The 72,089-nt window shown below is 38.5% G+C and overlaps 1 protein-coding gene across 1 annotated transcript; it reads left to right on the top strand.

Annotated features, from left to right (window-relative positions):
* Nucleotides 1-24,790: 24,790 nt before the first annotated feature.
* On the top strand, nucleotides 24,791-65,168 carry SLC38A4 (solute carrier family 38 member 4). Its single transcript, XM_030322412.2, has 16 exons — nucleotides 24,791-24,855; nucleotides 34,843-35,072; nucleotides 38,973-39,063; nucleotides 39,565-39,680; nucleotides 42,467-42,540; nucleotides 43,165-43,257; nucleotides 48,220-48,301; nucleotides 48,392-48,474; nucleotides 48,575-48,633; nucleotides 49,485-49,760; nucleotides 49,873-49,952; nucleotides 51,302-51,402; nucleotides 53,148-53,272; nucleotides 58,983-59,127; nucleotides 60,489-60,586; nucleotides 62,258-65,168. Exons 2-16 carry the CDS (start codon nucleotides 34,954-34,956, stop codon nucleotides 62,357-62,359), a joined length of 1,644 nt encoding a protein of 547 aa, XP_030178272.1. The 5' UTR covers nucleotides 24,791-24,855; nucleotides 34,843-34,953; the 3' UTR covers nucleotides 62,360-65,168.
* The last annotated feature ends 6,921 nt before the right edge of the window (nucleotides 65,169-72,089 follow it).

Genomic DNA, 72,089 nt, shown 5'->3' with positions numbered 1-72,089 from the left:
CAAATACTCATGCATGTCTGCTGAAGAAAGGAAGGAAGGAAAACAGGGGAGGGGCAGGAAGAGAGGGAGACACAGAATTGGAAGCAGGCTCCAGGCTCTGAACTGTCAGCGCAGAGCCCGAAGCGGGGTTCGAACTCAGCAACCGTGAGATCATGACCTAAGCCAAAGTCGGCCACTTTAACTGACTGAGCCACCCAAGCACCTCAAAACAATTTATTCTTCAAGCAAGCATGTTTTCACTGAAATATTAAAGGCTTTTGCAAAGTGAATTTGTGCCTTACTGACCGTCAATGTAAATCTTTTTAAATAAATTACTTATTCAGTGTGCATTATTGCACACCATTAAGCATGCAGGCAGGGAATCAGGGCGTGTGGAAAGGAATCCCTGCTCCATCATACAGCTGGGCTTCCTGGATTCAGATCTTGGTTCTATCATCTGGATGTGCTGGCTTCCAGTTTGGCTCTCCCGCTTCCTACCTGAGTGGCCCAGATAGAGCTAGTTACTTAACCTCACGGCTTCATTCTCTTCCTCTATAAAATGAGGGAAACGTTTCCTATTTCATAACGATTTCATGAGGATAAAACAATTATACGTGGCACATGGTGAAATTTAGGAGTGTTTGTTAAGCAGCTAAAGAGACTAGTTTTCGAATTCGATGTAATACTAATACCAGCCTTATAGAATTCAGGTGATGATACTGCACGGCACATTATAAATGGTAATGTTACCATTACTATTGCTATTATGGCAAATCCTTATTTCTATGTTTCTGCCATGAGGAGTTGGGGCCCTGACGTGGCTTTTCCATTTTTTGGTCCATTGAAAATCATATTGATTCTGCCTTCTGTTTCAGGGTAACTTTTCCTCCCCACCCACCCTGTGTTTGTCCTGTCATTTTGCCTTGCGTCATTCATGCGCTTTTCACACTGCATACTCCTCAGGACAAGGACTTTGCTCTTTGTTTTGGCATAATTTTATACCACTGGGTACACTCATGGCACTATAAAAATGTTAAAAAAAAAAAAAAAAGATGTAATCCCCCCAAGAGGCAACTTTGGCCATCAGCTGGTCGGGCCACCGCTGTGTCTGCAGTGTTGCTACTCGGAGTGTGGAGTGTGCTGTCCAGAGCATCTCTGGCAGTGGCCGGTGGCTTATGGGCAACGTGTGTCCTGCTCAGCCACCGCCCGTTTGCGCGCTGGGAGCATGAGCCGGGTCACGGCGCCAGGGAGGACCGCAGGAGGCCACCACGTCAGGGACAGGCGCTGCTCACGACTTTGCCTGCTTTTGCTGAGACTTCACTAGAGAAACCAGGCGAGTGAGGGAGATGGACTTGGAAAGAGAAGCAGAAAAAAAAACTGAAAAAGGAGGGGAGAGGGAGGGCAGCCCTTTCTGGTTTTTAAGAAAGGTTTCCTGCATGCGACATGGGGCTACCCATGCTACAGTCTTATTTTCTGGAATTTCTCCAAATGGGAGGAATGTGGTACATAGATGCCGAATGTTCTTATGAACTGTATGATCAAACTGATCTTGATTGTTAAAGTGGTCTAACTAAAAACATTCGTGTTTCCAACCTTGCTTCATGAATGCCTGAAAAGCAATCCTATGCTTCACAGCACGACATAAATGGAGCGATTTTATTATAGTCCAGAGAACACATTTCATCACTGTGTTACTCCTTTGTGGTTTTTGAAGCAATTCTTTAGAAACAGCACATTTAAAAAAAATCTGACACTTTTTGGCATGTGTCACGACGCTGTATGTCATTATACTTGCTGTACAGAGGAGTCCATGCTGTTGGTGGACTTCCATACATTTAAGCTTCTTATTTTGAAGTCATTATAGAGTCACAGGAAACTGTAAAGGTAGCACAGGGAGGCCCCATACACCTTTGACCCAGTTTCCTCCAATGGTTACATCTGACAACTTCCGGGCAATATCAAAACCAGGAAATCGATGTTGGTACAATATGTGTGTACAATATGTATAGTTTCCGTGTCATTTTATCATGTGGACAAATTTGTGCAGCCACCGCCAGAAACACCTAGAACTTCCATTACCCGGATGACCTCCCTTGTGCGACTCCTTTATAGCCATACTCACCTCCTTCTCCCTTTCCCTGACAATGAGATGTTTCCCATCTCCCTATTTTAATTGTTTTGAGAACGTTACATAAGCAGGATCCTAGGATATGTGATCTTTTTGCAGTTGATTTTCTTTTTTTCATTCAGCATACCATTCCTGAGATCTATTCAAGTTGTTGTGTCAATAGTTGGGTCCTTTTCGTTGTGAAGTAGTATTCCGGCTGCTTCACCATATTTGGTGGTGAGTTGTCTTCTCAAATGATAGACTTGTCTAGAACGCCAGTTGGATTAAAGGGATACTGAGGGTACTTGGGGAAAGTGTGAGGACAAATTTGGATAAGTTTTTAACTTCAAAATGACATGTGTGTGTTATAGGGCAAAAGGATGTATAAACTACATTTTTATGTAAAACAGGGATGACTGGCCAACTGGAAAGGAGAAAAGGAATATGGCAGAAAAAAAAAAACTATGAATTTAGACAATAAGATATAAAACATGGCACTTTTTAAGATTTCTACACCGATAGGATTATGTGTTCTGTGCCTTTAGCATTAGTTAGGATAACTCTGGTTTCTTGAAGCTAATTTTAAAAATGTGTCTGCAGTAGGGATTTCCCTGCCAGTCTGTGCTCAGTCACATAGCTGATAACTCAGAGGGCATGGCTGGAAATGACTGAGTGGCTCTCCAGTTTGACAGGGGTCGCTGAGAGTCAAAATAGCATCTTTAGCCCCAGGGCATCTATCAAGGGTCCTGAGACTGTCAGCATTATACTCTTCTGGGCATTCACCCCATCTACCAGTGGGGGGAGCATCTCCCAGAGTTCACTTAAGTCAGGTGTTTTTGGTTTTTTGTTTTTGTTTTTTAATGTTTCTTTTATTTTTGACAGAGAGAGAGAGAGAGAGGGAGAGAGAAAGAGAGAGAGAATGAGAGAGCACAAGTGGGAGAGGGTCAGAGAGAGAGAGGGAGATACAATCCAAAGCAGGCTCCAGGCTCTGAACTGTCAGCACAGAGCCCGACGCTGGGCTTGAACCCACAAACTGCGAGATCATGACAAGAGCAGAAGTAGGACGTTCAACCACTGAGCCACCCAGGTTGCCCTCTAAGTCAGGTTTTGAAACAAGGATGTTCTTCTGCACCTGAACACCAGAAGCATCGGGAACCTGGACTCCAACAGCTGTAACTAGCTCAGGGAAGTGCAGCACTTCTGAATAGTACTTAGAAGAGTTAGGCTTACACCACCCCCCCCCCCTTTAGTTGGCACCTAAAGTTCTCTCCCCCCACCCTGTCCTCCCCAAACAGTGGAGGGAACAAATTATCTACCAGCATCTGAAAGTATAAATACCCATTTGTGTTTTTAGAATTTCACACTTTTCACAGACATATTGTCATTTCACAAAATAACAGTCTAGAGCCCTGACTAGATCCAAGTCTAACTGAAGGCATCATGCTAAGTCACCAATTTAATGATTTCTGTTACCAGAAACATATTCCTTATTCCAAACTCTGCCAGAGGATAGAGGGTAGGTACAGGATGCTGGTTCCAAAGCATAAACATATATGGACTGTCATAGCTAAAATAATTTAGAACTCCTTTTATAGGCACATCTGCTCTCCTGAATCTTTCAAAATGGGACAGAATCTTTGTACCATCTATGTAATTTATTTTATTTTGTGTGAATGTTAGATACCTCACATCGCTTTGCAGGCTGTTCTGCTGGGTTACATCTCCTTTATGGGGACCCTAAGGTCCCACAGCCTGTGGTAGGACAGAATGCAGCCTAGCAATCTTGAGGGAGTGAATACTCTGCTGGAAGTCAGGAGACTGAACAAAAGGCTTGCTGAATTTTGTTCACCTCTCTTGCTATTATGCTATTACTTATTTTTTTTTTAATTTTTTTAACGTTTATTTGCTTTTGAGACAGAGAGAAACAGAGCATGAACGGGGGGGAGGGTCAGAGAGAGAGAGCGAGACACAGAATCTGAAACAGGCTCCAGGCTCTGAGCTGTCAGCACAGAGCCCGACGCGGGGCTCGAACTCATGAGCCATGAGATCATGACCTGAGCCAAAGTCGGACGCTTATCCGACTGAGCCACCCAGGCGCCCTGGTATTACTTATTTAACTAATGATGCCAGTCATTCCAAGGGTGTGATGTGAAATGCAGACATTGGCTACGGTTCCCTACATTGCGGACTTTGGTTTTTTTAAGGGATAACTGAGGGGGTTTGTTTGTTTCTTAAACTCTTTCTTTAAAGCAAAAAAAAAAAAACCCAGAGCTTTTCTGAAAGAAAATAGAAATGCCTCATGTACTATATCAGTGTAGACAAAACCCAAACAGCTGTACAATTACTTTTGAACAATTTTGTAATGCTACAGCAGTATCCACACTTTACAGAATGACACGAAATATAATGGTTTACATTATTCTTTATACCAGAATTTGGTAAACTTCAAACTCCTTAATGTTGCCGTCAAGGTCAACCTCAGCCAGACTCTACACAAACACTCCATGTGAGCTGCAGTAGACTCCAATTGTCTTGGTATTACTGGGGCCAAACTTCTGATCCCATTTCTCCTGCCTGGAACCACCCTCCTCTCTCTGGAGTCATACCATTATTCCTCCATGAAACCTGTTCCATTTGTCCCAGTTCCCACGCTGAGCCCTCCAGTTCAGTTCCAGGTCTTGAAGACAGGTATCCTGTTATGAATAGTGTCCAACAAAAAAGTAGGTACCCAGTAGTGATGGAATGTTGTCAGGAGCTGGGCTCTGCAGTCAGATGTGGGGGGTGGGGGTGAGTCCCAGCTCAGTCACCTGTTCACCAGCTTTGGTCTCTGGGTAAATTACTCAGTCTTCTTGAGCATCGGTTGCCTTACATGTAAAATGGGGATAATAATACTACCTACCTCAAAGGTTAGGGTATTACTGATTTGATACATGTAACATGCTTAGCATAGGGCTGGCTGTCATCGATATGATTACTAATGAGAACTTTAAAAATGAGATTTCAGACTTTACAAAATTAACAGGCTTATGGTCTGAGTGGAGGATGCAGACTAGAAAACTTGGTAGTTCAGGCTTCTCTGTGTCTCTCAACCCTACCTGCTGTCATAGGAAGGGACAGGGTCCCTTTATGCCTATCAAGGAAGGCAATCTCTAATCCCCACCCACTAAGATGGGACTCAAACAGAGTGAAGCAGAGAGATTCTTTCCTTCTTAGATCTAACATAAATATGTGCGGCTTGGCACCGATTTTATTTTTAGTAAGAAGTGATCAAATGATGAGTAAATTTCTATGAAGGGAACAAATAGTAGATGTTGACTTCAAAGAGTAATGAAAGTAGTCATCCATCCTCGAAGCTATTACCAATACAATCTGTAGCCTTAGAAAAATGAAAAGTTCGATGAATTAACCGGTTGTTGAATCTGCATAATGCCAAATTAGTAGGTTTTCTGATATTCCCTTACAAACTGGTTGATTTCACTGAAGCGTAGGTTCAGTCCAATCAAGGGCATAATCATTAGTGCACTCTGTGTTCACGGGTTTCTAAACAAACCCTTTTTGTGTCTTGAATTACAGATCTAAAAATGATGGGTTCAGACCACAGCATGCAATTACAAACAGAATGGGGATACTTTAAATAAATAGCAAAGTAGATTAGTTTGGGATGGGGGGGGGAGTCACATACAGATTCTGATTTTATCTTGTTCTTGGGGCCATACCTTAAATACTACTTTTCGCCAAGTGATAGACACTCTATGTGTACAAGTATTGCAAATAACAACCCCCCAACCCCGAAGATGTCCACAAAAATTTGGTGAGGTGCACATGTACACATGGATATTTATAAATTTCACAGGCGTAGAAGAGAAAAATTCTGTTCAAAAGTCTCATTTGTTGGGGTGCCTGTGTAGCTCAACCGGTTGAGCATCCAACTCTTGATTGATTTCAGCTAAGTCATGATCTCATGGTCTGTGAGATCAAGCCCCACCTAGCGATTCTGTCTCTCCCTCTCTCCCCACTTGCTCTCTCTCTCTCAAAAGAAATAAATATAAAAACAAGTTTCATTTGTTTAGCTAAGGAGATAGAAAAACTCTTACATAATTAGCGCAGTGTTCTGGTTCAGATGAAGTTATACCTATCATGGATTGTCAATTTTCAAAAAATCAGAATACAGCAAGACCCATTTTAAAATTAGAATTTTACTCAACATGATTTAATCTTTTGTTGACGTCATCAATAATGGCAAAACTCAAAAATGCTAGGTAATAGGAATTTCTGGTTAGTTGAAGGAATTTAGAGTATCTTCCTTCTGCTTTCAACCTTTTGGTAGGAATACCAAGAAAAACATTTGGAAAAGTTCTAAACTAGGAAACGTAAACCTTTTTAATATGGTTTCTAATATATTCCGAAGTAGAATATAGACAATGATACTGCATCTTTGCAAAACTTCAATAGTTATTAATACTTGTCTGTTATATTTCATCCATACCCATATCTTTCCTCCCTGCTACCCTTACCACAACCATTACTACATTATTTCCAAGAGAATCCAAGTCGCCAAATAATTTGATCCATACATGATTCAATATGTATCTCACAAAGATAAGTCTTGAAGAATAACCAAATCATCACACCTTAAATAAGCCATTTTTTTATTATTACCAAATTTCCAAGCAGTGTTCATATATGTCTGATTGTCTCTTTATTTTACCCCTAGTTTGTTTGAATCAGAATCGAAATGGGGTTCACACACTCTTTGGTTGATATGGATTAAAAGAGGTTTAAGAGACAGACATAAGTTCAGCCAATCTTCATCTCTTTTCTCACTTGCAATTTATTGGATGGTGAAACCAAGTCATTTGTCCTATGAAATTTCCCATACTCTGAATTTTGTTGATTTCCTAAACTTTTAAAATGTCATCCTCAAGTTTTAATAGTCTGCCTTCTTTAAATCTAACCCTCATAAAATTGCTTCTCTCTCTTTTAAAATGTTTGTTTATTTTGAGAGAGAGAGTGAGCGGGGTGGGGGGGGGCAGAGAGAGGGAGAGAGAGAATCCCAAGCAGCCTCCACAGCACCGTCAGCACAGAGCCCAACATAGGGCTCAAAATCATGAAGAGTGAGATCATGACCTGAGCTGAAATCAAGAGTCGGATGCTCAACCAACTGAGCCACCCAGGCACCCCTAAATTGCTTCTCTTTTAAAGAAAAATTATACCTTGTCATTCTTTGCCTGTTTCTTTGAGGATCCTCCAGCCTACATTTTGCCTAATTTTGTCCAAATATCCTTCATTTTAATGCCTATGATTTACCTAACACTTCTTCCTGATAGAACCTGTCCAACCTGGAATGCCCTTAGGTCAGATTTCAAAATGTGTACTGGCCTCCTCACCCAGGTGCTTACTCAGCTTTCTCTGTATTGTCTCAAGACATCACCAGTAAACACTAGGTTGCTTTGAATTTAAAAATCATGCCACATGACTGCTTTTTAAAAAGTCCTTTTTGATTACGACATATACAAGTATATTTACTAGGAAATTATGTATTTGGGATTTGCTTTAAAATCATAGGGGAGTAAGAGTGGTGGTTTGGATGTAGGAAGACTGCCACGGTTGATAACTGTTCAAGCTAGATAGTGCATCTGTGACGTTTCACTACATTATCCTATCGACATTTGTATAAATTTGAGGTTTTCCATAATAAATGACATATACTATATTACCCAAGCTAAATAATGAAACATTTTAGGGGCCTATGTTGTGACACCTTTGCTAAAAATCATCAAAAAAATCATGCCTAAGGGAGCGCCTGGGTGGTTCAGTCAGTAAAGCGTTCAACTCTTGATATCCGCTCAGGTCATGATCTCACAGTCGTGAGTTCAAGTCCTACATCAGGCTCATGCTGCACATGGAGGCTGCTTGGGATTCTCTCCCCCTTTGCCCTTCACCTCCTTTCTCTCTCTCTCTCTTTCTCTCTCTCAAAATAAATAACATTAAAAAAAATTGTGCCTAAGGAACATGCACTTGCTTATCCTATTCCGGAAGTCTGGTTTGCCTAAAAACAAATCAGTTTTAAAGTAAAATGAAATCATCATATAAGTAATATTTAAATAAAATGGGGACATGGTTTGGAATGATTTGAAACAGGACTCATGCAGAGGTGCTTCATAGGTTTTGTGGTCTGTCTTAAGACTCTGGTGTGGTAGAACTCACTGACGTGCCCCTGGAGCCTACTAATAGCTAACGAAAGACTCCCAGAAGAGGAGTGAACCAACCTATTTGATTATGCCATAAAAAAAGATTCTAGGATACATTATGAAGGTCACACTTACTACCTCTCCCTGCTACTACGCTAGAGGAACGTGCAGGTCCTATTTTCCAAGGTGAAAAGTCAAACACAAACCTTTTCAAAAACCTATCAGCTTTTAACTTTAGTCGGATTTCTCTTTATTTTGTTCAATTGTTGAAAAGAGAATTTAGCACCTTATGCTTACATTAGTCATATATACTAGGAAATGCCTTTTAAAGGGCATATAGCCTTTATCAATAATTTTCTGTTAATTAAATGTAAGTGAAATGTACGTGAAATGTACGTGAAATGTACGTGAAATGTAAGTGAAATGTACGTGAAATGTAAGTGAAATAATTTATGATGGCATTTATTATTTTTTTAAACTTACATCCAAGGCTAATTTTTAACTGTAATCAGCCATGCAACTACAAAACTCTCGTATATAGGGACCTGCTTCATTACATCTTTTCTGAAGTTGCATGAATTTAATCCCATACGGTATATACGAATTCCCAGTCAGTCCAGTTGAGAATAATTAAGGGAAAGAGTAAGAACTGAGGCTGAAAGTGGAAAGGAAAGGAAAACGGATGCACAGTAAGAAGAAATGCTTTTGTGTGAAGGCTTGGAACACATAAGTGGAACATAGGTCCTAGGGTAAGGCTTGCTGGGTTCTCACTTTGAGGCGAGGGAGCTACAAGCAGAGTGAAGGGGGGCTGGCAGTGTGTGTTCATGTCTCAGGTTAGAAATACCTGCTTCGAGAGACAGAGGAATAGGCTTCAGAAATATCTATTCCTCTAGGCCTAGTATGTTACTGAAAGGCTTCCAGAAGTTTCTCCATCTCAAGCGTCTGTGTTAATCCTGTTTCTGGGCCCACACTGAGAGATAGCAAGCAGGAGACAATGCCTCTAATCCGTAAGATCAGAAAGACATTAGACATTTTATTAGAATGAGGTCATACACTGAAAATGTACCCTGGTATATGTAGATTTATATACAACAAAGCAGTGGGAGTTTGCAATTGTTGGAACTCTGGGAGAGGCCCTACAGACATTTTCATGAACAAAAGGTGACAAATCTAAATTTAATTATCCTCGATTACCAATTTAAAATATGCAAAATATCATTGGTAACACTTTTACTTTTATGAGTATAAAAATATTATACAGAGTCACACAGGCTTGGCTTGACCCTAATCCCAAACTATATCTTCTCTGTAAGCTATTAAGTTACCAGACCTGGAATTCTCCTGTCACAGACTAAGAATTTGATCCTCTCAGCGGGTGAGAGGTTATTCTGCACTCAGATCCCCGAGTGCCTCTGAGCTGTTGCTTCTTACATAGTCACTTTTTGAAACATTTTTAATCAGAATTGAAATAAAAATCCAATCATAATTCATCCAGCAAAATTATTATTTATGTATCCATTTCTGAATTTGCAGATTTGTAAACATTTTAAGTTTGGCAAAAGATTTAGGAAAACAATTCAGTAGCCCATGTGAGTACATTTTTATTACTCCTTTATTCTCCACCAAAATTAGTTGAGAAAAATAAATTAGGGAGCACACTTTTGAGTAGGGAAAGGACAGAAATAGTCAAGTGGGATGGGCTTCAAATTCCATGGGACTTTGGTCACCAAATACACTAATTGAGGCCAAAAGAAGGCCCAGTCATTTGCCCATCAGCCATAAAACAAATAATTTTCTCACAATAAATAAAGAAATGTTTTACATTTGCTCCTTAGAAATTGTTTGGGGTTCTTTTTGGATTCTGTGGGTTTCACTTTTAACAAACTCAAACTTGTATAGAAACTATCAGACAAAATAAAAATAAGGCATATTTATATGTCATGCGTTTAATAAAATGATAGTCATTAGCCCAAACTCTTACACTGCTGTGGTTGTGTCTTCTTTGCCAGAGTCCCTATTATGCAGCCCAATATACTAAACCTTTAAGATTCTTTTTGAGGAAAAAAAAGTAATGAAAAGTACTTAGGAATATTCTAAGTATTTCTCAGTATTATCATGGTCTCCTATGAAAACATCACTGCATACATTTCCATTTTGCCAAATATCTAAACTATCTGTACATCTAACATACTTTTTTGAATGTTCCTTTAATAAAAAAAAAAAAAAAGCTCTCCTTATCGTAGAAACACATATACGCTTTGTGTTGCAGTGGTTGCTATGACAAGTCTGTATATTTTATTAAATACCAGACCAGAGCAAACAGACGTTGCAACAGAGGTGGTGCTAGGGGCATCAAGACCTTGTCAGCATGTCTGTTATAAATATGTATTTTTTCAGGGTTTCCTACATGTGAAATGTTAACTCTGTAACAAGTTAACACAAGACAACAAATGTTATTGCCCAAATGGCTGAATGTTTTAAGGGGCCCTAAAATAGGAAAGAAAATGAAGCCATTTCTTCTGGAGATCTGTGAATATTATAAATAACAAAAGTTCGGAGACCATTCCTGAAATGGCCAGTAGGCCTAGAAATTCATCTTGCCAACTGGTTTTCAGCCAAGAATACCGACTAAAATTTTTCAATTGCGGTTTGTACATGACCATTATTCTTCTGAATCAAAAATAATCTCCTGCTTAACAGTAGGTTCTCATAAAAATTTTAAGGAGCTAGGCTATTTTATGTGGTTCACTGATTTAAAAATATACAACCACCACCAACAATAAATAATATTTATTTAGTCCTTACTGTATCTCAGGTCCTATTCTCAGCTCCTTACGTGTTATTATCTTACTTGGGGAAACATAAAGCATACGTATGCCTTCTTTAATCAGTTACTGTTCTGTGCAAAAATAAGGAGGAACTAAAAAATAAAAAGAGGTCTTAATTTACCCATCTACCTAAGACATAAAGTGAGGGCATCTCCATAAGATTCACAGAGTCAGAGGGGGAGACAGATGCCCTCTGAACACCAAGAACCCTTGAAAAACTGTTTTTTTCTCCCATCTAGTCAATGCAGGCATCCTCTCTTATGTATCAGTTGTGCCAATTATCCTCAAATGATTTCAGTGACCACAACATGGAATAATTGATGGTGGTTAGATGAGATAATGCAGTACTTTAAAAGAAAATCCTTTCCCAAACATTATAGGTGAAAATGCATGTGCCACAAAGCCATACGACCTCATCTTTTTCTGCATACTAAAAGTGAATCTGCTTATACACCTAAATATTCCTCTTGGGGATATCAAAACATCTGTGACCACGTATATAATAAAAACTGAGTGCTTTTATTTGCTGAAATCCCAGGAAAAAGAATAAACAGAGCCCTCAGTTTTTCACTCCAGCTGGAATGATTCAGCTTATTGAGGTCATCATGAGGAGATTTCTCTAAGACATCTGAAAATGTGTTTCATCTTTTTGCCACATATTTCTCAATACTTATATTAGTGTAATAAAAATAAGTTGTGTCGGATATTTAAGAAATATTTAAATAATGTTTCTTGTGATCCAAAACCTGACCAGAACACACTGAGTACAATCCTAGGGAGTCTTTCAACAATTCACTCTGGCCTCCTCATTTTCTCTTCTCTTTCATTACTTAGCTCTTGCTCCTATTGTTTCTCTTCTTAAAGGGGAATTGGCAGTGACAATGGGGCATGGGAGTGATACAAACATTGTGTACTTAACAATTGCCCCAGGAAAACCAGTGTATACATTGGGCTGTAACTAATTCAGCAGATTCGTTTTGTTATCCTACCACCACATAGTGGGGCTGACTCTTTTTTTTAACTAAGTTTACCTTTTACCTTAAAACTGCCTTTTATTGTTTTTTTTTAATGTTTATTTATTTTTGAAAGCAAGAGAGGCTGAGCATGAGCCCAGGAGAGGCAGAGAGCGAGGGAGGCAACAGAATCTGAGGCAGGCTCCAGGCTCTGAGCTGTCAGCACAGAGCCCAACACGGGTCTTGAACTCATGAACCGTGAGATCATGATCTGAGCCGAAGTCGGACGCTTAACCAACTGAGCCCCCCAGGTGCCTCCCTTATGACATTTAAACTGGGTTGTTGAGACCATGAATCTTAGTAGTCTGGGTAGGTACTACCATAATGACACCTAACGATGCCTAAAGACATCTATAGTCATGTAATAAATATACTTCAATATTACTGTTTTGGAGGACAACAGGGACTTTTTCATGTCAGTATATTCACACTGGTGTGAAAACAGCTCAATATGTCAGCAACCGGAAGAGCAACTGTCTGGTTTTTTTTTTTAATGTTTACTTATTTTTGAGAAGGAAAGGGGGGAGGGGCAGAGAGAGAGGGAGATAGAGGATCTGAAGTGGGCTCTGCGCTGACAGCCCAATGCGGGGCTCGAACTCACAAAGCATGAAATCATGCCCTGAGCTGAAGTCGGACGTTTAACTGACTAAGCCACCCAGGCACCCAAAGAGCAACTATCTGAAAGGGGAAGAGGTAGAAAGGAAGTAAAATACCAGCGTACACATCACCAACTTCCATCAGCAGCACACGGTTATTCACATTCATGCCCATACCACCTAATGGGTAAAAAAAAAACAAACAAACAAACAAACAAAAAAAAAAAACAAAAAAAACCACCTGGTATGTTTCCCAAATAGTGTTAAGAATATTTTATAAGAACACTAAAGATTGTAATCAAATGTTATTTTTAATGTCTATAAAGCATTCTGTATGAAAACACCTGCAGGTATGCTTTCCCATTTCTAACAAAGACCGAATTAAACTGGAACTCATACAGGATTTGACAGCACAGTCTCAAAGACTTCAGTTCAAATTCTAAGCAGTTGTATCCAGGTTAGCCTCACATTAACGAGAAGGAGCCTATGTGCCTGCTTGTAAGACTTGTTCGTGTTGAAGAGATGTAAAGATGGAAGTGATGGGGTCCTGTTTGATCAAGAAGCTGCCTCAGAGAGCCCTTCACGTTGCCTGCTTGCTTAGCCATGCACTGATTGATAATGATGAAAAGGATCTTGCGGCTGAATCAAGTGACAATGATTGGATCAGAATTATAGCTGAGGAGAGTAGAAATTATAGTTGAGAATCCGTAGAAATTAGTATTAAAACTAATACTAGTATTAGTATTAAATTGGTATTAAAATTAGTATTAGTATTAGAATTAGTAAAAATGCCCAGCAAGAGCTCAGATCCCAGAGTATAAGCAAAATGTAGGTCACTTCCTTTGGCATTTGGAAAATGTGTTCTCGGTATATCTGTGGGTCTTCATGTTTTGTTGGTGTCACCAAAGAAATAAAAAATAAATAAATAACCCAAAGCCGAGCCAAGCCAACCCTCTCCCTCACCCAAACCTACCAGTACATTTACATGTTTAAACACTGGCTCTGAGGACAGGTTCAGGGGTAAATATGTACCATGGGGCTGTTCAGCTTCACAGGTTGGTTAATGTTAAACAAACACATATTGCAAATCATGTCTTATTACGAGGTTGTTTTCTGAGATTCCACGGGTCAGGGTCAAAACCTGCCATTTTCTAGCTTTTCGACAGGGCTAATCAATAGTGTAACAAGTGGAATAACGGTCTAATTAAACAGTGACAATACACTTCCAAAGCAAAGGTGTCGAAACTATTTTATGATCAATCAATTTTGCTAATGTCCTATTGCCCTTATAAACAGCAAAAAAGAAAAAAACACATCTACCTTTTACATTTATAATGATTAAATATCCATTATCTCATTTACCTCTCACAGTAACCTGGGATAATGGTTTCTGTTAGACCAGTCTGAAAGAGAAAATTGAATTCCAGAATATTTACGTGACTTTATCTGCTTATTCAACAAAGATGTATTAAGTGGGTGATACTGGGTTTTGAAGTCAGAGACAATTCTTTAAAGACACAAATACATAATGTTTACCATGTGCCACTCTTGTAAATTCTCTACAAATATGAACTTAGTTATTCCTCATAACAGTGGTGTAAGGCAGGCACTATCATAACCTCCTCTTTACAGATGAAGGGCCTGAGGCAGGGAAGTGGCCAACTTGCCCCAAGTCCGACAGCTAATGAGTGACAGAAACTGGATTTAAATCCAGGCATTCAAGCCCCAGAATCTATACTAGTTGACCCTGTGCTATGCTGAATAAGGCACAGCATCTGCTCCCAAGGACTTTCAAAGTCTAAAAGGGCAGACATGTAGACAAACGTGTCAGTACAGTTCGTAGGAAGCAGAGGGCACGGAGGAGGGATGGTTAACTCTAACTTGTCCAGAAGCTCTCAGCTGGCAGGCGGCAGAATGGGAATCAGATCCAAATCCATGAATTTGGACTCCAGAGTCCGTGTGCTCTCCATTTCATAGAGCAGGCCCATATTTGATAAAAGGGTTTAGAATGACAATAAGAAAGCAATGCGCTCATAGGAACATAGCATGTGAACCAAAGGATAAAGACCATGCTTCTCTAAATAGGAAAAAGAAAGCACTGTGGTTCCTAACAGATATAAGATACAGGTATACAGATCTCCCTCTCATCATCTGTGTAATACATACATGTATAATACATATAACACATAATTTAATATATATGTAGATACCAGCAGAACTCTCAAGTATATCAAATCAACTGCAAAATTCCTCAGTTATTCTAAGGCTTGCAGTCAGTCAGAAAAAAAAACAACAACAGATATTCTACTCGAAAGTAGGAGAAAGGCCTAAAGACATGGAGACAGTGATGAACATCATTCTGGGCATATAATAGATATTCAGTGATTACTGGCTGACTGATTGATTTACTGAAAACAAGCAAGAAAAAGAAAAAAGACTAGAGATGATGCATTCTGTTGCTCACCTTTTAACCTTGCTGAAAATTTTGATGAGAATTAGGTAAATTGAAACATTTAGAATCAGGATTTCATGTCAACATACCAATTTTATGATGAACAGGTCTCTATTGGACAACCATTTTGATATTTCTTTGACCACTGTATAAGCGTGGCTACCAACTATTTACATTTCTACGTTTTGTAGTCCAAGCAGTGGCACAAAGAACTCCACAGGAAATAAATATTTGGCCAGTTTGTAGGTGTACTTGTAAGTGTATTTTTGGCACATAGTAGTTGTATTTGTAAGTGTATTTTTGGCACATAGTAGGTCCCCAATAAATGATAATGTGAAGTTCATTTGCTCTTCCCAATGGTCCTGTTATTATCCCAAGAATTATATACTTTTTATAAATGAGAAAATGAAGACCCAGAGAGTTTACCAATTTGTTGATAGTTCCCATAGCTAGTGAATGATGGAATTAGAACTTGAACCCAGATTTCCTGAATTGCAAATGTCAAGTGCTAGCATGACAAAGGAAGAAGAACTTGTTCAGCCATTCAGATCCTTTTGGGCGACAAAAACTTTCTCCAGGTAGACTGCAAGGGATGAATAGGGATCCTTTCAAGACAAAAATGTGAAGCTCTTTTCAGGCCTCCTATGAAAAAACTAATGTTAAAAGTCTTATGCAAGATTCAAAGGAAGTGCCATCAGCTTTAAAACTTAAGAGCACAAGCACAATTATTTGAATCTATGTGATTATCTTATGCACATGTAAATATCAGATCACCCATAATTAAGAAGTATCAGTCTTTAAGCTGTTATTTATCGTACTACTCTAGATGCTATAAAAAGGAATTTGAATATAGATGCTTACAAATTAAGATACCAATATTACTGGATAAATTACTCATAATTATGCATCAATCTTTACTTCGATGTATTTTAAAATAATTAAGTTTAGATATGTTGAACCTTAGATTCTAAATTTAAAAATAACCTTCAAATAGCTAGGAAAGAATAGAAAGAGTCAAGATTTCTATAGTTAAAACTTCAATTTCTGTAAGACTTGTAATTAGCTCCTTTCTCGTGTATTTTACATGATATGAAGCAAAATACCTATAAACCTAAACTTTTCTGTTCTTAGCCAAATTATATGATAACAACCCTGATGGTCTAAACACAAAGCAGAGGCCCCAGCCCACCTGAACACTTTCTCCAAGAATGTAATGCAGGCAAGAATTGCCCCAGGCTACCCTAGTGGGGTGTGTGTGTGTGTGTGTGTGTGTGTGTGTGTGTGTGTGTTTCCTGTTTGCAATCTTTATTATCACAATATCTAACACATTTTCTTCACATATCTGAAGTGTTTGCACTGTTCGGCTGCTCTTTTTTATAAGCTCATTTGAACAAAACAACAACAACAGAAAGACAAGGCACGCAAAGCCTGGTGAGACCCCACTTCCCACCTGCTACCTCTCCCATCGCTTGTCTCCAAGCTTGCTGCTTCTTGCCTCCTTTGCCTTTGCTCATGCTGTCCCTGCGCTGGTGGTCTGCTCCCCATCCCTCAGATCCTGGCCAGCTCCTGTTTATTCTTTTAGTCTGAGTCCAGCTGTCATCTCCAGGAAGTCCTGTCCATCTTTCTCAAACTGAGTTGGGTGCCACACTTATCCTTCCCCTCAGTTCTTACAGGCATCTCACCTACTACCTTACAGTGGCCTGACCTACATAAGCAGTGGATTCCCTTGAGAGTCCAGGGCTTCAGAGACTGGATCTTCATTTTTTATTGTCTCTATTGCCTTAGCCCCTCCCACAAAGTCTGGTTCATAGGTGTTCAATAGTGAGTGAGTAGATGAAGATAACTCCTTCCACTGTAATAGAAATTGACTATCTCACAGCATTATGCTAGAAATAGTGATGTCCATTTTTCTCCACAATATTTTGAGATCTATTAGCGTACCTCCTGCTGGTGGGGAAAAAGCAATCCTTCCTTTCAAACAAACTGGACATGTATAACTTTGTCTTGACTCTAAATAACTCATAAGTGCCCATTCAGAATCGAAGATTTTTCAAGAGGGTTGATTATTGCTGGTCAAGCACCCAAAATACCCTCACCAGAAATAGACATTTATCCGGGATAAAGAATTGTTACAAAACCTAGGAGAGGAACTCTTTATATTGTTTTTGTCTTTAATACACGTTTATTGTTTTTCTTATGGTGAAAGTAATCCATAATTTTTAAATATTATTTGCAAATATTGATGAGAAAGAGATTATCCATGTTTCCCCAATTGGGAGATAACCACTATTCGTATTTTGATAGGTGTTCTTTCAGGCATTTTTCCTTTGAATCTGTTTGTGTACATACATGTAAGTTTAAAAACACAGGGATCATATTACTGTTAGATTTTGTGATTTGCTTTTAAAACCTATAGTTACAATTTTTGCATACCTTTATTATTCCTCGAATATTCTTTGAACACATGACTGGTAATTATTGCTTTATATTCTGGGAAGGCAGTTCTCTATAAAAGGACTAATGCATATAATATGAGCACTCGCTTTACCCCACCTTACCATTGGCTCTGAGAAGAACAACTCAGGAACTATTGCATTTTAACATATCACAGGATCCATCAATTGAAATAATTATTACAATGTTTCCTGTTGCAACCTCATATATAAGTTCCAAAGAAAGGTTTTGGATGCACAGATTGAAATCATTGTCCTTAACAGAGACTTTCATTAATTCAACATTTATACAGTGCCTATTATAACCCAAGCATAGGCTAAAATTAATCAAGGTTAAGCAAGCAAAAGAAATTGTTTACAACTAAATTGGCTGTCTAGACATACTTGAATCCATCCCCAAACCTCCTAAACCATCTGACTGAATGTCCCCCCTCTGCTGCTGTCCTGCTAAGTAAGGTCAAGACATTTACTTTACCTGAGTCAATTTTCCTATATTTAAAGAAAGATTGATGCTACCAACTTTACACCCAGCTTTCCAGGAATTATAATTCCTCATTCAAGCCACCCACAAAGTACAGAAAAACCCAGGTAGTCTTACTGCCGCTGGGCACTGGTAACCCTTGTAGCAGAGAGGATGAGTGTATCAGTCTGTAAGCCCCTGCAAAGAGCTCTGAGCCTGTGGCCCTGCCCTGGAGTTGCTGACAGCCCAGCAGGAGAGATGAACATTCCTGGCAGAAACCTGCACCTCATTTACTGCACAGACCTGATGCAGGAAATCCTCCGTGAGAGACTCAGTTCCGTGAGAACTGTCATTGTCAACTGTGACAGATCTCACTCTGCTCAGATTCCTTTGAAAAACAGTTTGTGGTAGACATGCACACTTTATTTCAACATTGAGGCCAGCCTGACCATATCGCTTGTTAACAGGGACACTGATTCCTTTACAGCACAAGTTCATGTCCTCACCTTTTGGGAGCCCCCTTCCCATTAAAGGTCCCATTGAGTGTTCTTCTGCCTCCTTACAGCCTATTGGGTCACAGCTCAAGATACTGTTGGGAGTCCAAGTTCAGGCAAGATGGCACCAGGTTTACAATCTCCAATCAATGATAAAATTACAAAATCAAAATGTCTAGAAAATGTTATGGTAGAGAATTTGCTTTTAAAGGAAAGGGATGGATGGGAATATAAAGGAGAGCAATGGAACTTACCGTGCTGTGGCCCCAAAGAATAATTTTTAAACCCTCAATTGTTCTTCATTAGAAAGGCAGTCAACTCAAGCTCCCATTGTGTTAATGGGATAAACTGAGATGAACAAGGTGATTTAGCTGGAAGTGTTGTTATCATTATAGTTCTACATCACCTTCCTTCCCAGGGCTGACTCCTCAAGCAGGCATTGTAAAGGGTAGGAATCATTCTTCAAAGCAAACTTTTAAAAGCTCTAATTTAGCATTTAGAATTTCGGTATATTATTTTAAATCGTAACCAGCCATAAGCCTCACAGACCTTGTTATCTTTTACCCCGACAGATCTGCTTAGGCAGAAGTTGGAATGAACTTTTGATACTGTTTTCTTTGCATCATTTCAATGTGGGATCAAAAAATAAAGATTGACAAGAATTTGAGTTGCTGAAAAGAAATGGCAGAGAGCAAAAATAACAACATGAGCTGTCTTCTAACTAGATTTTTTGTTTTTTGTTTTTGTTTTTTGGGTTTTTTTTTGTTTTTTTATTTTGTTTTTTGTTTGTTTCATTTTGTTTTTTGGTTTTTGTTTTTGTTTTTTGGTCAGCTGAGGCTAAAAGGAATCTTCTATTTAGGTCTGTGGCAAAGTCTCTTAAATTTGTCAACCTGCTCCAAACTTGTTTGCTAATTTTGCAACATAGTAGTTGACTATGCAAACATTTCCAAAACATTCCATTGTATAACTGTAAAGGTGCTGTAGGCTGGGGTGAAAAGAGGGGCAGGCCATCAACTAAGTAACTTTCTCAGAATGTATGGGTCATTGCATTTTTCTTGGTCAGGGAGTTTTTAGAGCAGAAAAGCAAGGTCTCTTCCAGGGGCCTGGGCTGGGAAGTCCTTTGAGGTCTCTTATTTGAGAGTGTTTCGAGTTTCTGAAGGTATCCCCAAATGAGGCTATTGAAAGTCATTTGCATTGTATGTGTGTTTAGGTGTTAATTTGCGAAATAGACACGTTGATAATGTACTACATTTAACAAGCCTGTTTTGGGCTTTAAGTAAATTTTTAAATATATTTGGAGCCTTAAAAAATGGAAGTGGCCTAAGATTCAATGGATATCTGACAGGCTGTGCTGAAGGAGGATTAGACAAACATTAATCTTTAGTTCTTTTTTTTTTAAGTTTATTTATTTTTCAGAGAGAGAGTGAGAGAGTGAGGAAGAGAGGGCCAGAGAGAGGGGGAGAGAGAGAACCCCAAGCAGGCTCCAAGCTGTCAGTGCAGAGCCCGATGTGGGGCTTGATCTCACAAACCATGAGATCATGACCTGAACCTAAATTAGGAGTCGGATGCTTAACCGACTGAGCCACCCAGGCGCCCCTTAATCTTTAGCTCTGTGTCTACAATTAATTTGGCATGTGGCTCTTTGGGGGTATTCCGTTTTATCTGCCTTTATTCTGTATTTTTTATTCTGTGAATTGAGGTTAATAACTATAAAACCATAGAAAAAGACACCTACAGCAATACCTAAGCTTTCATCATTCTGCAAGTGATACAAAGACTATTGTAGCTCAAGTATATACACAGTCAACTCACCTTCGGGATCATAGAATTCTGTTATTTGAATTATTTAGGAAGATTTCTGTAACATTTCTGCACAGAATTTTTTTTCTTTCATTTTTTCTTGTGTCCATATTGAGAGATAAAATGAAGAATTTGGAGTGCCAAAGCATGACATCAAAAAAAAAAAAAAAATCACAAATTCTCTTCAACACTGTAAGCCTGAAAATGAAAATCCAGAGGGTAAAAACTACATCAAAAAGAAATAATCAAGATCTTGTTTCTGACTGCAGTTGTCCTAGTGTCTATTTTTAAGAATGACTTGGTAAATCAGGTAGACATTTACCCACAATACGATAGGAAATAGTTGGATTAATGTAAGTGCCCATATTTGGAAGCACTAATATTGACTGTAGGATGATGGACATATGGTCTCGGGACTTGATCTACTTTATTAGATTTTGAGTTTATGAAGCTAAAGGCTGAAAATGATAAAAAAAAAAAAAGTAACTTCTTGGAAAATAAGGCATCACAAAAAGAACGCAGTTCTTTTCTGCTCTAAAAGAGTGTCACTTTTTTAGCAAGGTTAAAAAGAAAGACGAGAAAAAGGTAGGTGACCTAAAGAGAAGTTAAAACAGGAGCAAAGAAAAGGAAGGGAATGCAGGTACAGACATGATACAAAATTATTAAAAATTAGGTAATTTGGTTTCTTCTTAGTCAATACTGTTTCTACCTTCTTCTGCCAGTTTGGCTATAATCAGATCATATTTCCAAGTATTATTTTGTCCCATGACTAAAATTAGAAATTTGGGTGCAGTTCTGATGAGAACAAGAGGTTATCTTTCTCAGTGTCATTGCAAAATGCCATGATGGTCTGGCTAAGGCATTTTTTTTAATTGTTGACTCATTTTGACTTGATCCAGCTGGAACTTTCTGAGGACAGCACTGAAAGTGGAAATTTTAAACAAGATAATCAGTGATTTTAAACATAAGCACGAAAAGTTTTAATTCAATGTATAGGTAGGATCTGAACTTATTTTGAGCCAACAATTTTGTACTTTCAATAGATAACATATTGGGATATACGCTCTAAGACCTTCTCTGTACTATCTGAAAATGATAGCCACAGATGGATGGATGAGGTGCCAAAATGGATGCGTTATCACCATGTATTCTCTTCGTGTATATAAAGAAAAATGAAGATTGTATTGCAAGTTTCTTGTTTTTCATAGGATAGTCACATAAAATTCATGGCATGTATGGTGAGCTAGTAAAAGTGATAAATCGGAACAGTAGTATAAGAAAGAGTCAAACCACCAGTGACCTTGGTTTAAATCCTTTCCATCTGCCTTTTCTTCTGCCAGTATCCTCAGATAGGTAAATATCACCAAAGCCAAACTATCATTCAACCTCCTCACTGACCTCCATGTCCCTGCCTCCATCTCCTCCTTCTTCCTACCTGCCTCCCCTTCCTGCTGATTTTATAATTTTTTTTTCAGAAGCCTTCAAGAGATCCTTATCATTAAAATTCTGAGCTTCTTTTACAGTCTGGACTATTCCATTCTATGTTTTTTTGGGGTTGTTTTGCCAGAACACGCTTTAGTCTGTTTACAGTTTTCACCCAGGATGCCTTTCCTTTTTCTTTCTACCTATTGGGATCTCATGTGGACTTTGAAGGTCCTCCTCAAAGTCCATGGGCTCCATAACTCCTTCTTGGATGGTTTCAGCCCCAGGGGACTCTTCATCTTCCGGAGTCCTGTGCAATTATGCTGACATTAACTGTGTTATAGTCTGGGAAGTCAGGTATCCCTTTATGTGGTCATATCTTATCCCTTGGGTCCCCTTTCTCCTTAACCCATGTACCAAGTCTCCTATATCTGCTCCTGGTAACACTTACATGAATTCCTTTTATGAAGGATCAGTTAAAGTGTTTGTCATCTTCTTGCCCAGACTTGCTTCATTTTTCACTACCCACAGATTTTTCATTGTATTCACTTTTTAAAGTCGGTATATATTCTGGTTCATTACCTCTTCCTAGAGTGGTACTGGAGCCAAATCAGAGACTAAATGAATATGTTGCATTTGCTATGCTTTAAAAATCAAAAGAGCAAAGACCTATTACCAAATGTATACAAAATTACATCACGTATGATTTTAAGAAATATGTAGAACATGAAACTATAGCGTTAAGTCTGTTTTCCTGATGAAAGGCAAGTTACAATGAGTTTCATCAAAAGCAGACTATATGTTTTTTCATTAATTGAAATACCTAAACATGTCAAAAATTGAGGGAAGAAAATAGTCAAACAAGCTCCTAGGCTGTTTTAATTCAGCTAACTTTTATCAAATTAATTTTCATATGTATATATTTGAGTTTTAAGTCAGTGTTAGCAAAGTTCGTGATAAGAATTTTGCAATTAGAATAGATTCAGAAGAAATATAGACCTCTCTTAAGTGTGTTTTTTATTTTAATCTGATATGCTAGTTTACTATAATTTAGTGCATTTGAAGAAGATCTGAATTATAAATGAAATCTAAACTAAAATTTTAAGAGAGGAAAACTTTAGTGATTTATACATTTATCTCTATCCTTTTTAATATGAAGATACCATGGAATGAAATTCACATATTAGATTTTTTTTCAGCTGACCCACTATGAAATGGAATGTTACTAGAATACAGATATTTAATCTTCTAACAATTAGTGCAGGTTTTTGCTTGTTTAATCTTATACTCATCTGGTAACTTTGCAAAAAGAAAAATCTTAAGTTGGAAAGATCACAGTTTAAACAATGGAAGTGCTTTGAAAAGGAATAGTCTTTAAATTTTTCTGAAGTTAAAGTTAATATATTTGTTATAATTTTTCCCTAGACCATAATAATTTTCACAAAAAAACAAATCTACAGAGTGATTTTGAAAAATAAAGAACAAGCTAACTAAGACACAAATACAAGCCAAGATACCATATTAAAGTTAATAGACCAAATGGGCACATTTGAAAAGGAAATTAGAAAGGGGTGAATGGACATTTTACTTAAGCTGCTGCAGGGCACTAACTATTAAGAATTTCTCGGGGCGCCTGGGTGGCGCAGTCGGTTAAGCGTCCGACTTCAGCCAGGTCACGATCTCGCGTTCCGTGAGTTCGAGCCCCGCGTCAGGCTCTGGGCTGATGGCTCAGAGCCTGGAGCCTGTTTCCGATTCTGTGTCTCCCTCTCTCTCTGCCCCTCGCCCGTTCATGCTCTGTCTCTCTCTGTCCCAAAAATAAATAAAAAAACGTTGAAAAAAAAAAATTTAAAAAAAAAAAAAAAAAAGAATTTCTTACTCAAAGAACAATGCTTAGTTGTGTTTTTATAGAAATAGAGAGCTGACCCATGTGTTGTAATCTAACATTTCTTCTGATTGGTCATCAGATTGTTCACTCATGTCATAAATATTTAAAAGGCTAAGAACCCTGAATTCTGGATTGATTTTTAATCTTTTTTTCACCTCACTCCGATATGTGTAATTGATACATTTTCATAACAGAACAAATTATATGCCAACACACTTTGACTTTCTCTAATTTGTGGAAAGCCAAATAGATTTCTTTGAAAAGGAGGAAATGTTCATTTAGAAGTTCTTTACAAACTCCAAACAGGGGTGCCTGGAGAACTTATTTGGTTGAGCGTCCAACTCTTGATTTCTGCTCAGATCAGGATCTCAGGGTCGGAGGAGCCTGCTTAAGATTCTCTTTCTCTCTCTCCTTCTGCCCCTCTCTCCCACTCGTGTTCTCTCTAAACATTTTTTTTTAATAAAAAACTCCAAATAGCATTGTGCTTATTCAGCACAGTGCCTTTGGAATGGTAACAGTGGTAGACAGAGCTTACAATTTTCAATCTTGCGGTGCCTTAAGTAAGTTGGTGTCATTTGGAAGTGTCTGTCATTCTATAAAATTTCCTCCGAATAAGCCAGAAATTCAGATATATTTGAATATATATCCCCTATACCTAATATTTTCTATGCATTCTGATTATAATGCTTCAGTCAACAATCAGACTCCATAACTATTATTATTGTATTATTATGCTTTGGCTTCAGTTCATACACCTAGAAACATCAATTTTCCAAAAGCTTTATCAACCAACTTATATCATCTTCATACAGAATGAGAGCAGTCAAGATAAAACTTTCAGTAAATGAGTATTTTGCTGTATAAAAGCCAAAATTCTACAAACAAATAGAAATTGGTGTAACTGATGTTTAATCCAAATGTACAACAGTCAACTGAGTTAGCTGCCTCTTTTTTTTTTTTTTTTTTTTTTTTTTTTTTGAGAGCTGACGCAAGTTGGACAGAGGGAGACGTTGGGGCAAGGTGGTGGTGGTCTGATTGGCCTGTCTCATTCACGCCCACTGGTCTTTAAATCATTGTCTAGAGCCCCAAAGGTTCATATAAGTCAACACTGTCGCAGGGGTCTGCCATTTCAAACAATTCCAGAAAGATCGCACAGGACTGGATAAATAATTAAGGTAAAGTTCTTTTTACATGAATAGTTGCAGTGTTAAGATAATGCTTCCCTTCTTCTTTTTATGGTGTTGATTATTTATTACAAATCAAATGTTTGAAAATAGTACTTGGGCAATTCTTTTCTCATTTAAAAAAGATAAAATTGGAATTATTTACCCACATCTTGACTGCAGCTTTCTTTTGCAGATAATTTTAGGTTTGAGCATAAAATTAGGACAGTGGATAATAGAAAAGAGAAAAAAGGGTTAGGTAACAAGTATTTAGTTATTTACATCTCCTGGTTAACCACTGAGTAAAGAGTTGACATAATTTGTCTTAGTAAAATTATAAGGTTTTAGAAGTACATTCCAAATGCTATAACATTAAAGATTTTCCTTGTCTTGAAAACAAAAATGCCCACAAAAACCAATGAAAGGAGGAACATCCCATGACTGCAGCAGGTATCAATGGCTAAGAGTTTGGGCTGCACCATTGGTAAATGCAAAAGACACAGTTGTGTTTTACCTTGCTTCTTATGTGTCCATTTTAATGAAAGAGTATTTTTAGAGCAAATTTACTAAAAGAAACTGGAAAAGTGAATAGAATATAAGAATATATATGAGAATAAGAATAGAAACACAGCTTTAGATTTTGAAGGACTAGACTCAATTATCTAAAAATAAAGCTATATTCCTCAAATTTATCAATCAGATGGGGGGAAATTCTCCATGGATTTAAGTATCTGCATATTTTGGGTATCTTGCTGAACATAAAGTAAGGGTCTCACCCAAATTCCCAGGTGGTAGCAAAGAGTGTTTCCTAACTCATTGAAAAAAGTATTTAAACTGATGATATATATCACATTCATGGTCAGTTGGCTGAAAGTTTGATTTTTGACACACTGAAGAAATTTAGGTGTGTTTTCTAGAAAAGACTACCATTTATTTTATAGGCCAAGACCCTCCAGTTGTTCAGATTTATATTTAGGTGATGTTTTTGGATTTTCTTGAAAGTCTTTATTTTTCTACTCCTATGAAGTATATCAGTAAGATTTAAGTACTGAGAAATGCAGTTTTGAGGACTAAATTCTTGTGTTTTCTATAACCATGTTTTAATATGAGTTGCTTTAGAAAAAGTAAAATAAATTATTTTTAAAAAGTACCTCTGAGGGTAATCTAGTATCTATTATAAAGCATGTTGACATCTTAGAATTTATTGCATCCACAATTCAGGTTCTGAAATATCATGCTTTAATACATGAAGCATACAGAATTCACTCTGATATATCATATGGGACAGATCTTTCTACATTTCTGGAAACTACTGTTTGAGGAAATAGGAACTGAAACTTATGCACGAATATAAGAGGCTTCTTCATGTTTAAGATGATAGAGAACCTCTGTTACCATCTAAGAACAGAGCTAGAAATGCTATTTTGCTTATAAAATGTAAGAAAATAACATTTAACATATTCAGATTTTATGAATTGTCCTTTATATGATTCAAATGACTGCTTTATGCTTATATCAGCAAGCATTTAATCTTCTTACAAAAGGAAAAGATCTCAACATAGGGTTATTTTTTTAACTTTTCTAGTTCTCCCCAGGTACTATTTCTAAGCTATGGCTGAGTAGAGGAAAGGAATGGAAATGTTAAAATATTAGCACCAGCAATAGAAGTAGTCAAGTAAACAGTTTTGCTGCCATTGGCAGTTTCTTTTCTAAGAGGTACCTCAGACTGAATGATACCAAATGCTTTTGTGGAAGCTAATTTCTGTGAAAAATCATGCCACAGACTAACAAGCCATCTGACTGTCAATATGTGACCAGAAAGACACCGTTGGGGAAACTGTTTAAAAGAATCTAATATAAAGGTAATGTTAGATTGACTCCATTGTTAACACTGTATTCATTTACCTAAGGTACATTTGGGGTGTGGATTTAAGTCCATTGCTTGGATGCAAAGATCATTTGGCTCTTAGAAGTTGTATGACCAGCTACTTCCCACTTGCTCAACCAAAGGGTAAATGAGATGTCAGGCTATCTGCTACCTAAACCTAGATTTCAGGGTAGATTCATCAGAACTTGGCATGAAAGACTACACAGACTGGATGGTGGGAAATGCTCTGCCAGTGCTAGCTTCCTTTTCCCTTTCCCTTATCAGGTAAAATAAATGTTTACAGTCACTAGGAAAGGTCATAACTTTTGCCTCTTGACTCAAGGACAGTTTGGCTTCCCAGATTTGAGGTCTTTCTTTGACGTTGAACTACATAAGTAGCACACAAGTTTGCTTTTCTGAGAATCTTCCAGCCTGCATTTTTTGGGCACCTATTCAAACAAGGCACAATGTTTAGTAACTAGAATTTGGATATAAGGAATCAGCTATGATGACATTTAAGATAGCACTTAATAAATGTGAAAAAACAAAGCCTTCTAATAGTAATAGTATCCTAAATACCTTCGTTTCCAGTTCTGATTTTGTATCTTCACGAATGAGTGAAGCAACAATGCAGATGACCACCCCCCCCCCCCCGGAATGTTTAGTCCATTTCTGCAAGGTCTCTGTATCACAGAGAAACTTCCCTTCATTGAGGAGCAAAGCTAGACTACAGAAAGTTCTGTCAAACCAAATTTGATTTTTCTTTTAGAATAATTTTGAACATTCTTTGTGCAACGATGCTCTTCTTTCTCGTGATGACCAGAGGGAAACACTTCCATGCCACTTTGAAATATTAACCTGTCAAGGGGGAGCAAGAATGCATGCTTGTAACTAGGAAGGAGAGCATATACGGTTGCAATGGCCTTAGGAGGATATAATACGAGGCACGGTGCCACATGTGCTGGGAATACGTAGGTTCCCCGCGCTGTTCCCACTTTCATGAAGCTCGCCACTTAGTGGAACAGACGGTTCTTTATCAAAGAATCACATAAAACGTAAGTGCGAAGTGTGATAAGTAGGTGAAGGAAAGGAGAACCTGCCACAAGAGCATGTAACAGGGATCTGGTTTAGCGGGCAGGCCTCTCTGACCACATTTAAAGATTTCCAGATTCTTTTAACTTTGGGAGACACCTGGGTTTAAGAATGTGGGAAAGAACATTCCAGGTGGAAAGAACAGCATGTTAAAAGGTCCCGAGGTGGCAAGGAGAGATGAAAAAGGCCCAGGGAGTGAAGGGAGGTGCCATTCAATTTGGGCCTAAAGAGCAACACGTGTGTTCAAGTAGGCAGATCTCTGTAACGTAGTAGGAAATTTGACTTGATTCTAAAGAGTAATGAAAATAATCGTTTTGTTTTTTTTTTTTAATTTTGAAAGAAGGACTGATAGGACTTGGTGATAGATTGGACATGGATAGAAAGATTCAGGATAGAGAATGAGAGGTGTCAATACCTATAGCCAGATTCTTCCTGTGAGCAATTGGGTTAATGACAGTGCTGTGTACTGAGATGGGGGCAGGAGAATCTGTGTCTATGAACATTTTATTCTATTTTAATGTCACATATAATGTACCGTATATAGTATATTACATATATTATATTTTTCAATCAAGGTGTATGCCAACATCATTCTTTTCTGGTCTGCCCATGCAATGATTCATTGATTGTTCGAGAAGTAGCTATTTAGAGAAAAAGTGAAAATGTAAATTATGTTTTAATAGTTCAAAATCTGTTTTTTCTACTAAACAGTTCATCAGCTACAGCAATTCTGTCTTATTCGTGCTTTATCTTTCGGAGTTTCTGGCCCACATTTCATTCTCAATATTTGTTGAATGAATAAATACCATCTGTAAAATACTTCCACACTGAAGTATAATCATGTTAGTAAATTTTAATTATGCGCTGAGTGTTTCAAAGTATGTACTTTCTGCTACAGACACATGATGCAGAATATTTAGTTTCTCATGTTCTAATTCTTTTTAAATTTTGCTCTTGGCTGTTTCCTTGAGTGGCCAGTCATACAATCTTTAGAGCTAAAGTATGAGATAGGAAGATGTGTTCCAGCTTTTATGAGAAGATATCCCTTCGCCAGGACCAAAATCAGGATTAGGGGCCAAGATCTTAAACCACTAATTCATACTTCATGGGCTATATTATGTCATCTTCAAAAGAGAATGTAATGATTTATATATGGTACAAACAGCATGAGATTAAGTCTCGATTCCCATATTTTTAAGGATACCTACCTTGCTTACATTTTTTCTGAGTTTGGAGAACTCTAAAGTCCTCTTTTATGAAAACTGTAGATATACATGTAAGATGCTATATATGTTGGCATGCTGATAAAAATAGCAATTAAATTCTGATTATTAAAAGAAAGAACAGGAATTTACTACTACTCCGTGCCAAACTTTGATGAGCATGATATCTCCTAAATCCTGATAGCACTGCTTTGTGGTAAATAATATTACCCTCATTTTACATACGGGAAGACGGAAATGTCAGAAGTTAGTTAATTTGGCCAAGATTTATGCCTGGTTATATTTATCATCAGAGCCAGAGTTTCTGATCCTTGTTAATAGATATGAAGCTCTATAACAGTGTCGGCATGTGGTAAGTACTGCCACATTTTATATACTTTTTTATATCAGGTTAGCTTAATATGAATAAAATCAGTGAGGTTCCTTTGAATAAATATGCAATGAAATGGAATTTAACTGAAGCCCCCAGGCCTACTGCCACATATATTCTGGGAACCCCCTAGAGGGGTTGACTAAAGCACAGAATACAGTGCATTCCAGGTACCATGACTCAGCTGTGCAAACAGCCTGAGGCGGTAGAGAACCTGTTGAGTTCCTGCAACTGCACCAGGGCTAATGAAGCTAGAACACACTGAGGTGGGGAGGAGAGGGGACCAGAAAAGAGGGTGAACCCTGTAGAACCATGTTGAGAATTTAGATTTTCTCCTAAGAACAAGGGGAGGACAGGAAAGGGTTTTAAGCAAATAAATATGATCCAGGTTTTGTTTTTAAAAGGTCACTCTGGTTGTTGTGTGAAAAGCAAATTGCCGGAGAAGAGAGGCAAGAGAGGGTTCAAGGACAGGGATTAGAACTGTTACAGTTGACAGCAGAAGAAATGATGGTAGCTTGGACACGACTGATGGAGGCAGAAATAGAGAGTAGTAGACTAACTTGAGAAATACTCTGACTACGTGTAAAATCAACCAGACTTTATAAAGGACCGGATGTGGGGGGTAAGGTAGGAAAACTTTTAAGAGAAGACTCATGCTTCCGGTTTGAGTAACTTGATAAATGGTAACGATATTCTCTGGTTAGGAAACATCGGAAGAAGAGGACACTGTTACAAGTTAGATTTGGGTCACATGGAATTTAAACTGCCTTTGAGATATCCAAGTATATACATCAGTTAGGACACTGGACATGTGCAGCTGGAGAGAAGAGAGGCCTGGATAAGGATGTCACTTGAGCAGTCCTTGGGATATGAAGTCTTGCGAGTAGATTGGAAGACTGGGGGGTTTAGGACCTAATGTTGAGAAATTTAAGCAATGAAGTGTTAAGCAAAATACTGTTTAAAAGAAAAAACCAAGAAGTTCCAAAAAATATCAGTGTCATTAATAAACACAAGTTTGGAAGCATTCTTCGAAGGTAGAGAGCAGATATTTTTCACTGGAAAAGTCTGTGAAAGAGAGAAGGAAGCCAGGGAAAACCAAGGTAAGTGGGCTTTTTTTCCCCAGAATAAGCCTGGCAGCAGCTCCAAGTTAAATCAACGTATACGAAGAGAAGGTGTGGATCACTGGCAACCACTGACCAGGGGGTCACCAAGGAACCTCAATCTGGACATTTTACCCCGTTTGGGCTGCCGCCTTCGCTCAAAGGATAAGGCTGTGATCTAGGGCCTTTACAGAAAACACTAGGGCCTCCACAGCAGACAGAGAGGAGTTACAAGCAGGAATGGAAGCTCCATCCACGAGGAAAACACATGACAGCATTTTGCTCCCACAGAAACCTCTCCTAGAGTGCCCCCCGTGTCTGGGAGTGGGGTTCTCAGGGGATGCTCCATACACAGACATCTGCAGAGAAGCCACTTACAGGACCTACAAGAGAGCAACCCATCGATGAAACCTGCAAGATTTAAGAGCAACCTCAAGTACTACCTAAGTTAACCCACGTCCCCTTCATTCACAAAGATAGACAACCTAAGGTCACTAAGAATTTAAGGAAAACCAGCAAGCAAGAGAAGGACCAAGTTGAACAAACAGAATTAACTCCAGAAAAAAAAAATACATAAATTTAAGGTGCAAAAGAAGCTTTTGAGAACTTCCAATCAATGTCCTTAGAAAGATTTGAGGAAATATTGCATCTGTAAAACAAACATAAAAAGATAGGATGAAAAAAGTTCAAAACCAAGTTATTATAAACTCAAAACATGACTGTGAAAAATAGTTAGTGGACAGGTCAAAAAGTAAAATAGGGGGCACCTGGGTGGCTCAGTCGGTTGGGCATCTGATTTTGGCTCAGGTCATGATCTCACAGTTTGTGGGTTGGAGCCCTGCATTGGGCTCTGTGCTGACACCTTGGAGCCTGGAGCCTGCTTCAGATTCTGTGTCTCCTTCTCTCTCTGCCCCTTACCTACTTGCACTCTGTCTATCTGTCTCTCTCTCTCTCAAAATAAACATTAAAAAATTAAATTAAAAATAAATAAAATAGATATAGCTTAAAAGTAATGTGTGTTATACAATAGAATACTACTCAGCCATAAAAAGAATGAAATCTTGTCATTTGCAAGGACATGGAGGGAGCTAGGGAGTATCATGCTAAGAGAAATAAGTCAGTCAGAGAAAGTCACATGATTTCATTCATATGTGGAATTTAAGAAACAAAACAAACGAGCAAAGGAGGAAAAAGAGGAGAGAGCAAACGAAGGAACAGACTTAACTATGGAGAACAAACTGATGGTTATCAGAGGAGAAGTGGTGGGGGCATGGGTGAAACAGGTGATGGGGATGAAGGAGTGCACTTGTGATGAGCACCAGGTATTGTATGGAAGTGTTGAATCACTAAATTCTGCACCTGAAACTAATATTTACACTGTAGGTTAACTCACTGGAATTTAAATAAAAACTTAATAAACTGTTTTTCTACTTAATACTTCTTCAGACCAAGTCTGAGGGCAAAGCCAAGTCATTTTTCCAATGTGAAACAACTCAGAAATTCTGTTTACAAACATGGACACACTGTGTAAGAGGAGTCAATCAAGGTGGATTCCAGCACAATGCAAAATGAACTGAAGAAAGAAGATAGAATGGTGTTCAGAGGACATTGGCAGCTGAGTGAGACCCCGAGTGTGGAGGAGGAGACCATTCAGAAAGTAACAGTGATGAAAACTTCACTTTCAAAGTTTTAATCACAGAGGACTTCTATATCATTTATTATGCTGTCAAATATACCACTGGTTCTTTGGAGCATAGTATTAACACAATCATAATGTTGTAAATGCTGATTGTTGGTTTTTAGTGTTCAAAACAACCTACAGAAAATTACGAGACTTAGTTGTTTTACAGAATAATATGAAAGTATTATGAATCTCAATATTATAAAAAGCATTTCATTAACCAGAACAATTAGAAGTGCGTGAGAGGATGGATAGAAAGAAGTACGCTAATTTCCTCATCTGTCATATGCACGAGTCTAGAATTGATAAACCATCTCAGAGGTTTTAGTGAATAATTTATAAGGACTAACTTTATATAAAGAACTAAAAATAGAAACGGTCATTAATGGTTCTTGCTCTCAAGCAAAACTGGTCTGTGTGATGGGTGAGAAACTTTTTTACTCATTTAATACAAGTTTCTATTTTTTCTTTAACCATACGCATGTCTTCCATTCTTTCTTTGACTTTTATAGTTTTTTATAATTTTTCATTTGTTATTATATACACACACACACACACACTACCTCATGTTCATGAATATATTCATTTTTATTCCTTCTACTTAAAATACATACACTATGTTTTTTTTTTTTTTTCTTAATCCTGAGAGCTACTATCTTTTTTTTGGTTCTGGACAATTCTCTGCCATTATGTCTTTCTATTTTGTTTCTCCCTGGCCTTACATGTTTCTCATATTAGGAGGGCTATTAGAATATGTTAAATTTCGGGGCACCTGGGTGGCTCAGTCGGTTGAGCGTCTGACTTCGGCTCAGGTCCTGATCTCACGGTCCGTGAGTTTGAGCCCCGCGTCGGGCTCTGTGCTGACAGCTCAGAACCTGGAGCCTGCTTCTGATTCTGTGTCTCCCTCTCTCTCTGACCCTCTCCCCATTCATGTTCTGTCTCTCTCTGTCTCAAAAATAAATAAACGTTGAAAAAAAATAAAAAAAAAAGAATATGTTAAATTTCTTATTCTTGCTTCCCCCCACCATGTCTCTTAACTTTGTATTTGTCTTTCTTTACCTATTTGTGATATAATTTGAGTGATTTTCATGGACCTATCTTCCAGTTTCATGACTCTCTCTTCAGCTGAGTTCTCTTTATTTCAATGACTTTTTTTTTTTTTTTTTTTTTTTTTTTTAGAATTCCTTTTCGGCTCTTTTTCAAATAAGCCTGATCTTTTACAATGTTCTTATTTTATGAATTTTGTTTCTTATTTTGAATCTTCCTATTACTTTTTATTATGTTGTAAAGTCTCTTTTAAGTTGCTTTGCCATTTCAGGGGCGCCTGGGTGGCTCAGTCAGTTGAGCATCCGACTTTCGGCTCAGGTCCTGATCTCACGGTCTGTGAGTTTGAGCCCCACATTGGGTTCTGTGCTGACAGCTCAGAGCCTGGAGCCTGCTTCGGATTCTGTGTCTCCTTCCCTCTGTCCCTTCCCTGCTCATGCTCTGTCTCTCTTTCTCAAAAATAAACATGAAAAACAATTTTTTTTAATTAAAAAAGAAATAAGTAAATTGCTTTGCCATCTCTAGTTACTTAAGTGTGAATCTTTTATCTCATGCTTACTGATGTTCTTCCTGAGTTTTCATGTGGCTTTTGTAATTTAGGGTTGTGAACTCGTCAAGTGTTCCTTCCACAGATGTGCTACTAGCGCACTGGATTGCAGAGGCATTTCCATGTGGTTGTTTTATATCTGTCAGGGGACTTGTGGATTTCATGAGTTCGAGCAATTTTTATGTTAGTTTCTGTGCTCAGGATTTTCTTACCAAACAGGTAGTGCACATTTGAGAACACCTTCCAAGAGTGATAGTATTTCTCCCACTATAACAGTTAAAGAATGGACTGATTCTAATAGTAAAAACTTAAGAAATTGTGTCAACAACATATGATGGATTCACAGTTTTTTGTTTTTTTTTTAAACACAATGCCAGTCCACCCCTTTTTATGTTACTATGAAAATGAGGTAAAAAAAAAGAAAAGAAAAGAAAAGTGCTGGGATTCAAAGCATTAAAGGCAGAGTAGAACCTAAAAGCTGAGTCTCTTTGTTGTTAAAATGCATTTTAATTTTTATATGGATGTTGACTTATGCTTACTCAAAGATCTTGGCTTCATGATCCAAGTGCCTGGAAAGCAGCTCCCTTAGCATGATCCTCCTATCCTGTGTTGCCTGTTATCAAGCATTTTGGTGATGTTAATTCTTTCATGCCCAATTAGCAAATTCTAGCAGACCATTAGATTCTGCTTTGTTAGGTCTTTGTCAACAATTCACTTTTCCTTTCTTTTAAACCATGCAATTTGCTTATAAACAGAAAAGCTTCTTCAAGATCACAGCCAGGTGTTATTTTTTTTCTTCCCACAGTGAATAGTAAAACACTTGCCATGTTGATATACATAGGCACTCTATAAATATCTGCTGATTGAGCAATTTATTAATGATTTTCCTTCTTCTCTTTGATTTTCCCTTTTTTGTATTGGGTAAAGGAAACTTGCCAGACATATTTATATGACAGTTTCAGGAGTTTACTTTCTTTCCATGTTTTTATAGAGACCATACACAAAGTAGGTGATTCTATATTCATTTATCTAGTCAAAGAAAATTACAATGGTTTATTTTGTGTTCCGCTCACAGAACAGAGTGTTCTGAACATCAGCCCAAAGAGGAAGAACCTTAAGCTGAAGGTACAGCCTACTGTTTACACTGAAGGAGCTTGTGTGTGGACAAGAAGCGCTGACAGCTGAAATGGATCCCATGGAACTGAGAAATGTCAACATCGAACCTGATGATGAGAGCATCAGTGGAGAAAGTGTTCAAGATGGCTACACTGGGATGGGAAATTTAGAAAAGGCAGCAATGAGCAGGTATGGGGTTAAAGATGACCAGGTTCCATGGAAAAATGAGAGGTTTGTGGATGTGAGAAACAATGTTTTTCAATTCATTACCTATTTGAGAGATAACAATGACATCGATGTTAACACATCAACTTTCTGATCCTAAAGTATTCATTATTACATCATTATTCTGTGTCTCTGATTTAGACTGTGTGTGACTAATTTAGAATTGAAGTTATAGCATTCTTGTGTCATTAATAGAGGATACTTCCAGTTATATTAGCCTACCATTTCTTTTACCTCTTGGACTATTTTCTCTGATCCCTCTTCCTTTGACTGCCCCTTAAATGCTGCTGCATCTCCAGAATTCTGTAGGGATTCTTTGGTCACTAAAAGTGTCCTGTGAGCAAGCTCATTCACAACTATCACGGTCTCACCCACTGAACGCATGCCACGTCTTGGGCCTGTTAGACATCTCCACTTCCTTTCAGATCGTTATACCCAACCGTGTGCTACACATCTGTACGGGGTGTCTCACATGTCAGAACCGCCTCATGTATAAAGTCAAACTTGTAATGTCTAATACTGAACTCCTATAATTCTCTTCCAAACCTGCTCCTCCCCCAGGAGTTCCCACCACAGTGAAAGTCACCACTATCATACAGCAACACAATCTGAAGACCCCGATTAACAACCCTGAGTTGTCCCTTCCCTCAAACCACACATCCAATGTTTGATTGTAGTCAGTTGGTTCCACCTCTTTGAATACTTGAAATCCACCCACTTCTGTGTATCCATTCTACTGCCATCTCACTTTAGGTCCTTATCTGTCACCTATTAAAACAGGCTGGTTGGTCTCCCTGTCTTACAGTTTGCTCTCCCCCAACTAGCTCTTCACATCCCTGCAAAAGTAATCTTTTACAGTTGCCAAGGGACTCCTGTTCCATCCCTCGGTAAAGCCTTTCAGTGGCTCCCCATTAGTTATAAGACAAAGATTGGGCTACACGTTGCTTGGCAATGATCTGTCCCTCGCCTAGCTCTCCTGTTCATCTCTTGCTCTGCTCCCTTTTTGTAGGGAAGCCTTGTTGAGCCACTCCCAGTTCCCTGTGCCTTCACTCATTCTGCTCCATCTGCCTGGAATATCCTCTTTCAGTATCACCCACCTTCCTGCCCCTTTCTCTCTATTGATACCATTCATCCTTCAAGACACAGCTCAAAGTCAGAACTCTTATGAAGTCCGGAGGTGGAAGTGACCACCTGCTCCTTTGTGTGCCCTCTCTCGTCATTATACTGCTACAACAGGCTAATGGCTTCTGTGGCCCCAGCACAAATCACACGGCCTGGAATGTGATAGGTGCACAATAGCCATTTGATAAAGTAAACTAACTCCTCACCATATGGTATATAACATGAATGATGCACGACTTAAGACACTTAGAAGGAAATTTTTGACCAAATCTCGGCCTGAGGTAGAGAATATCCTTAGACAAGGACAGCTCATTTCATTTCACAACATCCAGGAAAGGCCGCAGGAGGAAGCACTGTTCTTCCTCCATGGAGCCAGTGGAGTAAACTTTCATGCTGTTGGACCAGAGAGGCCACAGACATGCAAATCGTGGTGTTTTCTAGGTTGAGCAATCCTTGAGAATGCATGATGTGGCAGAACACAGGGCTCTGGAATCTGTAGAGTGGATATCTGAGTTTGGAGACGATATGTATCTTCCGGAAGCCTCAGTGAAAAATGCAGAATGACAAACCAGCACCTACCATTCTCGGGGTGAAGTGACTACCTGAAAGATCGCTGATACTCAGTAAACCTTGTTTCTTTGTCCTCCACTTCGTCACCCTTAGTAAACTGATCAACTCTGATGGCTCTCGTTTCTGAGAAAGATGAGCATAGATGTGATCTCTGCAGAGGTGGCCGAGCTGAAGGGGATGCCCTCCCGAGAACAGTCCTACAGGGTCATTCGATTTGGGCTCTGAAAGCCATAATGGAAAGAGCAGGAATGCTTTTGTTAAAACTGTATGGAGTGTTCTGGGCCACTTACAGTGCCTTAGCTTTTAACTCCTGACTCAAACACGGGTCATCATTTTGCAATTTTACAATCACTCTTAAAAGATGGGTTTTGCTTACATTTGGTTTGGATTGTTCCCCTAAATACGTTTAATTTCCCAAAAGTTCACAATTCATTTATTTGACATCATTATACTTATGTTTTCAATACAGGCTGGGTTCAGTATCGAAACAATTAAGACGTTCAAAACATTTCTCATATATTTTATCCAATATTGTCATGTGTTATTATATTTCATCACATGCCAAAATAAAAACTTACGAATGACTCAAGAAAGAAACTCTTACTTACTTTTACATTTTACATTTTAAAAACTACTCCTGGACTAAAGGATTCTAATGTATTGATTAAGGTAAAAAAAAAAAAAAAAAAAAAAAAAAAAAAAGAATGTTGGCATTCCAGAGTTTAAATCTAGATGACACTTTTGCTTTATAATCCTTAGGCCTGCTTTAGGCTCCATTTCATCTTATTGTCTGTTTCCAACTATGAGCGTTATGTACCAGTCTCCACGCAGCAAGTATATTAACTACCGACGATTAAAATAAAGCACCAAAAGGGAGCAGGGGGTTGCGGGGGTTAGTGCGGGGATGAAAGAAAGCAGCATCTGAGGGCACGACGCTCCCTATAAGAAATAGGAGGATGCCAGGAAATGTTCCTAACTTGTGCACAGGAAGCATCTGGAAAAGCACATAAAGGTTAGTAATTTTGTCAGCTGGTCCTGCATACACTTTACGTTGTTCCACATTCTCAAAAAGGAACCTGGTTGTCCCTCTTGCTCACAAGATATTTTCAGGATTAGCTTCTATTACAAAGGATAATTTGTACAGATCGCCTATAATTATTAGTCAAGCCTTTTGGAAACGTGGTGGTAGTAGATCTATATCCTCAAAACCCCTGGCAGACAACTGTGGGACCTGTACAGGAAGGCAATGTGCAGTTGCCAGCCTCTGCCCAAGTAGCCCACAATCATCACGGTGTTCACAGATCGTGACATTTTAAGGTCCTGCTTCCTTCCCGGCTCTTCCAATTTCATGGGTGTCTTTAATGCTTTTCTTCCTTTCTCATCGTCTAATAAGCCAAATGTATTTCCAGAGCAGTTAAAATCCTCACACTCAGACACAAAAACCAAACACGACACAGAGCTACCATTGAACTACATTCCAGCACGGGATAGGTGAATATACAGGTGGAGCAAAAAAAAAAAAAAAAAAAAAGGAAAAAATACCAGCTACAGGGCCCTGCCTGGGGCTGCAGGGCGCCATGGAAGACCCTAGACTTGGAGCCTAGTGGGTGTAGGCATGGTACTTCCCTTTTCTGAGCCATGGTCACCTCATCCTCAGAGTAGGGGCGTGAAAGTTCCTCTCACAGGGATATTCGAGCATCGACTGAGTTGAAGATCACAGGCCTAGGCCCTTAGCAAATATCTACTGAATTGAGAGAATCATCTGATTATGGTGGGGCAGGAGTTGAGAAAACTCAGTCACTGCTCCGGTACCCTCTCTTTGTGAGGGCCCTAAATGGAAACCGCATTAGCTGTCATTCTCTTTCTTGCAGAGTTAATGTGGGAAGAAGAAATGTGGCTTAAAAGAAGATGTCAACTGAAAACATTTTCTCCTTTCCTAACTTCGTCTCTCCTTCCCAAAGGACATTCATAAGTGGAGGGCAGTTGTTGGTCTGGGAGGACCACTGATATGAAGAGAAGGGGGGAAGGAAGAGAAGGAAGAGAAGGGGGGAAAAGGTTTCAGCGCCTTGTTTTTCCTCCCTGATCCAGTTACTTAAGTCACCCGAAACAAATACAATTCAGAGCATTTACTTAGATGTTTTTACTTTATTTCTTTTTTTTATGTGCATTCAGTCAATTTACTAACGAAGATGCTGAAAGTCAGAAATTCCTGACAAATGGATTTTTGGGGGAAAAGAAGCTGGCAGATTACGATGATGAACATGTAAGTGAATCTCTGCTTTCAGGCAGTAAACAGGACTTGAGGGTGTCTGATCTACCTAGGTCTCTGTGGGAAAACAATGTGACTGAAATTTTCCAAGCCTTGATCAGCACATTCTCTGTTTATTCAGGCCCTTACTGGAATAAGGACTTGTTTTTCCTGTTCGCCATATGGCTACATAAATCATTTATGAAATTCATTTGTTTTTTGGAGAAATCATTCTAACCCAAATGTAGTCTGCAATCATACATGCTTTCCTTTCTTTATGTTACTCAGCCTGTATTTTTTATTTTTACTGAGACCCTTGCTAAAACCAAGCATTCCATTCCATTGAAAATTACATGCTTTTACCGAAGTAACAGCTTTTGTTCACTGTGATTTTATCTTAGTCTTCAATTTTGAACCATAATCTCCTCCAGCAAAGATAATGTGAGAATAAGAATAATTTGAAAAAGGTCACCCTTTTGGCAAATATTTGCTTCAAACGTACCCTTTTTCTTTAAGCATCCTGGAACCACCTCCTTTGGAATGTCTTCATTCAACCTGAGTAATGCTATCATGGGAAGTGGGATCTTGGGCCTTTCCTACGCCATGGCCAACACGGGGATCATACTTTTTATGTAAGTATTCGGTTCAAAGCCCATGCACACCTGGTGTTCTTTCAGGTAACAACCTCAAGTCTGATCTTTGTGAACAATAATGCTCTGAGAAAGTATTAGCATATTCTTGGGCTTATAGATAGAACAGCAACCTGAGGAATGATCAGAGCATACTAATCCTGGTGCTTGTTCAACCAACTGCCCCTAACCAAATGGCAGAAAGTATATGTGCTCAACCACCCAGAGTGCTGGAACAGCCCTACCAGTCCATAGAAAGCAATTCACAAAGTGACTCACCGTAAAAAGATCTTTCCCAGAAGCAGATCTGGCTTTATCACACTCTTAGGAAAGATCCCATTCCAATCCAGGCCTACAGATCCCTGCATGCTCCGATCTCTTCTTGTGCCCCATCCCCTATGCCCCCTAAATGCCTGATACGATGGGCACACTGGCCTTCTCTCCATCCCAGAAGTTGCCATATTCCTTCTCATCACAGGGTCTTTGCACATGGTCCTAGTATCCTTTTCCCTTTCTTCCTCATCTAGTTAACTCCTCATAGCACATCTCCCCCTCCCCCTCATCGATACCTTCCTGACTTCCATGACTGGGACAAACACTCCCCACAGTTTTAATATTTTAGTGCAGTTGTCTGATATATTTGGTTAGTGTCTATCTTCTTCCTTGCTAGACTATAATCTCCAGAGGATCGAGCCATTGTCTGTTTTCACCCACCAGATGTCTGTATCCCCAAGACCTAGCATAGTGCTTGGCATAGAAATATTTGCAGAGTAGCCAAAATGTATTCCTAGACCTATGTACTTGGTCAAATGCTGCCTAAGGACAGCAGCGCCACATAGCTGACCTGGAGGATGGATATCACATCATCTATGACAGACGGCCACAGGTGTTTGTGTACCTTACGTACAGCCTGGTATTTTCCAAGACACAGTTGGCAGTAGTGAAATTCTTCACAGGAATAAAGTCTAATATTAGTCAGGCATTCGTGTGAATGCAGATTGCCACCCCTAATGCAATGCCAGGGTGTTAAATAACTGTCTAAGAATGCAATGCTTATATTATATATAAATATATGCTATTTATGTTTTGAACATCATTTGTGATTATCTAATCACACAGCTATTTGAGGGCTAAGGATCAGGCAGGACTATAAATATTTATATTGTGTTAGTGCTTTGGCCTGTTTTAGGTTTAACATTTTTTAGCTGAATGGATTTTTATGTCAACCACTCTTTATGTCATGTTTGAAATAAAGGGGTTTTTTTTAATTCTCTGAATCTTAATGGCTTAGAGATGTGTTCGTATACATAGTCATATACTTCTGTAATGTATGCTATCTCTAAGACTGCCTTCTCCTTAGTAATTACACATGCCATTACAATCAGAAGTTATCATCGCTTACTGATGAACAGAAATAAGAAACTCTTCCCCCGATCCTAGGGCCACAAGATTATTTTCAAGGAAGAATATTCCACTTTTAAAACCGACAGCCTCATTTCAGGCCTAAACAACATTTAACAGATTAAGATGTTCAGAGCAATTAAACTGTTATACATGATATAACAGGGTATGATGGGGTATAACAGGGTATGATGGGGTATGTTCTGTGTATCCAAGTGGCACAGACTGAATGCAGCCGTCTCCCTTAATTCTCAACAAGTGACACAGGATTTCATTGGTTTTACTTTTAGTATTTTTGGCCAAAGCAAATATATGTTTAGAATGCAGGGAATGCTCATTATTTTTCCAGGAAACAAAATTATGCCATCTGAATTGCATCTTTAAAAACAGGGAAGTTCACAGGGCATATGGAAAAATTTACGAATAAGTCATTGATTACAGTTCCGGTAAACAGACTTTGTGGAAAGCAAGAGCACAATATAGCTAGTTAGAAACACTTGAAACTCGTGGCCCAAATGTACATTTGCAAAGTTGACTTCGTCAGGACTTACCAAAGAATTAGATCAATTGTGGCAAAATGTTTATTGTTGTGTAAAATAAAGAATAAGGGTTTTTTGTTGTTGTTGTTGTTGTTTTGTTCTTTAGGTTTTAGGTAAAGGCTAGTATTGTTCCTTTATTTATTATATAGGTGCTTCTATCTATGCTCTTATTTCTGCTTTCCAAATCTTGTTTTTGGAGAAACACTGATCACTGTATAAGAATCCCTACATGCCTGTGGACATGTGGAGGAGGCTGAACCAGAAAGGATTCTTTCTGAACACATATAAAGGCATTTTCCTGCACCCTATACTTCCTTCTCTTTTTTTCTATTTTACAGGCAATTGCCTGAGCTGTGGCTCACAAGTATCTTGCCATCTAACATGCAGGATCAGTAGTGGAGTTTAGACTCTGCATGCTTTGGTGTCTGTATTTCTAGATTTTACATTAAAATTTAGCCAGGCCGTCAAATAGCCCTTAAATTATAAATGTGGCTGAGACTATCACACACACCTGATGTACATATACCCATATGCTGAGTAAGTAGGCATAGTGTTTGCTAATTTTGCTGTACATTCAGCATCTAAGTTATAAACCAGATTCCACTAGTGGAAAGGTTAGGAACTTCTGGTGGTATGTTTTAGCACATAAAATATAGCAAATTCCCGTTGTGTGACAGGAAAGGGTATGTGTAGAGTTCTGAAAAGAATTTCTCAGCTTCCCCCCAATCCACATACTTTTGGAAGGTTAATGACTGAAAGGGCCCATGTGATAATTTATTATAATATCTAACATGAGTTGTGTCTTCTTCATTATAGACATTTATTTTCTACTTTCTATTCCCTTCCTAGAATCATGCTGCTTGCGGTAGCAATATTATCCCTGTACTCAGTTCACCTTTTATTAAAGACCGCCAAGGAAGGAGGTATGCTACCCCTTAAGTCCAAGACGTCCTATTTTGATTCTTGTTAAAGGTATTTCAGTCGATAGCTCTAGAACTGGAGGATGATTTTAGTTAATTTCACATTGCATTTTCTCTGACCCCAATGACACGGCCTCTCAATGTTTTTAGTAATTTGGGCAGCTCAGGGAAGTGAAAGGCAACTGGCTCAGGTTTAAGCCAAATAGAAAAAAAGGAGCCTTGATGGATGACAGAAATAACAGTTCTGACGTGCCGCACAGAGCTAAGATGAATGAAGCCATTGCTTCTTGTCTGGAGAACATGTAACATATTTGGTATTGGCTTTTGAGATTGCATCTTTTGGGTTTATAATTTCTGTGTGGTGTTTATGTACACATTTGAGACTCCCGTGTGCAATTATAGAAATATTTTAGTCATTAAAACAATCCTTTTAGGGGCGCCTGGGTGGCTCAGTCGGTTAAGCATCTGACTCCTGATTTCAGCTCAGGTCATGATCTCACGATCCATGAGATCGAGCCCTGTGCATGGAACCTGCTTAATATTCTCTCTCTCTCCTTCTGCCCCTCTTCCTCTCTCTCTCAAACAAACAAACAATCCTTTTAAAAAGTGTTTTATTTTTTATTATAGGGTCTTTAATTTATGAAAAACTAGGGGAAAAGGCATTTGGATGGCCTGGGAAAATCGGAGCTTTTGTTTCCATTACAATGCAGAACATTGGAGGTAAGGGCACATAGCTTTCCCTACCACTTACACTTTCGAGAGAATGTTCAATAAATAAGAAAACTCTTACAGCAAGGAACAAGCACTTTAAATACAAAAAAACAGCTGCTTTACATTCAGAAATTTAAAAGACAAGAAGACTGTTAAGTAGATTTACTGTTCCTTAATCAAAAATAACAATATCTAAGAAAATATTATATAAGATCCCACCAAATGTATTCTAGAAGTATAGAACAAAACCTCTTGATATCAAATGCTATCATGGCCTTAATTTTACTTAAGAAAAATTAAAGCATTAGTGCTTATTTCATTGTTGGAACAGTTGAGGTTTCCTATGTATGATGGGGTTTATTTCGTCAAACTGAAAATTAAGTATCTGAGGGGTATATCCAAGTATGGGGTATCCTTCAGATAGCCTGTACAGAACCAGCCCATTGGAGTGTGTCCCGAGAAATTGTGCCAAAGCAGAAATTCAGCTAGACATCAGAAGCATTACGATAAAACCACAAATCCTTGGTTCTACAGATTCTTATAATTCCTACTAAATTATAATTTCCAGAGCCTAGAAATACGCATTTGTAATAGTGTTCCAGGTGATATGTTTGCCCACCAGCTTCACTGGTCCCGTGGAGTCTTTGACCCCCAGAAGGCATCCAGACCCATTTTCCTATGTCCTACTGTCTATGTCCTCTTGCTTGGCCTGGAAGCTATCATCACACAGCAGCACTTCTTTCCTCACCTCTCCTGTCCCCAAACCTGCCATTCTATTCTTTTCTTTCTTCTCTCAATGAATACCAGCAACATCCAGTTTCTTAAGCCAGGAATCTTACATATCATCCTAAACTTCTCCCTCTCTCCCTAACCCTGAATGTCCAAATACCACCTCCTGTCCAGTCTATTATCTTACCTGCCTTGTGAAGCTCTCCTCTCTTTCTAGTCTCTCCCCCATAGTTCAGGTGATCATTGTTTCTGCTCAGACTCTTGAATTAGCCTTCTAACTGGGCTTTCTGCCTTGAGTTTCTCCTGCTCTGATCTCCAGATCAGATTCAAATCTAGTGTTGCTTCTCACACACATAAAATTCTTTAGCATGCCCTCATTATTTTCAGGGTAGAGTTTAAACTCCTTGGTCTGACATAGAAGGGTCTTCATCTGCCTATTTTTCTGATACCTTTCCTATCACCCCCATATCTACCTAGCTACCTAGCTTCTATATGTCCTGTCATACCATAACAAACCATATTCAGTTCGCCTTTCGTAGGCCTGCCACCCTAACACACACACACACACACACACACACACACACACACACACTCGTTCTGTTTGCTCCCATGACTTCTCCAGATTATTAGGTACTAGTTCCCCTGGGCTCCCTTGCGCCCCCATTTATATATATCTGATATGTTACTGTTTTTAAAAAATATTTTAAAACCATTGAGAATAGACTTTTAGAGTCTGATGCACCCAAATGTGAGTCTGTTTCTGCCACTGTGACTTTACTCCAGTGGGTCTAATTTGTCCATCTATGAGAATGGGAGTATTATTCCATCTCACAAGGTCATTTTGAGGATGAAATCAGACAACATATGGCACATAATGAGGGTTCAGTACATCCTTTCCTCCCCAGTTCTCAGATTCAATGTCACTGGAGCCCTCCTGATTTTTTTTTAAATGGGCATAATTATAAGACAAATACATACTAACTGTGAAAAACTGGAACATGACATAAATACATAAATTATAAAGAGATGTTTATATAAGTCACCCTTAGAAATAACTACTTCAGTAATTTCTCTATGCAAAATTTAATAAGTATACTGTTACTGTTAAAATGGATCATCTTTTTTTTTTTTTTTTTAAGTTTTTTTTTTTTTTCAACGTTTATTTATTTTTGGGACAGAGAGAGACAGAGCATGAACGGGGGAGGGGCAGAGAGAGAGGGAGACACAGAATCAGAAACAGGCTCCAGGCTCTGAGCCATCAGCCCAGAGCCTGACGCGGGGCTCGAACTCACGGACCGTGAGATCGTGACCTGGCTGAAGTCGGACGCTTAACCGACTGCGCCACCCAGGCGCCCCTAAAATGGATCATCTTATAACACGGATTTGCAGCTTCCTTTTTTCTTTACCTGACAATATGTCTTGAATGTATTTGCATATTCTTTTTAATGGCTTTGAATTTTCCATTGTACAAATGTACCATAATTGGTTTACTGAATCCCTTATTGACATTGTAATAGTGAAAAACTGGAAACCATCCAAACAATTGCTACAATAAATAAATTTGCACAGCAATCTTGCAAGGAGGTAACCCTTCTTAATAAAATCACTGGAGGGGCGCCTGGGTGGCTTAGTTGGTTAAGCCTGCGTTCAAGCTCCTTATCGGGCTCTGTGCTGACACCTTGGAGCCTGGAGCCTGCTTCAGATTCTGTGTCTCCCTATCTGTCCCTCCCCTGCTTGCACTCTGTCTCTCTCTCAAAAATAAACATTAAAATGTTTTTTTCATTAAAAGAAAAATAATGTCACTGGAGTTATCTAGGATTTCCCAAATTCAGCAATTCCTTTAGTAACCTTTATCCAATTCTAACTGCTCCTGCTAAAGGACAGTCGGTAAGCAGATGAATAAAATCCAGGCATACCTTCGTGATTTGTATTTATTTCTTTTCATATTTGTATATATTAAGATCACAGCTCCGGGTAGAATTTGGCAGGAATTCCAGGATTGTTTCATTCATTTTACTGGGTTTGGGCCACAAGCATAGAAGCTCCCCATCCCCACCAAATAGACCGCTTTACATTTGGTTCAAATTTTTAGCCTTTTCAAGACTTAAAACATCAAGCATTTCATAGTATCACCTCATAGCTGATCTAATTTATTTGTTTGAATAACTGAAATACCCTGACACATATCTGGCCCTAAACCCCAAGGGCTGGGGGACAACCACAACATCTGTGGCTCAAAGTGTAGCTACTAAGTAATGGAATAAACCATAAAATGGTCTCTCAAGATGCACACACATGAAGGAAGTATGGCTTTAAGGCGCTAACACAAAATTTCATATACCATTCCTGAAAATGCTCTCACTTTGGTTACTCTGTGTGATTAGTAGTTATTTTAGCCTAAGGGAAATCACTTGTATTTCTGTATTTAGCAACTCCACATTTAGAACATTTAACTTTCTCAATCCCCTGAAAAATTAACATTTACCACAGATGTTTCAACATTAGCAGAATAATGTTGACATTACCCAGACAGGTCTGGATCATTCTAAATTTTCGAAGACCAAACACATTAACAGTGGTGACATCACTGAAAGTCAGCAATTAATAGCTCTAAAATTGAATGGTACCTCACTGAGCCAGTTAATCAGAAATATCTCCTCTGTTTACGCACCGTAAGATTTAGCTTTAGCCAAGGTCTTTGTAAAGATTAACCAAATAATATTTACAGAAGACACATCAGGTATTGTAAAAATCATTTCACTTCACAATAGAGGAGAAACACTGGCCTGGGGATCAGGGATCTTCTATTTTGGATGTGGTCTGTCGTTTTCAATCTGTGTGATCTTGGGTATGTCATCTAAGCTTTCAAACCTTTATGGCCTCAGCTGTGGAATGAAGATAACATACATCTTGCTGATTTACAAGGCTTTTCAGCTGATCAAATGGAGTGAAGTGCAGTACTAAACAACACAGGGAGTTATTATCACCATTATTACTTGTTTGAGGTTAAGTATTTTGAAACTACTAATAGCACAATTTGCAACCTAGAAATCTGCTTTACGTGTCTGTGAGCAAAACTTCACCAGAAGGATGGAGCACACACTTTTTTTTTTTAGCAATGCAAAACCCGTCAGTTTTATTTTTAAGTTAATAAAATGTATTTTTATTTTTAAATGCTTTCAATGTTTATTTACTTTTGAAAGCGAGACAGAGTGTGAGCAGGGGAGGGGCAGAGATAGAGGCAGACACAGAATCTGAAGCAGGCTCCAGGCTCTGAGCTGTCAGCACAGAGCTGGATGTGGGGCTCGAACCATGAACCATGAGATCATGACCTGAGCAGAAGCCGGATGCTTAACGGACTGAGCCACCCAGGTGCCCCAAAATGTATTTTATTTTTAATTTACTGGACCATGTGTCAAATTAGCATTCTACTTCACGGAGTGGATGGACTTAGAAAAGATGTTGCATAAATCCCTATAACTTTTGGCAAGATTATATGTTATGCATATGTATACATACATCTTTTTCCAGGGAGAGGGTTTATAGATTATATCAGATTTTCAGAACAGTACATGATCACACGTGGATCATTTGTCAAGATGCTCAAGAGCTTTTGCCACTTGGTATAATTTCTTATTTGGTCAAGAGGAGACTGGGATATAGAGAAGAGAAAATTCACTGACAAAAGTGGGAAAGCTATCATCTCTTTCATTCTTTTATCAATCCAGTCAGCCTCCAGTTTAGACAATTAGTGGTCTGAGGCTTTGGTTGCCCATCAGGGAGGTTACAGAGGACTAGACTAGCGCCCACCCGGGGAAGCCAGAGTGACATATAATCTACACAGCACCGCCCTACAGTTCTGCCCTCTCTCCTCTGGCCGATGCCTGTTGTTGCCAGGCCCCTGCCCAAATGATGGACACAAAAACAGGCACACTTAGTACAGGCCATCATGACGTCTAACTGATGGAACAACTTTACTAAAAACCTCAGAGCTGGATTAAAAACAGAATCAGCATTGATACTGTCAGCAAAGGTCCATGTGCAAGACCCAGAGGGCCAAATACCTATTTTTGAAAAGAACTCGGAAGCAGTACAAGATATACTGGGTGGCTTTTCTTTCTGTTCAGGGGATCAGATGCACATCTGACGGGAAGACTGAATGTCCCAAAGGCCAGGACTTCTCACAACTTGTGAGACTTTAGTGCTATGTGCACCACTAAGCTGTCACATTTTCCATTTTAGCAATGTCAAGCTACCTCTTTATCATTAAATATGAGCTACCTGAAGTAATCAGAGCATTCATGGGACTTGAAGAAAATACTGGGTATGTCTTATGTTCTCTCTACAACATCCTTTGGCTGATTCTACTTGGTCTTTTCTGATCCTAATATTCTTGACGCTCTTTCCCTTGTAGAGAATGGTACCTCAATGGCAACTACCTCGTCATATTTGTGTCTCTTGGAATCATTCTTCCACTTTCTCTTCTTAAAAATTTAGGTAAAGTCATCTTTAGTTTTTATTTTCATTTCCTATTCCAATAGGTAAGTCAATTGTAGATACTGTATTCACCTTACAGAATTTCTCTGCTAACTTTTAGGTTACCTTGGTTACACCAGTGGATTTTCTCTTACCTGCATGGTGTTTTTTGTCAGTGTGGTAAGTGATTTATTGACATGATCCTTGTAGGTTGGTGAGCATGAGACACATAGTCCCTGAATTAGTGTCCTCATTTTTGTTCAAGCAATTCACTAGCATGAAATACTTCTTGCATCACAAGCCATTTTCTTATATTCTAATTTGGAATGAGAAAAGAACAGTCATGATTTTAAAAATAGTTGAGTTAGAATGTCAAGGCTATTGCTAATAGTATGTTCTAAGCACACTGGATATATATTTGGACAAAAGGAACCCTACAAGCAGTAACATGACAATGATCTAGTATTTAGAAAGGTGGAGGAAGATGCGAAGAGTCCCAGAAATCAATGAGCTATAGAATTATTCATGTCTACATCAGTCAGCCATTTTCTCCTACACATTCCACCCATGAAAAGAGGGTAATCCCAGTGGAATTAAAGAAGAGATCCTTCTCCCCATTGCCCCCACTCCCTGCCAAAAAGGGAAACTTTTGTAATATCCTAGATGCCAAAATGTATACAGCATTTCCCCAAAAAAGGCAAAAGAAGATGGGAAATTTTTTGATAATCCATATTAATTTGAAGAAATAAAAGATATGAAATGTAGCAAGGAAATGATCATCTTTATCACAGAAGAATATGGATGATTCTTAGAAGAGATTCATGCAAAATACTGACCTATTGATTCTCATGGACAACCATCCTTCCAACTCTTTCCTTAGAGCAGAGGCTAGAGAGTCTCCATTGTCTATTAGCCTAAAGGGAATCTTCAGCAGAGGCCCTTCACCACTACCCCATAAGCTGTATAAATGGATTTTTGTTTCACTGTTCTCAAAAAGCTGATTTTTTTTTTTTTTTAATGGCTGGGCCTAGGTGATTTACAAGAAATTCCAAATACCCTGCCCTCTGCCTATTCTGGATCACAATGTTGGAAATCTGACATTCAACAATACACTTCCAGTGCACATGGTAATATTACCTAACAACTCTGAGATTAATGGCGTGAACTTCATGATGGATTACACCCACCAAAATCCTGCAGGGCTAGATGAGAACCAGGCCAAGGGCTCTCTTCATGGCAGTGGAGTAGAGTATGAAGCACACAGTGATGACAAGTGTCAACCCAAATACTTTGTGTTCAACTCCCGGGTAAGTGATGAGCCTACCAAAATGGCTGGGTCTTCATTTTATAAGCTGAGATGGCTTGGGATTGCCATCTGTGTTGAAAACCTACACATGCATTGTTGTCTTTGTTTTTCAGACGGCCTACGCAATTCCCATCCTAGCATTTGCTTTTGTGTGCCACCCTGAGGTCCTTCCCATATACAGTGAACTTAAAGAGTAAGGCAGCCATCATTTTAACCTTCTAACTTGTTTTGAAAATGTGCTCATATGTTCAGAGGTGCTTTATACAAAAGCATGGTTAATGGCTTTCTCTTCAGAGAAGGTTTGTGGTACATACCACTCATCAGTAATGTATTTTAACCAAAAAGGTATGAATTAGCCCCCTCCCTACACTACCGTATCTGCTTCCTTCTCTCCCATTTCTTCATCCTAATGGTCCACAAGAGGAATTTAGGTCAGGGGGAGGAAGAGCCAATGGCTAAAAGAATTTTGGCAGGAATGAGAAATTTGAATTTGAAATTTGCTAGGAATGATGTCACCTCAGCTATAAATGACAGCACCCATGAAGACCAAAAATTATGGCTAAGGTGACCTTGCTAAGCCATTGATGTCACTTGTGCTCTGTCTTTAACCCTTGTCTAGAAGACATTCACCACAGGGATGTGCCAAAACCTGGCCTTCATTGTCTTATCTGTACAATGGAGACAATGGCTAGACAATCTTGTTTCTTCTAGCTGAAATTCTAGGATTCGTTTGTAGTCTTTTCCCTTTGAGGCTGTTGACATCTACTTAGGTATGTAGTGTGTCTGAGCCCTCTAGCACTGCTTTCCCCTTTACCTTTAGAGAAAGGTGGTCTATAGTAATTCTCACTTTATTTAATCCGGATATCAGTAACCTCACTCTTTATTCTCAGTACATAGCAATATTTGCTTCACAAATTCTGATTTAACTTATAAAAAATTTGGGGAACACTTTCAATTATTTTCACTTTACTTGGAAAATCACATGCGGCATTTACTCTACACTTGACCTTAACCGAAGATCAAGAAGTGATAGCAGTTACTCCAGAAGCCCGGCAATTGACTTTAAGCAGCTGGGTGCCCTCCAGAATGGTTTCCAGACGCTTCTAGGTTCTCTTGTGGTCTGGACTCATGCAAGTTGTGCTTTGCTGATTCTAGTAGGTTTGTGTCCTCCCACATGAAATATGAATCCCATCTCACTATGAAGTATGAAAGCTTTCTACATTAGCAGACAGTTGGATCTTTGTGTTAATTACATTCTTGCGTACTCAGTAGACAAGTATATTTATCAACACAAAATAAACCAGTCTTCTTCTAGGAAAATAGTTGTCTCTAAGACTGACAAGAGTAGTAGTTAAGAAAAATGGAAACAAATCCCCCACAGCTCTCTAGGACAAGTTTAAAGAAGCTATGTTTCTGTATGAGATATGTGGTTTTATAATAGTACACAGGCATACATTCTTTCACTATTTTAGAAATTTTTTTACTAAAAAAATGATAAAAAAAAAAAAACAAAAAACACTGAGCTTTTTTTTTTCATTTCAGTCGGTCCCGGAGGAAGATGCAAACAGTGTCAAATATTTCCATCACGGGAATGCTCATCATGTACCTGCTTGCTGCCCTTTTTGGTTACCTAACCTTCTATGGTAGGTCACTCTGTCAAAGTCATTCTCTTTGTGCAAATCCTAGTTGGACTGATCATTAACCCGGGTAGGTATAATTCTTTTAATTACCCTCTATAAGCAGCATGATCTATAGTCCATGTAGTCAACTAACATGCTATTTTAGCCTTGTCACTTGATCTAAGAAAATGGGACCTGAACCAGTCTAGCTAACAAGTTACAACAATTTGTGAATTCATACATGTTTTATGAAAAACCAGCCCTCAAATTTACATTATTTTCCTTACGGGATAGATTATATTTCCTTGACTTTGACTTCTTAGGCCATCTCATGCTAGAAGCAATCACAGTGAATCCAATCGTATGTTGTAAAGCTTTCTTGGTGGAATAACTAACTACTAGGCAAATGGTAGCGAAAGTGCAAAGTCCTTGAGTTGGAACCTGCTTCTTGTTTACCAGTTAAGTGGGATCTGGGGGCTTGGAGCATTAGGTAAATTTTCTGGCTTATCCCATTCTATTCTGTTATAGTGAACAGTTTCCTGAGAAAAGACGACATGACAGAGTTCCACTCAGTCTGGGAGTGCACTACCAAAAACAAAAAAAGTTACTATGGACACATTAGATTATGCCTCAAACAATTTCTCTATGGCATCTTAATGGACACAAAAGTAGGATTGTTATTGCACTCCACTGAAGCATAGCCTAATAGACAAATTTCAGGGACTTAAACATTGACCTGTTATCACTAATCAGTGTAATCAACATAAATAAACCTTTTGTTTAAACTTATCTTTTTAGTTGTTTTTTTCTTCTGATTCACTAAATTAAATTGATTACTAGACAAATTATGGAGGAAAAGACTGGGGAGGGAGCACCATTTACTTGGGTTTTTTTTCTATTTGACTAATAGTTGGCTATTAACCAAGCATTCACTTTAGATTGGGCATTAACTGCTTGTTGGTTGTGAATTAATAAAAGTTAGATCAATACCACTGAAGGTATTTTTACCCCGTTTTATCTGATTTGGAGGGGCGTAGGGAGAAAAATCCAACTACATCTGATTCTATAAGCATCTCCACGTCATTTGTGTCTGGAATTCTGAGTGAATAAGCTTTCCAGGAGCATGGCATCTTAATCTTAGATCAGTATTCATTGGGAGACCCTGTTAAGATCATGCTAATTCATCCTTGAATGTTACTTATACTGATTCTAATGAGTTTCATAAGATAAGCTTGAAAAATCCCCGGAAGTATCTGTATTGGTATCATGATAGAGTCATAATTATTGAACTTGAAAAAATATTAAAAATCATTTGTCATAAGGTTTCCATACTAGATTCAGAGAAGCTGCATCAAGGCTCACTTAGCAGGTGGGAATAGAGGCGGGAGTGGGCAGGATGTAAGGGACAGGCTGGTGGGGACTTGGACCTTTCATCCCCTTCAACCAGAGCACCTTAGCTTCCCGTCTCTTGTGAGGCTTCTGTACAAACTGAGATAGACTTATCACGAAGCAAATGAGCCAGAGAGGCATCTTCACAATTTTATTCTAGCTTCTTTAACTTCATAAGCTTCACTGGCCCCCTTGTCCATTTGAAGAAAGATCAACACAACTAATAAATAAGCTCAAAGATAGGATAAAAACAGGTGTCTAGATTCCCAGACCTGGGTGTTTTTTTCCGTTGTACTGTGTTCCCTTTGTAAAATGTTGATTTTGGTAATCAATACTGACTTGGAAACACCAAACTGGACCCATTCTCTTCTTCTTTGTAGGAGAAGTTGAAGATGAATTACTTCATGCTTATAGCAAAGTATATACATTTGACACCCCTCTCCTCATGGTACGCCTGGCAGTCCTTGTGGCAGTGACACTAACTGTGCCCATTGTCCTGTTCCCAGTAAGTACCTGAAGCTTTGATGGAAGAATCCTGCTTAATCTCCTAGCTTAGATATGTTCCAATTTGACATGGATTTAATTATGTGAGTTTGCATTTGCAATGCCTGAAGCCGTTATTTTCACACAACATTTTGGAGCCATTTAAGATGGACAATTTAATACGTAGATTCAACAAATATTTTTTGATGTTAAACACCTTTTAAAAAGTCTTTATTTTGGGAGAGAGAGAGAGAGAGAGAGAGAGAGAGAGAATCCCAAGCAGCTCCATGCTACCAGCACAGAGCCCAATGCGGGGCTCGATCTCATGAACCATGACATTGTGACCCGAGCCGATATCAAGGGTCGGATGCTTAACCGACTGAGGCACCCAGGCGCCTCAAATGTTAAACACTTTGCAAATATAGGAGGAAAAATATCATCACAAAATTTCTATTTATTTGACCTTTATTGAGGTCAAAGTTTTTTGTTAAACTTCAATTCAGAAAGAAGATCTTGGGTTTCTATCTTGTGGATTGGTAGAAATGAGTAGGAGTTCACAGAACTTCTGGAACTTAAAAGGCAAAAACTACATTACTTTTCAATTTGTTGCATTTTCACCAGTTCTGAAGGTATTTAAATTTCCCCTACAGTTTTGTTGCAGTCACATTCAAATGTTGCCTTATTTAATCTGATTCCTTGAAGACCAATGAGAAGGGGAATTTTATTAAGTAAATTACTTACTAGAACTAAATCTCTTGGAAAATAGCTATATTTTCCACCTTATATCTTTTCTACTATCCCTAACACTGATACATGCCCTCGACTAGACTCATACTGGGATCACCCCTTCTTGGCATTTGCCTTTGGCCTCACTTGTCCTGGGATCACAGAGCAGGGCTGGTTGAAGAGATTTGGGCTGTGTGAGTTAAAACCACCACCTATGGACAAACACAAGTCCACATTCTCCTGCCAACTCTTCTCCTTTCATAAATACTCAATTTACTCATTCATTAAGGGGAGAAAATAAGCGACCTAGTAACCAGCACCATCCTGTACAGAATGTTCCATACAGGGCCCAGCATATAAGGACTACTCATATAATGACACTGTGGTCACTTTAAATGCAGCTTGTGTGCTGAAATATTTTTTAACACATTCCTTTTTCATGAGTGCATGAAATCAGATCCTTATTACTAGGAGGGCTAATATTTTACTCCTAAATAATATCTTGCCTCACATATGTCTGAAAGTATTTCAAATGACATGCATACAGCTTTAGCCTAAAATCAGCTCCATCATGGGTACGAGGCAGAAGACAGCTATTGACAAAGTGTACCATAAGGTAAAATTTCTAAGCAAACAGTGTCTCTGAGGAACCAAAGTTGAAAGCCCTTTTTGTGTGTAAAGAGCTAATTTTTGGCACACAGTAGGTATTCACATCATTATCGAGTCAAAGCATTTTATAGAAGAAATTTGTTATGTGGCTCTGTATTGCTTTTTTCATAAGCCCTAAATATAGCACTTTGAGGTCATGGTCTCGGGAGATTAATGGACTTGCCTGTGGTCATGCAGTTAGTCACAGTTGATTAATGCACCGCTCACAGAAGGACACTGATGGCTGAGGTCAAGATAAAGGAAGTGGAAGTCACACTGATGGTCATTTTACTTCAACATTTAAAATCCAGATCTCCCCATAGAAGTTCTTTCTTTTGTGACAGGGCACGGATATAAATTTGACCATCAGGAACAGTAGTGGTTTGGAAATGTCTCCCATTAGATGCCCCTTAGAATCAAAATGGATCATGGGAACCAAAATTTCAAAACATAACTTATCCTTAAGTATTTGTACCCAACGTTAGCATTTACGAAACATGTTACACATAATTCTTTGACCCTACAACATTATTACATTGAGATAATCTGCGTAGGTGTCCACCTTCTCCCCTGGTTTAAAAGTCTTAAAGGTTAGGAATGGGCACAGTGACTGGTGCAGGAGAAGTTTGACAACAATCGCCCAGAAAAATGGTCTCCAAATGAATCTTGCCTTTTGAGATGTGTAAACTGCTTTTTCTAGCAATAGCATAAGCTGTTCGCCCTGCCAACATTTGCCACGAACTTTAGTTCGGGTCAGGAGCTGGGCTAAATGAATTAAGTGTCCATGGGTATGATGCAGAACATAAAAGTAAACATGGAGGACAAAAAAGTCTCCTCGTCCCAGTCAAACCCACAAGACTACCTTCAGACACTTTCTCCCTAAAGTGAGAGAAGTTATTAGTGATGTGTTTGTTTCTTATGATTTAGAGCCATGATTTCCAACACGTCAAATGCTGAGCCATGCACAGCAGGGTTCTCCCGGTAGTTTTTTTGAATTAAGAAACTCTTGACCAATAAGAAGTTTATTTACTTTGCTTTGATATCCCCATATACCAGTAATCAAAAACAAACAGAACCTAATCTGGATTAAAATCTCTCGATTTTAGGCATAATTGTATATTCTACTTCTTTCAACAGAGGATAATAGGCTCTTTTTCTTAGGAGCCCAAGAAGACACAATAAGGAAGGGCGTTGCTGTTTTTGGTTGACTAGATGGATTTTCCTTTGATTACTCTATTTATTATCTTATTTTCTGCAGTTAGGCTAGTTTTTTCCATAATAAAAGACATATTGAGTGCAGAAATGATTATTGAACAGATGAATAAATGAAGTGAATTACTTTTTTACTAGTAGCTCAACATTTGTTTCTATTGTTGGGGGTGGGGGTTTTATGGGAGGGTAGTCTATTATGGGACTACACCTCCTTCCCAAAGACTATTAATTCCATTTTCAGCTTGTACTCCCCTTTATGCAGTAAAGTTCACCCATTAACATGAAAAACAGAAAACCAGATCATCCTAAGGAGTTTATCAAGAACACACAGACTCACATTCCATTTGCCATACCTTAAAAAAAAAAAAAAAAAAAAAAAAAAATCACATCTCAGATTTTCTAGCTACTTCTCTTTTATTCTGTGATAGTGAAATCATTTTTCCCCACATATGTTGCCATCAGATCTGTTTTGAATCATATGCAGATATAGGCATAGAAATATGGCAAATGTTGCTGTGAACTGGAATAGAGTAGTGGTCCACAGATATTTCCAACACTCCTACCCTAAGCAGTCTTACAAAATGAAACCGATTCGCTTCTAAACAATAAGATTGATTTTTTTTAAGAGTTCAGACCTAAGGTTCCCACTTTTTACTCTGCCTCCCAATGGGTCCCCGGATTAGAACATAGCACCTCCTATTCTGAATACTCTCTCTGGAAATAACAGATGTTTTCTCTAGAGCTGCAAAGGACCTTTCTGGAATCCTCCTGGGTCAGAGGGCATGGCTGTTGCTAAGGACTTCCCCACCCACAGCATCTGACCCACATTTCCAGGTTCTTATCAGTTTGTGTCAGTGGAGAAAAGGCACTTAGATAAGTGGAACAGCAGGCAGTGCTTTGTGGGTAACACGCCAGAGTTGCCTCAGTCCTGACATAGGTAAATAGAACTGTTCAGGACCTATTGATCCAGGCTCACCTCTCAAGGCAGCATTTTAACATAGAATGACTGGCAAGTTTTCTTCTATTCTTTTCCACCACCACCAGCCCCCTACTATCTCCCTGCTTGCCCTATGATCCTTTCTAGGAATGCATTGGCAATTCTACATGCTTTCAGTTCTGTTTGAGATTTTGTTTTTCTTTATTTGCTGTGAGGAGCAAGCTTTCACCATTTATTCCAATGATGATTCCTGTAAACCTTCTGTACTCTTACATCACCAAGCCAAACCTTAGTCTTTCTGGGAGCCATGAGACCTTAGGAAACCACATTCACATTCAGGGGAACTGCACTTAGAGGTTTACCTCTAACTCAGCTTATGGAATAGAGTATTCCTTTAACAAAAGACCAAAAACAAAAACAAAAAAACCAAAAAACAAAAAACAAAAAAACTCACATATATAAGTCCTCTGCCTGAAAATAACCTGTATTCTACTTGTTTATTCTGTAAATTTCGCACTTTCAGACAAGTAAATCTTTAAGCCATAAGGATGTACCATGGAAAGCTTATGTTGAAGCCTAATAAGACTGGTTTGGACAATATCCAATAAGCATGGAGTGTGGATCATAATGTAGAATTAATGGACAGCTGGGGAAAATGTAATCAAGGCATTTGCTTTCTTCAGCCTACTTTTCAGAGCGAATTTCATAATTTTCACTAATCCAATTTTTAAAATCCTTTACAAAGTCACTCTTAAACCATTTCCAGAGACTATCCGGTTTGCCATTCTGGAAATGAAATTGCTTTTGAAACCTAAACAGATGGCTTTAATTTTGGTGGACCAGTATGAAAGGAATGTCACATTAGACACTACAAGCAATTCGGCTCAAAGTTTTCGCCGTTCATACATGTGTTTCAAAAATGTATTTTACATTTTTGCTTTTACATGAGTTCCCATCTCTCCACCAGTAAGAGACTTCAGAAGTAAAATTTTAAGTGGAAAATCAATGCCAGCATTTCTAAAAATGTGAAGTCCGAGCTTAACTGGAGTGTTCCCTTATTGAAAAGCCAATAGAATAATGCCACTGAGTCAAAAGTGTCCTCTAAAAGATTCTAAAGATGAGAGTATTTTCTACTTTGTTAAGCTGTTCAAACATGCAGGGCATTCCCTCCACCCACAAGGATCTTTTTATTATCCAGTTATAGCACAGTAACTTGAAAGACTGCTACAAATGGAACCTCTCTTGACCCTTCACCTACTTATTGTAGCTGCTGAAATAGGGCTGAAGTCTGTCAAGGCTCCCGAAGGGTGGGAAGGGATTCATTCTGTTCAACTTAATTCAACATGTATTGAGTGCCTGCTGTGTGCAAGACACCAAACGAGAAACTCTGAGGAATGCTAAAATTACCAGGTCCTATTCTTTGCGTTTTGTGTGCATTTATAATCTGTAATTGGGAACGGAGGGCAAAAGGGCAAAAAGAAATACAAAGAGTATCATTTTAAAAAACATTATGTGGCAAAATAAGCATTATATGCTAAATACGATGCCAAATTTTTAAAAAACCCAGATTTGGAAAAATCACAAGGAGTGCAAATCAATTCAGCGCTTGCCCTTAATACTTAATCCTGTTTGACAACACACGTTTAGAAATCAATAAGGGTTTTACTGTGTCCCTGAAGTCTTACCTGTTATTTTCTCTGAGATAACTTTTAAGAAAAAATTCTGAAAGCTGAGAAAGTGAGCACAAGGAAAATAACTATCTCAAAGAAATATCAGCATCAAGGCTGCACAACAATATCAACATACTTTTTTTCTTTAATGGTTAGTTTTGAGAGCATGCAAGCAGAGGAGGGGCAGAAAGAGAGGGAGACAGAGGATCCAAAATGGGCTCTGCACTGACAGCAGAGAGCCTGATGCAGAGCTCAAACCCACAAGCTATGAGATCATGACCTGAGCTGAAGTCGGGGCTCAGGTGCCCCAATATCAACATACTTAATAACTGAACTGTACACTTAAAAATAGTTAAGATAGTTAACATTATGAATATTTTACCACATTAATGAAAGTTTGAAAAACAAATCAGCATCAAGATCTTTTCTGGGAGAAAAAGGAAAAACACAAAGTGCTCTAGAGTGACAAGAATATTTGAAATAGTAGATGAAAATCAAAAACAAATTAGTAACCTTGCCTTTGAACTTTCTTGTTGCAGATTCGTACATCAGTGACCACACTCTTATTTCCCAAAAGACCCTTCAGTTGGATAAGACATTTCTTGATTGCAGCCATACTTCTTGCACTTAATAATGTTCTGGTCATCCTTGTACCCACTATAAAATATATCTTTGGATTCATAGGTAAGTTTGAGAAAGGCTTTTATTTAATCAGCTCAAGTGGATACCTCCTTAAGTGGCAGACGGGGAGCTGGTGGAGGGGAAGTCAAGGATCCCTGCTCCATCTTTGACTCATGGGATTCTTGTGAGCCCAGCCGGGCCACCTGGTCACCTCCCCTCCCTCCCAGGTGACTCTGGAAGTTAATCACAGGATCAGAAAATGTCAACAGTAAAAGCTACCTTATAGGTCATCTAGTCCAGCTGCCTTTTCTGACGGAAATGGAGCCCCACAGAAGTCAAGTCATATACAGTTCCCCACTTCCCCTCCATCCAAAAGTAGAACATTATATGAAATCTTTCGTAAGCCTTGATGGCATAAAGCTACGAAGAAACTACGATTCATTCATATGGAAGCATTTTTGAGCATCCCAGACACAAAAGATAACCGCTCTTGGACTCTTCTGATAACTTACGACACAATATTGCTAACAAATGCAGAAAATAAATCGACCTAAAACACACATATTCACAACGGTTCAAAAGCCATGGCAACTTAATGCCGAGATGGAGTGTGGTTCCCAGGGAAGAGACCTGGAGACACCTCTCTCGCTGCTCAGGGGGCGCTGCCTCCATAATGTTCACTGCAAAACAAATTCTGGGTGCAACTTTCACCTTTTAATTTTTTTCCCCATAAAGACAGAAATCTTCTTTGGATTTCTTTCAGTTAGGGAAGGTAGGTGCTAACATAGGTCCTTCCTAAAAGTGAAGTGGCATAACATGAACTTTTGCAAAGTGGGGAATACCTGTATCTTGGACTATTGCAGGATTTGAATTTAGGTCTTAACTCTGCATCAAAAAGTAAGGAAGACACAGTCTACCTATAGGATGCTTTCTCGAGTCTGTCAGTATCAGCTGAGCATTGATGGCCATCTTTGGAGGTGGAGAAGGCTGGTCTTGTAAAGCAGATTTCCTTAACTGTGTGGCCCGTTAATATAGTTTTCATCTGCTGATTTGAGGGATTACTCAAATTTTAAATACAATATAACATTTTTTGGATTAGGTGTCAGCAACTTGAAAAGTTGGAAGTGGATAAGAAGGATGCATGATGAGTTCAGCTTCCTTAGTATGTGTTTCTATTGTCAGTTTCCTATATAAATTTTTAAGTCAGCCTTTTTTTGCTTACTATATGTTATGTGTACTTAGGATACAACTATGATGTTAGGTATATTTTAATTTTCTTGATAAACATTTGAATAAGCAACCAAGACAAGTTTATAGTACTTTCAGTGCTAAGATTAGGGTAGCATTAGACTTTTAAAGTGCATGACCTTGAGTCTCTGCCTTGCTGAGTAAGACATTGACCTGTCCTGTGTTTATCCCCTCAGGGGCTTCTTCTGCCACTATGCTGATCTTCATACTTCCAGCAGTGTTTTACCTTAAACTTGTCAAGAAAGAACCTCTTAGGTCACCACAAAAGGTTGGGGTAAGTAAGGCTTGCAATCTCCCCCGTTATAAGTTGCTCTTTAACTGAGAGTAAACCGAAAATATACAATTCAAAAAGATTGACCAAGAACTGAAAATCAGAGATGGGCTGGAACTTTAGTGGAGAGAAAGGAGGGTAGATCTCTGGTACTGAGATGATTCCAGGATTTCTTCCCATCATAAATCAAGAATCTTGTGTTAAGTCCTTTCTACCCATCAAACACTAAGAGTTTTCCCACAGGCATATATGGATACCAGTTTCCACCACCAAGATTGTAGCACTATCCACAGGAAATTATGTGGGAAGGAATGAGGCTCCCTGACAGTGTTATGAAATAACTGAAACATTTTAGTCATATTTTTTAGGTTAGGAAGGCCAAAAGAAAAGATGCTGCCTGGTTTCCCCCTCCATAGTACCTTGGAGTGGACTGAGATCCAGAACAAAACCATCGTTTTCCAGTTAACCTCTTTAGATATAAAATTTAATTGTATTAAGCGAGAGCATATTTCTTTTCCAAAATGATGTTATAGAAACACATGCCAGAATGAATTGTTTTTCTAATTATTTCATTAATGTTTATTTTTGAGAGAGAGAGAGAGACAGAGACAGAGACAGAGTGTCAGCAGGGGAGGGGCAGAGAGAGAGGGAGACACACAATCTGAAGCAGGCTCCAGGCTCTGAGCTGTCAGCACAGAGCCCGACACAGGGGTCAAACCCACAAACTGCAAGATCATGACCTGAGCCAAAGTCAGATGCTCAACCCACTGAGCCACCCAGGCTCCCCTTGTTTTTCTAATTATCAAATAGTCATTGATAATATTTAAGTATATCTTCCATTTAAGGCTTAAAAACAGTGCCTCTTACTAAGTTATGCTGAATGTTGCCTGAGAGTCATTCACTCCTCAGGACTGTTCAGGGACTTCAGGACAGTTTGGTATCCAAAGCTCCTCCCAACATCTCCTCCCCACCCCTGCCCCCGAATTCCTAGCCTCTCCAGTCTATTTTGCTTGGACTTTTACAGAAGGGTGACCATGGCAAATTATTTATCCTGTTTGTGACCCATTCTGAGTTTGATGTAAAAATGAGTAGAATTGTCCCCTGATCCTTTCTAGTGAAAAACTTCACCTGTTGCTTCCTCATAGATTGAATGAGGTGGTTGATCCCAGTGATGATAATATATAAGGCCCCTTCTAGTGTTTTACACACACACACACACACACACACACACACACACACACACACACGTTTTTAAAGGAATATGTAACATAGATTAGGCTTTTGTTTTTATCTGTTTACTTTGTAAATTTAATCCTGTCCTATAGACTATAATATGCCCTTCACCTAAAAGATTGTGAGCACACTCAATGTCATTGTATCTTTTTCTGTCACTTGTTTTTTTTTTTTAATGATTACAGAGTATTCCATCATTTTGATGTAACAAATCAACCATTTATCTATTTTTAAGACTTAGATTAAATCTCTCCACTGTATTCACCCTCTTTCCTCAACTTGGCTTCTAAATTCACTGAACTGCTAGGCATAGACATCTGAGCCATAAGAATAATACAATTCAATATGCCAATCAGATTGCTGTCTTGGGTAAACAATTTCTAAGAGCAAACTGTGCTAAATATGGTTTCTGTGTTCCCTAACAAGCTCTCTGATTTACAGGCTTTAATTTTCCTTGTGGTTGGAATCATCTTCATGATTGGAAGCATGGCACTCATTATAATTGACTGGATTTACAACCCTCCAAATTCCAAGCATCACTAACCCAAAGAAAAATACCTTTTCTATTAGAAATGGTTGCAAATTATGCTGCAAAAGACATTTGAGTTCTATTGATTGGAATGTTATTCATAGGAAATAACGGGAAGATTCCAAAGATGTTTATAGTAACATCACCAGGCACCTGTGGAAGAAAAAAAAGCATCATTTTTATCAAGAATGGCTGTTTATAGGTTTAAAACCTGCGGTGCACATTTCTACCCAGGTTTTCCTAAAACAGTGTGAGAGGATGCATTTTTGCTGTTGCACAAGCAGAATAAGGGTAGCTGCATGGAATGGTCATCAGATAATACCTTTTCCCCTCCCCCTCAAATTACCAAATACTTGTATTCTCAGAACATCCAACAAAAATGCCCTGGTGGCAAAGCTATCACCGCTTAATGCCTTCCCCCAATCCAGCACCAAATACTCTAGGTCTATTTAATAACAGAGGCAAAAGCCATGTCTTAGGAACTGTCCCTGTAAGGTACATGAATGATCAGACAGCCGGCTAGAACATCTTATTGTCAACAGTGAAGGAATATTTGCCCATTTTGTTTGTGACACTGAATTAATGAATTCTTCATTCAATAGATTTTTGGTAAATGTTAAAGACATCTTATTAAACACAGGCATATCTCGTTTCTTGTGCTTTGTTGTGCTTAGCACTGAGGTTTTTTGCGGGTTTTTTTCCCTGTTGGTTTTTTGTTTGTTTGTTTGTTTGTTTTTTTACAAATTGGTTCGTGACAACCTTGCATGGAGCATCATTTTTCCAACAGCATTTGCTCAGTTTGTGCCTCTGTCACATTTTGGTAATTCTCATAGTATTTCAAACTTTTTCATTATTATATTTGTTATGGTGATCTATGATCAGTGATTAAGACTTGCTGAAAGCTCAGATATGGTTAGCACTTTTTTAGCAATTTTTTAATTAAGGTATGTACATTTTTTTTACACAATACTGTTGCACACTTAGTACACTATAGCATAAGCATAACTTTTATATACACTGGGAAGCCAAAAAATCTATCTGACTTGCTTTATGTAATACTCGCTTTACTGTGATTCTCCGGAACCAAACCCGCAATATCTCTGAGGTATGCCTACATGTCTTATCAACTGTCCCTGAAAGGTACATACATGAAAGATCAGACACCAGTACACCTTACTGTCAACAGTAAAGGAACGTTTCGCCTCTTCTGTTTGGGACACTGGAGTGCCTTCTTCGTTCAATTTTTTTTTATGTATAAATGTTAAAACATCTTGTAAACAGAGAGAGGGGCTTTAAATTATAGAGCAACAACAAAAATAATGCTTATTGCTCAACTGCCTGTTCTGGAAGCATTTGTTCTTCAATATTATTCCTAGTCCTCTTGTCACGCTTTTTTGTCACTGAACAATGCTCTCCCTCTCGTCTTCCATTGTCATTCACAATTTTTAGATAGACCACGATTCATGTGGAGCTACATTACCCAGTATTGTTTGATACATTTTTATTTGATAAACATTCAGTGCAGGAAACTGTGATTGCTATATGTGTATGTATATAATCTTATTCTGTAGTCATCAGAATTTTGATGTATGGTACATTTGATTTTTATTTTTTACATGTGTAGTTTTCTCTCTTCACAGTCAAAACGTTTATGTTATTGAGGGTGGGGGCAGGGAATTATGTTGATAAACTCAAAAATCCATTTGTATGTATCTGCCTATTGGGGATATTTTAAATTTGAAACCTAAGTTATATATAGTTCAGTAATGCTCTTCAATGTTTACAAAAACAACAATCATCTACAAGAAAATAAGTTCCTTGTTTGCAAATAATTGTCAGTACCAAAGTTGTTCTTCTAACTAAGCATGTCTAAAATAGGATTTAGTTCATTTTAGCTTGCACAGGAGTCTGACATTCATTTGCCATTTAATGCAATGTTGAATGGTTCTCCATAAAAGTGCTAACACTACAGAGATGCAAACGGGTATTCTTGCTCCCTTCAACAACATGCTCACATAAAATGGATTTGAAAACTAGCACTTGCTGCCCAGAATTTCTAGACTTTGCCACTTCCTCCCCCCCTAAATCGGTAGGAAGAACATTTATTGTAGATTTTTATATTTTAGTCAAGCCAAGTATGAAATACAAGTATCGGCTAAGTATAATATTAAATCATATTTCAATAGGGTTTTTTGTATTGTGCCTTAAGAAAATGTACATTTGTTTTATATATTATTTTCTAGAGGCATAATATTGTCAAATGGTGCACTTTGTTATGGAAACTGAGCATTACTAGACACTATCATAACTTTGGAGTCACTATTATCGGAAAATACTTGCCAAATAGCATCTTCAAGATAGGTTTCTATTAACGGTCACCTAGAGAGTGTGTCAAAATAAGAAAATGGAAAAAGGTACCTTCTGAGTGTTAAAGGTTTAATCTGAATGTATTTAAATATAAAGATGAAGACTGATTCAAAAATTGGGGAAGTATCCAATCTGTATTAGTCTGAATACTTTACCTTTGAAATTACGAACTTGAAAATATCAATGTCTGTAATTATACAGATATTCAAGAGCAATACTACAGTGCCAAATAATAAAGCACCATTTTTTTCTCATGGCAATTTTCAGGATTAGAGCTCACATAGACTGCAGGGCAGGCTTACATATGGTATCTTGTACTGGTTAATTTAACCCCATTTATAAACAGATGAAAGTTTTATTTTCTTATTTCATTTATAAGATGGTTCAATGTACTGGGAGGCTTTTTTATTACAGAAAGTGTATATTGGTATATAATAAATGAACTTTTCAAATGACTGATTTGATTTTCTTTCTACTGTTGAAGGCTATAAATTATTTGTACATGAGAAAAAAATTTTAAGTCTAAATATTGTCTTCTACTGGTATATGTTCCATTTCCATTGTTAGTCTTGACATAACTAAAATTTGTAGCTGTCAAAACATAGTTGCCATCTTATTTTGGTAAAATACACAGCTAATCCTGAAGTTTGTTTTAAGTTTTTATTTAAGTAATCTCTACACTCCTCACAAGGCTTGAACTCACAATCCTGAGATCAAGAGTCACACGCTCTTCCCACTGGAGAGGCCAGGCACCCCCTAAATCATTTTTATTTATGTCATCACATACATATCTCCTAGAATGAGTCTCTATATAGTTAATCAGGAGGAATTCATTTGTGATGGAAGAAGAATAAAAGAAATATGAAGATTAGTAAAATAGAGACATGGAAGGTGTGGAGAAGGGAAAGCAACACGGGAGTGCAGCAGATTGGGTAGAAATGGACAATTGCTGGGATATCAGGTCAAACGCTAAGTTGAGTGCTGGACTTTCTAAGAAACTTCCAAATAGTTCTCCAAGGTGTTTCCACCATTTTCATTTTCATCAAGAATATATACAAGCCCCAGTTGCTCTACAGCCTTGCCCACATTTGGCATTGTATTTTGTAGCCTTTCAAGTGGGTGTGGAATTGTATTTTTTTTAAGTTTATTTTTGAGAGAGAGGATCCCAAGCAGTTCCATGCTGGTAGCACGGAGCCTGACACAGGACTCGAACTCACAAACCATGAGATCAGGACCTGAGCTGAAATCAAGAGTCATACCCTTAACTGACTGAGCCACCCAGGTGCCCCATGAAATGGTATCTCATTTCCATTTCCTTGCTGACTAGTGTTGGAAATTTTTCATGTGTTCACTGGCCACTCATGTTTCTTTTTGTGAAGTGCCTGCTCAAATCTTTTGTCCATTTTAAGAGTTAAGTTGTTTGTCTTTTTATTGTGGATTTGTCAGTTCTTTATATATTCTGGACACATGTCCTTTGTCAGATGGCAATGTATTTTCTCAGTCTAGGACAAGCCTACTCATTTACCTAAAGGTATCTTAATTATATCTTTCTGGGGCCATGTCTGTATAGCTTACTAGAATAATTCCTGTCTTACTAGAATAAAGTTAGTTAGGATGGTATTGTTATAATTAACATTTAGATTTTCAAATTTGGAGAGGAAGTCTTCTTCTCTTTTTCAGGCAGAGCATAATCTGTTTTCTTGCCTTCTAGTGAGCTTTATTGAATGTATACTAATGTAGTTTTTTTTTTTTTAATAGATAATTGACTAATTGCTAAGTCACTTTGACTCTAGGTTAGGAGACCCAGTACTACTGAGATAGACCCAGGACATCAAAAACCCTTCCTGGCTACTTGTAATCAAGTTCATTAGCTGTCTCAGTCCTTGTTACAGGCATATACAGATGAAACAGGAGAAATTACTTCATGTGCAGAAGCAGTCCGCAGGGCGTCTACTTCTATGGCATGTGATGGTCTTTTCCCAAGAAAATATTGGGTACTAATTATCCAATAGACCATATTGAAGAAACTGATTGAAAAAAGAAAATTAGCTCAGACCCTTCCTTCACATCATACACCAAAAGTGGAAAAAGTCAGTAAGTAAGGCAAAAACCTAAGCAGCGATATTTTAGGAAGAACGACCTGACAGCTGCCCAGGGAAGTAAGACACAGTGGAGGAAATTACAAGGGCAACGATGGATTATGGGACTATACAGTAGTGCATTAAAGAGCAATTTAGAAAACACTAGTTACTGGGGCGCGTGGGTGGCTCAGTCAGTTAAGTGACCAACTTCAGCTCAGGTCATGATCTTACGGTTGGTGAGTTTCAGCCCCGTATCAAGCTCGCTGCTGTCAGCACGGAGCCCTCTTTGGATGCTCTGTCTCCCTCTCTGTCCTTCCCCACTTGTGTGCTCTCTTTCAAAAATAAATCAACATTAAAAAAAAAAAATACCAGCCAGTATCAAATACAAACCAATATACCCTTAATGTATGAAGACATAAAAAAAACAAGGATGGGCACCCAGGTGGCTTAGTTAGCTAAGTGGCCCAACTCTTGGTTTCAGCTCAGGTCGTGATCTCGTGGTTCATGAGTTCGAGCCTAGCATTGGTCTCCCCACTGACAGAGCAGAGCCTGCTTGGGATTTTCTCGCTCTCCCTTTCTTTCTGTTCCTCTGCCATGCTCTCTCTCCCAAAATAAACTTAAAAAAAAAAAAAAAAAAAAAGGAAACTAAGAATCTAATAGAACAATGGGCAATGGACATGAAATCACAGAAGAAAAATGGTGAATGAGTGTAAGTCATTTGACCTATGAGTCAAAAACAAGGAAAAACACAAATATAATTGTTTTGTCTGTCACATTACTAAAATAAGAAAAATTAATCCTTTGTGCTGGTGAGTGCGGGGAGTTGAACACTCCTTCAATGGTGGTGGCAGAAATCCTGGCTTGGCTTATTTGGAAAGCATGCTGGCAACGCTTAAAGATCCCTAAGGATGTTTGTAGTGGGCAGACAGACCCCAAAAGATCTAATCCCATGAGCCCTTAAAATCAGAGAACTTTCTTCAGCTGAAATCAGAAAGATTCAAAGCATGAGAGGGACCTCAAACTGCCACTGCTGCTTAAAGACAGAAGAGACCATGTGGAAACATAAGGAAATGAATTCTGCCAACAACTTAAATGAGCCAAGAAAATGGTTCTCCTGAGTCTCCAAATAGAAGCCCGGGGCACCAATGCTTTGATTTGAAGTTTGTGAGACCCCAAGCACAGAACTCTAGCTAGCTAGCCAGACTTCTGACCCACAGATCTAGCAGATAGTAAAATGAGGCTTGTTTTAAGTTGCTAAGTTTGTGACAATTTGTTACAGCAACAGGAAACTAGGAAATACAATAATGTTCGTGTCTTTTGATCCACTAACTCTTCTAAGAAATTATTCTGAGGAAGAAATCAGAGAAGTGAATTGACTTCTGTCTACTAATGTATTCTTTCAACATATAATGGGCTACATTTTTGAAACACTCCAAAAGCCCAAAATTGTGGAATGATTTAAGAAATTCTAGTAGCTTCACAGCCTGGAATAGGACATAGTCATTAAAAATGCTTTTGAATCATTACCAACAAAATGAGAAACTATGGTATAAAGTGAAAAAAAAAAAAAAAGAATGCATGCTTCATTATACCAATTTTACATATTAAAAATGCATGGAATAGAATAGAAATAGGAAAACGGAAATAGACATAAGTGTTAAGAGTAGATATGATAGATAACAAGATAAGTGAGGTTATTCTTCAACCTAGATTTCTGTTATTTTCTACGGAGACCATTCCTTTTACAGTTATGAAAAACTCAGAGAAACATTTTTTTGTCAATTTAGATTTTCTGGAAATAACTAAAACATGCTGCCAATTTTTATGTTTTCAGCTGAGTCTAAAAGGCAGAATTGGAGAATACAATTCACGATTGGGGGCACAGTCACGGATGACTGAAGCAGAAGTAGAAAGGATGGGGCAGACCCTCGCCAGAGGTGAGGCATGGGAAGGACATAAAGAAAACAGTACAGCATAGCCAGTAGGCCAGGATTTCAGTCCCAGATCCACGGTTTGGGAAAGTCATTCAATTTTACTGAGCTTCAGTTTTTTCATTTCTGTTGGTATAATTTCTACATAATGCAATTCCCAAGATGATTTAGCTTAGAATCATTGGGAATATCAGAAAGTCCTTATACCTCTAGAGCACATACTCGACAGCCATAAGGAAGGGATCCTCCAAGTGTTCCAAAGCATACCCTGCAGCAATGATTCTGCAGCTGGGTCCTGAAAGTGGGAGTTAGGCTAAGTCAAATGCTCCCGGGGAATACTCCACCTTGCCACTCAGGCTGAATAATTTAATGGACAAACCCTTATTCAGTGAAGACTGTGCACCAGATACTGTCCTAGGCACAAGAATACAGAGTAGTCCTGGTCTTTAAGGAGCTTATAGAGGAAGGGGCCCAAGTATACAGACAGTTATAATATAAAATCGAAAATACTGGATGGAACTAGAGTATATTATGCTAAGCGAAATAAGTCAGAAAAATACCACATGATTTCACTCATATGGAATTTAAAAAACAAAACAGATGAACATAGGGGAAGGGAAGGAAACATAAAATAAGGTAAAAACGGAGGAACCAGTCATAAGAGACTCTTAATGATAGAGAACAAACTGAGGGGTTTGGAGGGTAGAGGGGGTGGGCTAAGTGGGTGATAGGCATTAAGGAGGGCACTTGTTGGGATGCACACTGGGTGTTGTATATAGTGGATGAATCACTAAGTTCTACTCCTGAACCCAACACGATACTATGTGTTAACTAACTTGAATTTAAATAAAATCTTGGAAGAAAAAAAAAGTAAAACTAATTACATGTGTGTGTATGTGTATGTGTGTGTGTGTGTGTATATGTACATACATATGATCCCACGGAGTCTCTAAGGGGAGTACCCAAGTCAAGCTTGGGGAGTGAAGAGTACTCCGATTTCTGGCATCAGATGCCTGTTAATCCTGGCAGTTGAATCCTAAAGGACACACTGAAGTTATCAGATAAAAGATGAGAAGCAGAACAGCACAGACAAAAAAAATGATTGCTCCCATTGACTCCCCACTCCACACAGACACATGTATGCATACACCTTCCACATACTCTGTATTAGATTCCTTTTGCTGCTATAACAAATTACCATAGTCTTAGTGACTTTAAAGAACACATTTTATCATCTTATAGGCGGCTCCAGCAGGGATCAGTAGAAGCCCTAGCAAAAATCATAAACCAAGCAGACCAAGTAAAACAAAGATTCTTAAAACTAAGCTGATAAGCACTACAGCCACAAAGTAGGTCAAGACCTGTGTGTCAAATCTAAACAGAGTGGCTGCCTGCTACAGTAAAAGATTTTAATAGAATGTTTGATACGCAATTGAAAGTCACCCACCACACCAAGAACCAAGAAAATTACAGCTTGAATAAGATGATGAACTGATGCCAACACAGAGATGAATCAGATGTTCAAATTACCTAGCAAGAATTTTTAATTGTTTTTAATGTTTGTTTTTGAGAGACAGAGAGAAAGACAGAGCATGAGCAGGGGAGGGGCAGAGAGAGAGAGGGAGACACAGAACCTGAAGCAGGCTCCAGGCTCTGAGCTGTCAGCACAGAACCCAATGCGGGGCTGGAACTCATGAACCACAAAATCACGACCTGAGCCAAAGTCTGACGCTTAACCTACTGAGCCACCCGAGCAGCCCTCCTAACAAGAATTTTAAAGTAGCCATTCTAAAAATACTTCAATGTTAATTATAAATTCTCTTAAGACAAAAAAATAGAACATTCCAGCAAAAAAACTGAAGTCTATAAAAATAATTAGAAATTACAAATGGAAAAATATAACAGAAATTTAAAGAAAAATTCATGGGCGCCTGTGTGGCTCAGCCGGTTGGGAGTCTGACTTCCCCTCAGGTCATGATCTCGCAGTCTGAGTTCGAGGCCTTCGTCGGGCTCTGGGCTGACAGCTCAGAGCCTACAGCCTGATTCAGATTCTGCGTCTCCTTCTCTCTCTCTGCCCTTCCCCCCTTATGCTCTTTCTAGCTCTCAAAAATGAATAAACATTTAAAAAAATTCGTTGGGTGTGCTCAGTAGAATGGAGATAGAGAAAAGAATCAGCATACCTGAGTAAATATAAATAGAATTCATCCAATTTGAAAAAAAAAAAAGAAGAGGAAGGAGACTAGAAAAAGAAACAATAGAACAGAACTGGGCTATTGACCTCTGTGACAAAAAATGTCACATACATTTTTGTATTAACAGAGTCCCAGAACATTTGCATTATCAGAGTCACAGAAAGAAAAGAGATAGATTAAAGCTAAAAGACAATTTGAAGAAATAATGGCTGAGGGACTTCCCAAATTTGGTGAGAGATGCCAAGCTATATACTTTAAAACCTCAGTGAATTCCCAAAAGGAAAATCCAAAGAAATCCACGCAAATACTTGTCAAATACTTGAAAGCATCCTGAGAGGAACACATTACCTATAGGGGAACACTTATTTAAGGTCTGAGGATTTCTTATCAAAACACGTGGAGGTCACAAAGAACTGGCACATTTTCAAGTGCTGACAGAAAAGAAGTTTCAACATAAACTCTGTATCAAGCAAAACTAGCTTTCAGGAAGAAAGGGGAAACAGCATTCTCAGAAAAAGGAAAATTAAGTGAATGGCCTACCCGTAAAGATGCAGCAAAGAATGTTCTTCAAACGGAAAATAAGTGATTAAAAAAAGAAATATTAGAGAATTAGAAAAGAGCAGAGGAAAGACCAGAAATATGGATACATGCAGTAGACCATTCTTTTCTTCACAAGCTTCACAAATAATTTTTACTTCAATCAGAAAACGTATCATCTAATACTCAAGGCAATGATTTTTTAAGTGGAGAACCAAGAAAGACTTAAACAGAAATGAGGTTTTCACAATTTGCTGCTGGTGGCAAAATGTTACCAGTAGACTGTGATAAGTCACTCATGTATGCTACAATAGCCAGAGCAGCCGCTACAAGAACTATACAAAGATTCACTCAGAAACACCATAAGTAAAGGTGAATTTCTCAAAAATATTTCAGTAATCCACTGGAAGCCAAGAAAAGAGAAACAGGAATGAGAATCAGGAAAAAAAAAAAAAGACAATAAAATGGCACACTTAAGCAATAACAACAAATGCCTTAAATGTAAGTGGTTGAAGTACATTCAAAAACAAAAAGTTAAAAGAATGAATAGGGGCACCTGGGTGGCTCAGTCAGTTAAGCATCGGACTCTTGATTTTGGTTCAGATCATGATTTCACAGCTTGTGAGATCAAGCCCC

The sequence above is a fragment of the Lynx canadensis genome, chromosome B4 (genome assembly GCF_007474595.2).
Source record: "Lynx canadensis isolate LIC74 chromosome B4, mLynCan4.pri.v2, whole genome shotgun sequence".
NCBI classification, from domain to species: Eukaryota; Metazoa; Chordata; class Mammalia; order Carnivora; family Felidae; genus Lynx; species Lynx canadensis.
This window is presented reverse-complemented; position numbering and strand designations above follow the sequence as displayed.

What these genes read in the sequence shown, in the direction of transcription:
- SLC38A4 (XM_030322412.2), top strand. Translation starts at nt 34,954, where the DNA reads ATGGATCCCATGGAACTGAGAAATGTCAACATCGAACCTGATGATGAG. An exon ending in TTCTCTTCTTAAAAATTTAG is followed by an intron (nt 48,475 to 48,574) that starts GTAAAGTCATCT and finishes GCTAACTTTTAG; the next exon opens with GTTACCTTGGTTACACCAGT. An exon ending in TGGTGTTTTTTGTCAGTGTG is followed by an intron (nt 48,634 to 49,484) that starts GTAAGTGATTTA and finishes GGCTGGGCCTAG; the next exon opens with GTGATTTACAAGAAATTCCA.